A 72,089-nucleotide genomic window follows, 5' to 3' on the forward strand; every position below is an offset into this window, starting at 1 on the left:
TCCTTCACTGCATAAAGCCAAATAGTGGAACCATCGCTTACGTATCTTAACCTTCTGTCCAATAACATTGTCAGTGGCTGCTTTCCTTAAGAGCCCATGAGATAGAGTGGTTTTATCAATCTGCTGTAAATGCAAATATGTCACGTCTTCAAGTTTCTCTTGGTAGTTTGAGCATTACTGAACAGCAGACTGTCTCAATTTGAAGGAATGATGGGCATTCCCTGACATATTAGTTTGTGCATACTCATACATCAAGCTGCACATTATTGGAAACTTTGACCTTGTAGATCTTGCATCTCACCTTGTTAGTATTTAGGGACCTCCGAGATACATAGGAGCAATTGATTGTTCTTTGCAACTTTGAAAATCCTGCCATCTTGGCAAAGTCTTAGGTGTGCATATCCTGCTTCTCTCTGATTAGAAACAAAATAAAAGTACAATATTGATTATGGTTGCTCAGTGTATCCTTGTTACAAGGCATAGTAAACATTCCGTTCATGCAGTTAAAGTAAAATTTTAATGAACTGTGAAATTGTTTTCATAACTCATCCTTTGCTCTCAGTTGCAATAAAGGAAAATATTCCTTAGAGATATCTTTACAAGATACAAGACAACATTAATAACTTGCATTTATATAGGTTTGTAAGCATATTACTAAAGTGCTTCATAATAGCTATTATCAAAGATAACTTTTCACCGAGTCACCTAAAGAGATAGCAGGGCAAAATGGATAAAGAGGGGTGTGTTAAAAGAGCAAAGTGAGGTAAAGAGAGGAAAGGGACTCAGTAGCTGAAGGAGCAGCTACCAATTGTGTCGTGATTTGGAATAGACAGAAATCCAGAATTGGAGGATAATAATAAATGAAGATTTTTTTTAAAAAAAAATGTTTGTCATGTTTATTTAACTTTTCAAGCTCCAATTCTATCAATATCCAGTGGGGCTGACCCATTCGACAACATTTAATTGAGAAAAGCTACATTCCATAAAGAATAATACAAAGAATTGCAATATTGGAAATCTGGAACAAAAAAACTGAAATTGCTAGAGAAGTTAAGTAGGTATGATAGCAACTGTGGACAGAGAGCTGGGTTTGTGACCAATGACCCCTCTCCAGAACTGAAGAAGTGCAGAACGGTCACTGGACCCAAAGAGTTAACTCTCTTTTCTCTCCAAAGATGCTGTCAGAAAAATGGGATAATGGCAGTTTAGAGGCAGGATGTTCCTATTAGTGTGAAGGGCAAGACTGGTAGGTGTAGGGAATGCTGGATGACAAGAGAAATTGAGGCTCTGATCAAGAAGAAGGAGGCTATGTCAAGCATGGATAGCTGGGATTGAGTATCACTAGAAGAGTATAAGGGCAACGGGAGTATACATAAGAGGGAAATCAGGAGGACAAAAAGGTGATGAGGTAGCTTGGGCAAATAGGGTTAAAGAAAATCCAAGGAGATCCTGCAAACATATTAAGGACAAAAAAAGTAACTATGGAGAGAATATGGCCTTCTTAAAGATAACAAGGCCATCTATGTGTGGAACTGCAGGAAAAAGGTGAGATACTAAGTGAGTATTTTGTGTTATAATTTACCGGGAGAAGGATATGAAAACTAGGGAACTTGGAGAAATAAACAGTGATATCTTGAAAAGTGACCATGTTGCAGAAGAGGAGGTGCTGGACGTTGTAAAACACATAAAGGTGGACAAAGCCCCAGAACCTGGTCAGATGTATCCCGGAACTTTGTGGGAAGCTGGGGAAGTGATTGTTGGGCCCCTTGCTGAGATACTTGTGTCATCAAAAGCCATGGGTGACGTGTTGGAACACTGGAGGGTGACTAATGTGGTACCACTATTTAAGAAAGGCGGTAAGGAAAGGCCAGGAACTTTAGACCGCTGAGCTTGATGTCAGTGGTGGGTAAATTGTTGGAGGGGATTCTAAAGGATAGGATTTACACATATTTAGAAAAGATTAGGAATAGTCAACATGGCTTTGTACATAGAAAATTGTGTCTTATTAACTTGATTGAGTTTTTTGAAGTGACAAAGAAGATTGATTGAGGCAGAGCAATGGACACTGTCTATATGAACTTCAGCAAGGCCTTTGACAAGGTTCTGCATGGTAGACTGGTTAGCAAGGTTAGATCATATGGGGTTCAGGTAGAGCTAGCCATTTGGATACAAAATTGGCTTGAAGGTAGGAGACAGAAGGTGGTGGTAGAGTGTTTTTTTTTGGACAGGAGGCCTGTGACCAACAATGTGCTGGGTCCACTGTTTTTGTCATTATACCAAATATTTGAATGTGAATATAGGAAGGATGGTTAATAAGTTTGCAGTTAGTAATGTAGTGGGCAGTGAAGAATATTATCTCAGAGTACAATAAGACCTTGATCAATTGGGCCAATGGGTTGAGGAGTGACAGATGGAGTTTAATGAAGATAAATGTAAGGTATTGCATTTTGATAAGGCAAATCAGGGTTGAACTTATACAGTTAATGGTAGGGTCGTGGGCAGTATTGCTGAACGAAGAGAGCCCATGGGGCAGATACATAGTTCCTTGAAGGTGAAGTCACAGGTAGACAGGGTGGTGAAAAAGGCTGTTAGTCCACTTGCCTTTACTGATCACTGCATTGAGTCTTGGAGTTGGGATGTCATGTTGCGGCTGTATAGGGTACTGGTTAGGCCACTTTTAGAATACTGCATTCAGTTCTGGCCTCCCTATAATAGGAAAGGTGTAGTTAAACTTGAATTAGAAGAATTAGAATTAGCCTTTATCGATACATATATTCAATAAATATAGTGAGAAGCTGATATGACACCACTTGCAGCACCAGCTTAGATACAAATGTACCTAGGTACAGCTTTTTTTAGATGCAAAATCTTAGAAAATAGAGACATACAATTACAAAAATAAAAGTTCAGAACCACAGTATTCTAAACCAGACCACACCAGTACCTGGCCTCTAGTCTGCACCGAATCCTGGGTCCAGATTGCACTGGGCATCAACTTGAGGACCGTGAGGCTGGGAGATTGCTTCAGACTGTGGTGCTAGGCCAAGTAAGCCACACCAGGCTAAGAGGACACCACACCATGAGGCTGCCCTGCGTGCCAGTACAATAGGTGGGGAGGCCACTACGCCAGGCCGGGAGGTCAACAGTCATCAGAGGCCAGGAGTCAGCTGGATATTGTTGCCAGAAATCGGGAATCATCAGACGCTGGAAGAGAAAAAGAAAAAAAAAACACTAAGGCGGAAGTAAAGAGAAAGAAGAGGAAGAATGGGCAGAGTGAATGAACTCTGGCCGGAGTATCCTACTCTGCCGCCATTGTGAACCAGAATGGAGGCAGGAAAGGATATTACCAGGGTTGAAATGTTTAAGCTGCATGGAGGGACTGAATAGGCTGGCAATTTTCCCTGGAGTGCTGGATGCTGTGGGGTGATCTTACGGAGGTTTATAAAATGGTGAGGGGCATGGATAGGGTGAATAGTCAAGGTCTATTTCTCAGGATGGGTGAGTCCAAAGCTCCGATCATAGAATCCCAAAATCCCACCCCCAGTCTGTAAGCAGACCTTTCTGCCCATCAAGTCTACACTGACCCTCTGAAGAGCATCCCAACCAGACCCAACCCATCCCTGTAACCCTGCATTTCCCATGGCTAATCCATCTAGTTCACATGTCTTTGGCAACTCAAACAGATATGGGGAGAATATGCAAACTCCACGCAGACAGTTACAAAAGGCTGAAATCAAATTCCTGGTCCCTTGCACTGCGAGGCAGCACTATGAGGGAGTACTGCTAACTGCTAACCACTGAGCCACTGTGCCATCTTGGAGGACATAGGTTTAAGGTGAGAGACAAAGATATAAAATACACCTAAGTGACAGCTTTTTCACAAAGAGTTTGGTGTGTGTATGGAATGAGATGCCAGAGGAAGTGGTGGAAGTGAGTACAATTGCAACATTTAAAAGTTGTCTGGATGGAACATGAATAGGAAGGATTTCGTGGGATATGGGTCAAATGCTAACAAATGGGATTAGATTAATTTTGAATATCTGGTCAGCAGAGACAAGTTGGACCAAAGGATCTGCTTCCATGCTGTACATGACTTTATGATGGTAACCTTCAGAGTTTCTCCAGCAATTTCTGTTTTGGTTTCTATGAAAAGATATGTAACTTTCTCCCTGCACATATGGACCATGAATACTGTACTGTCATGCACCTGTGTAGGGCAAAGCTCCTGGTTATGCACTTCACTACTTTGTCAAGAGGGTGCTGCTTGGACCTAGACTGTAGTCACTTGTATGTGGCTTCCCTCCATCCCTGAAAGTTGGAGTTGACATGAAGTTAAATGGCAATTGTAAACATCTTCTAGTCCTTACTGGGATCATGTGGTTTATCCGATCATTACTTGGCATTTTTCTGTAACATACAATTTTGTTTCAAAATGCACCAATATATACAATTTTCACATCAGTTTAATTTTTTTTCAGTGACTATATATATTTATAAAACTACTAAGACCAGTTCATTCCTCTCATACTAACCCACACTGCCCTACTTAGTGGTGAAAAGCTTGTAAGAAAAAATTGTAATGTACGCTATTCATTATTAAGTAGACTATGTTCTGATCCCACAGTCCCACACCACACCCAACCACCCTGGACTGTGGTTTCTATGAAATGTATTATGCACACCCCCCAGTGAACAGTGTGAGCATACTTGAGCAGCCAATGTCTCCAGTGGGATCACTAATCCACCAAAACGTCTTCTTGGCTTGAGATCAGGGCATATGCCTATTCTTGCTCCAGTATTGAGTTTTGGTGCCATGAGGCCACCCAGATAGAAGCCCACAGGCTTAAATTCAAACGCTGCACTTGATTCATAAAAGCCTTTAAGATCCCTCCCCTCCCCAAACCCTACTATCCTACCACAGCAAAAGTAGATAGTACACAAATAAAATATCATTCTGAGTTATGATTTATTCAATTTTCATCACGCCAAAAGAATTGCTTTGTAGATTTTCCAAGCTGACCAAAGTGATCTGGCAGATTTGAGATTTAAATTATAAATGTCACCAAAAAGGTAATTGTCACTGTTAACTTTTTAAACTGAGAGTGGATATAGAACTTTTGTTCCAGTGCTCGGTTTTTGTCCTTCCACCATCACCTCCATTTCTAACAGAATCAATGAGGTCATGAAATTTAAATCTGTGTCTCCATACCATCTTTTATTGCGAGTGGACAGGCCAGTCTGGATGCTATGTAATTATTTCTTATTGAATCCTCCCTGTTCTATCAATCATTAGCCTGCTGAACATGGATTTCTGCTATGCAGTCAATTAGATTTTCAGATCATAGTGACCTTATAGAGGTTTGCAAAATTATGAGGGGCATGCATAGGATAAATAGACAAAGTCTTTTCCCTGGGGTTGGGGAGTCCAGAACTAGGGGCATAGGTTTAGGGTGAGAGGTGAAAGATATAAAAGGGACGTAAGGGGCAACTTTTTCACACAGAGGGTGGTACGTGTATGTAATGAGCTGCCAGAGGAAGTGGTGGAGGCTGGTACAATTGCAACATTTAAAAGGTGTTGGATAGGTATATAAATAGGAGAGGTTTGGAGGGATATGGGTCGGGTGCTGGTAGGTGGAACTAGGTTGGGTTGGGATATCTGATCGGCATGGACGGGTTGGACTGAAGGGTCTGTTTCCATGCTGTACATCTCTATGACTCTATGACTATCATAGCTGAATTGGCGTCTCATCTCAGTGAAGAATAATTCTGCTTTGCAAATACAATATGTCAGCTTTTGCATCCAGTGACTGAATGGCTCCAGTTTTTATTAAATAAAATTCAATTTATGGGTTTTTGCACTAGATGGCCTCCATTAGCCTGAAAGAAAGCTCATGTCCTCTTCAGAGCAACATGGATGTACAGAAACAGGACAAGCAATATGGAGCTTCATATTCTATCATATTGAAAAATTATTAAGAGAAATATAATTCTAAATCAGAAAGTGTCATTTAAAATATTTTGTTCAATGTCAAATCCGATACAGAATGTGAATTAAAGAGAGGGAAAGAAAGATCGGATTAAGAGTGATTAAAGGAACAGAAGAAAAATATTTTTAGTATCAATTGTACAAAATATATAGGAATAAATTAATAACCATTAAACAATAATTAAAATTGAAGGTATGAAATTCCACAATAATTGATGTTAATTTTCAGTACCAGGAAGGCTTTGTGAGAGGTAGAGATTTCTGAATACTTGGAAGTGTGTGGTAAAATAGGGCCAAGACAGCATGGTTTCATCAAGGGGAGGTCATGGCTGACAAATCTGCTGGAATGCTTTGAGGAGGCAATGAGCAGGTTAGACCAAGGAGAGCCAATGGATGTTATCTACCTGGACTTCCAGAAGGCATTTGACAAGATGCCACATAGGAGGCTGCTGAGTAAGATAGGGGCCCATTGTGTTAGAGGCAAGGTTCCAGCATGCATTAAAGATTGGCTGTCTGGCAGAAAGCAGAGAATGGGGATAAAAGGGTCCTTCTCAGGATGTCAGTTGGTGACTAGTAGTGTTCCACAATGATCAGTGTTGGCACCATAACTTTTCACTTTACACAATAATGATTCAGATAAAGGAACTGAGGGCATTGATAGGGACAAATAGTATTGATGAGGCAAGGAGGCTGCAGAATGGTTTAGATAGATTAGGAGAGTGGGCAAAGAAGTGGCAGGTGGAATACAATGTGCACATTTTGCAATACAATGTCACATTGTGTCATTTAAGGATGTACATTCTGTAATAATCTCAGGTGATATTCCAAGGTCCTAAGGAATATGACAGCAAATACCAATCACAAAAGTACCAGCTGGTGCTCAAACTGATCCAGCTGGTCAAGGGCATTGAAATTTCCGTTCTCTGGAAACCTGAAATTTAATCATGTAAGCAAAGTGAAAATATGCAATATAAATATATTGGTAATCTGAAAACATTTTAAAAATCTACCCCCTTGCCATTAGACACTAAGTAATGGAAAACAAGCGTAAAGATTAAAAACCTCATAATGGGATTGAGCTGATGTGCATCTTTGATATGCTTAACTTCTAAAAATGCAATTTCATTAGTAGGTTATTAATTACTGAAATTGTTTTGCATTCTTCTATTTATGATGAAAAAGAATTCCGCCTCTTTCTCCCCCTCCCCTGTGGATTGAAAATAAATACAATGTTTATTTGACTTTAAAGCTAATATTCCATCCCAGACAATCTTTCATCTCATTTATAGGGCATCTCTTGTACAAACAGATCAAAAATACTTCCTGAGCGCTCGGAGCCAATGGAAAAAGTCTGTGAGAGCTTAGATTACAGTATTCCCTTGCTGCTGAAGAAGTACGCCACTAACGTCAGTTCAAATGAGAATTGAAAGATAAAAAGGGATTAAAGTTACAGAAAAATAAGCAGACTATCAGTGTAATAGTCAATGTTTTCTTTGACTCATGTTGCTGTAGTTCTACCGTTATCATCCACTACCTATTACTAATTACGGTCAGTCTTCAAATACAAGCCTGCATAGTCAATATCACTATAGAGATACTGATATTGACCCCGATCCTATCTTCACATGATGTCCATTTACAAATTGTCCTCAGGACTGGAGAAATTAAAGATGAAATATAAGGTCATCTTTAAGACGAGAGACTTGAGCTATAGGAAAAGGCTGAATAGGGCTTTGTAGAGGAGGCAGCACGGTGGTTCAATGATTAGCCCTGCTGCCTCGCAGAGACCCAGATTCAATTCCATCCTTGGGCGACTGTCTGTGTGGATTTTGCACATTCTCCCTGTGTCTGCGTGGGTTTCCTCCAGGTGCTCCGGTTTCCTCCCACAGTCCAAACATATGTAGGTCATGTGAATTGGCTATGCTAAATTGCCCATACCGTTAGGTGCATTAGTTAGATGGAAATGGGTCTGGGTGGGTTACTCTTCAGAAGGTCAGTGTGGACTTGTTGGGCTAGATGGCCTGTTTCCACACTGTAGAGAATCGAATCTTCATCTCATAAGATGGACAAAATCAAAGATGAAATAAAGAAGACGGGCTATTTCACCAGTCACCAGCCAAACAAGGGGTGTTCAGATTTGATATTAGACCCAAAGTCAAGCAGTTGTGTAAAAGCCTATAAAAGTGGCCTCATTGGCGTGAAAGCCTCTCAAAAGGAGCCAAAGGCATGCTACTATTAAGCTGGATGGTAACAGTAAAGTTTGATGAAGGATTTCAGATATAATTATTTTATCTGATTAACGTTTGGGAATCAGATCTGCTCCATAAATTATTCAGGACAGGCTATCCAGAACAGTAACAGGTGTTGGTGATCTAAAATGCCACACTGGTGATAACTGGTACAGGAATCCATGAAAAAGGAGCTGAGCCAAACTGTAAGAACAAATTTCAGAGTTCTCCTGGTTGCAGACCTAAAACTGAAATGAAAATTTGCATTTGCCAAACCTCCAATTACATCTCCTGGATATATCATTCGAGGTAATGAAACCACATTTGATCTAAAAAGAACACAAGTTATGAGGAAATTTCAATACCTAGGAATGTCTCAGAACTTCAAATACTCCTTGGTAAGGTCAGTCAAGCGGGCAATTTTCTGCCAATTTGGCAAGCATCAACAAGCATTTGATATAACTGTTGAGACAGATCTTAGACCAGCCAAAATGGTTGTGAAATTATTAAATGACTCCTAATCTCTTCTGAAATTTTAGAACACTATTTCCCACTTTCCAACTATGCTGGTGGTTGATGTACAGGACTGAGGGCAGTGCCCACACCTCCTGAATGAAGTGAACAAAACTGTGTACATAGATAGCAAGTTTAGACCAGTCTACTGTGCCCTTAGATCATGAAGGGAGACAAAACAGCATTATCCCAAAACAGAGAAAGTAATTGAAACTGACCTAAAGGTATTGGTCACCTTCTGAACATTAAGGAAACAGCCAAGATGCTGCTGAGAATCCACTGCTTTAATTAAGATTATGAGGATTGATTCCACCGATGAGACAGGTGCAGCAAAATGACCAAACTTTGAAGAGACACACTCAAAAAGACCGTCAAATTGAACTTCATATTCTTCATCACATGCTATTTACCAGACACTGAAAGGAAGTTGTATGCGATAAGGCAAGTCTGAAAAATGTTCTTCATTTCCAGAAATGTTGTGTGAAAGGATGGCCAGACAATGCATGCAAAAATCTGATATGATGTCAGTATTTCATCTGATACAAGCATCTACACCAACAAATCTCACCACCCCGTGGTTGAACGCTTCAATTCCCTCTCTCACTCCACCAAGGACATATAGGTCCTGGGCTGCCTACATCGCCAAACCTTTACCACCCCATTCCTGGTGGAAGAACACCTCATATTCCGCCTTGCAATCCTACAACCACACGGGATCAATGTGGATTTCAACAGTTTCCTCATTTCCCCTCCCCCACTTTATCCCAGTCCCAAGGCTCCAACTTGGCACTGCTCTCTTGACCTGTCCATCACCTTTCCCATCTATCCACTCCACCCCTCCAACCTTATCATCTTCTCCCTCACCTTCATCTATCTATTGCATTCTCAGCTACCTCCCCCCCCACCAAACCACCTTCCCATTTATCTCTCAGCCCCCAGCCCACAAGCCTAATTTCTGATGAAGGGCTTATGGCCAGATCATTGATTCTCCTGCTTCTCAGAAGCTGCCCGACCTGCTGTGCTTTTCCACTCTGATCTCCAGCATTTGCAATCCTCACTCTTTCCTAGGAGAACTCCTCAGCTTGAAATTCTTCAAAGATGCATGAAGGAAATTTAGGAACTACAAAGTTTTTTGCAAGGAAGCAAAAATCACTCTGTAGAAGAAATAATTTCTAACTATATTCTACTTTTTGAAAATAGTTAGGAAGAAAATAAACCACAATTGTCGTCTTCTTTTCCTTCAAGGTAGGCCACACCGGGGAATGAATTTATTCAAGTTTAGGGGATAATCCAATAGGTCACTAATCAGGGTGTACTGAAGTTAGCCACTTACATAGTATCTCAGCAGAAGCAGTTATCCAATCTCTCTCGAGAGAGAATTTATTCCACTTGTGGGTTCCCAGACATTGTGGTGTCAGATAAACTACCATCATTTGCAAAAGAGCAATTTAAAAATTTTGGGAAAAATATGACTTAATTCATGTTTCCAGTTCATGAATTAAACAAATTGAGAGATTGAGAGAAGTGAGTAAACAATGGATGCTTTATTAAAGAAAAATGAAGACTTCAATCAGACCTTTCTGAGTTGCTAATCCCCACTTCTACACAACAGGTTTGCATAGTCAGATTTACTAATAAGTAGAATACTGAAAACACAATTGCCCTCTATGTCATAAACATTAAAGTCTAACATTAGAGAATGGCTGAAGACATTAAATAAGTGGAGGTGAACCAAAGGGACAAAATTTCAACCACAGATATACAGCATGTGAGTCAGCAGTGTTCATGTCCAGAATGAGAGCAGACTGACAGAGGCAAGGTACAATCTGTGGTGTGACATCACAACAAGTATTGAATATGGTTATAACAATCAATGATATCAAAAGAAGAGAGTTTAGTGCTTTAAAATCCTCAGATATATAGAAGAATTGGTTCACTAGTCAGATGATGATGACAAAACTTCTACAACAAGTTCTAGAGATAAGGAAAAGAACAACACTATTACAGACAGGAGAGCATGGAGCATCTTCAACTTCAGAAGTTGATCAGGAATAGACGTTGGTTTGTTTGCCTTTATTGGTCAATGCTTTGAGTACAGGAGTCATGTTGCAACTGTACAGACATTGGTTTGGCCACTTTTGAAATACTATGGGTAATTCTGTTCTCCCTGCTATAGGAAGGATGTTATGAAATTTAAGAGGGTTCTGAAAAGATTGACAAGGATGTTGCCAGGGTTGGAACTATAAAGAGAGACTGATTAGGCTGATGCTGTTTTCCCTGGAGTGTTGCAGGCTGAGGGGTGACCTTAGAGAAGTTTATAAAATCATGAGAGGCATGGATAGCGTGGACAGGCAAGGGCTTTTCTCTGGGATGGGGGAGTCCAAAACTAGAGGGCATAGGTTTATGGTGAGAGAGGAAAGACTTAAAAGGGACCGAATGGGCAACAGTTTTACACAGATGAGGTGCATATATGGAATAAGCTGCCAAAGGGAGGGTTGGAGGTTGGTGCAATTACAACATTCAAAAGGAACTGGATGGATCTATGAATAGGAAGGGTTTAGAGCAATATGGGCCAAATGCTGGCAAATGAGACTAGATTAATTTCATGGTTGGCATGGACAAGTTGGACCGGAGGGTTTGTTTTCATGCTGTACATCTTTATGACTCTAAGTAGATCAGGGAGATTGGTCAAGTCATTACCTAGACTAACCCTGTGAAGCCTGAGACTATGGGGAAGATGTATAAAATGTAAATATGTTTGGAACTAAGGCTTAGGGGGAGATGTAGAACAATGGGGTTGACATCAGAAACATAGATGATGATGATGTAACAATGATGTCAGAGTTACATGACTAGATACAGCAATAAGGAATAAAGTCAAAAGAATTAAACTTGAGAGGAGGTTCAATGTACATTGATACCTAATTATAATAAAGTATTAGATTAGATTCCCTACAGTGTGGAAACAGGCCCTTCGACCCAACAAGTCCACACCAACCCTTTGAAGAGCAACCCACCCAGACCCATTCCCCTACATCCACCCTTGACTAATACTACAGGCAATTTAGCATGGCCAATTCACCTAACTTGCACATCTTTTGTGCTGTGGGAGGAAACCAGAGTAAACCCACGCAGGGGCAGGGAGAATGTGCAAACTCTATACAGACAGTTGCCTGAGATGGGAATTGAACCTGGGTCCCTGGTGCTGTGAGACAGCAGTGCTAACCACTGAGCCACCATGCTACCCCAGAATTCTTGAATAAGGATACCATGGACTCCAACAGTGTACCTTTTGGAGACTAGACAACACACAATAACCCCCTATAACTTGACCAAACAATGAAGCAGGACATAGGGATGAGTGTTAAGTTCTTGCTCGTGTTACCCGTAAGTTGGGATGAGGAAATAAAAATCATCTGGTACAGACATGGATAATGAGCATCAGCAATGAATCCTGGAGGTGCTCATGGAAACAATACTATAGCTTGGAAATGGGAGGAGGTTTGAGAGCTGAGCGTGATGTGTGGATGGGAAGGCAGCGAATGCTGTTCAAAACAAAACATTCATAATTATTTCTTTTTCCTTCCTCTAACCCAGAGGCACTGAGATGAGTAGCTGCTGAACAGCCAATTTGGATATGTTGAGATAAAGATTTCTACATTCATAGAATCCCTACAATGTGGATGCAGGCCATTTGACCCATCAAGTCCGTACTGACCCTCTTAACAGCACCCCACCCAGACTTACTCCCCCTACCCTGTCCCCATAACCATGCATTTCCGATGGCGAAACCATCTAACCTGCACATCCCTGGTGGGCAATTTAACACAGCCAACCCCCACCTAACATGCACATTTTGGACTTTGGGCGGAAACCAGAGTACCCACATGGATACAGGGAGAATACACAAACTCCACATGAACTGTCACCCAAGGCTGGAATCAAACCTGGGTCCCTGGTGCTGTGAGGCAGCAGTGCTAACCAATGAACCATCATGCCACCCAGTATGTTCAGCTCTAGTTTCATTCAGATCACAGGAGATTGGCATCCACACAAAGTAAAGAGGCCTTATAATGGTGTCAGGCAGAGGCCCTGCAATGGTGTCACGAGGAAAAGAAAACCCTGGACTAGTCGGACTTGTCCTGTATACTCGAGTCTGGAGTTCCAGTGTGCCCAGCATGTTAATCTTTGAACATTACTTTTTAATTTGGTTTTTCTTCTGGTCAAGTCATTGGTTTCCTATGACCCAATAAATACCAGTATGAAAGCACCAGAGCTCAGCATAGGCCAGCAGTCAATCTGGGATGTCCTTGCTTTGCGTGGCTCAGCCCACCATTAAGTGCTGTCTGCATGACTGAACCACAAGGAGAACTGTGAGTTGTAATTTCATATCAGGGTGACATTTCTGTGTACTGGCATTTTATCTCCAGGTCAGGAAATTACGATGTACTTTCAGCCACACTGGCCTGTATTAATTTACATTCCCCTCCTCCCAGAAGGATTCTGGCAGGCAGCTGTAATTTCGAGGTAATTAATGGTAACCCTCTTCATATGTTGCAAAGCATTTTCCCACTGAAGTTGTTTGGGATTTTTCGGAAAAACACATAAGTACTTGACTGTCAGCCTAACATTAGCTCTTTTAATTGCATACTTTTCAAAGCATGTAATTAAATATTTATGCTGCATTTTATCATTCTTAAACATGTAAAAGGAACTATCATTCCAAAGCAAAGCAGAGTAGTGATTAAAGCTGATGAATAGGCGGTGGGTGTAAGCAGTGTATGTAGCAGGATGTAGTTAACTGGCTACCTGATACATGCATTCTGTTCCACTATGCCTGAGACACAAACACAATAACCTCCTTTAGTCCCAGTAAACTAAATGATTAATGCTGCACTTAGAGTGTAGCCATGGGAGGCAGACATAAAGGAGGCTGTGCCCATGGCTGAGGCAGCACATAGAGTACAGCCTCTATCGTCATTACTGCCCTATCAATGGTAAACAGACTGTTTAAAGCATGAACCAGCCATTCTATTGTGGTCCTGCACAGACTGATCTTTAAAACATTTTACATAGGCTATCATCTGATTTTATGGGACTTTACGGAAACTCCTCAGCAATTGGGAAATGTCTGCAACCCGGAAATAAAAGTCAACATTGGGCTTTTGAAAGAACTTGTATTTCCAAGAAGGAAACGCCAGTAAAACGTATGAATGACTCATATTGGTCTGACTCTACCTGTAAACTGAGCTCTAATATGTTTACTGACTCAGTTACTAGCAACCTTGCCTTTTAATCAAAAGCTCTGGCCTCAGTACCCACTACAGGACTTAAGGTCAAATATTTGAGCCTTCTAGATAAGACATTAAACTAAGGCTCCGTCACTGCTTAGGTAATTGCAAAAAAAATGGCATTATTTCAAAGAAGGGCCGGGGAGCTACTCCATGTGTTCCTGGCTGTTATTTATGCTCAAGCAAAATCACAAAATAGACATTACCTGGCTAACATCCCTTTTATGTTTGCGGGAATATGCTGTGCGCAAATTGGCATCTGTGCTTCCCATATTACAACAGCGGATACATTTCAAAAATACTTTACTGATTGTAAAGAGCTTTGAGTAATCCAGCAGCTGTTATTAGAAAAATTATAAGAAAAATACAAGTTACATTTTACTGATATTTTTGCGTTGCCATTTGAAATGTGCACAATGTTAAAGATTTGAAGTTGACAGTTATAGATGCACAATTGCATTCAACTTGAAGCACTTTAGCACAATTTAAGTTGGTCACAAGATAATATTGATTGAGGTAAACGACATGTATGGGCCAGACACTTTTTATTGAATTAAGCCAAATTGTATTTAAAGGTTTGGTGACCAAATGACAAATTGAAAAAATATTGCTAATTTTTATTTTTATGCCAATGGTGGGCTGAATTGAGATGGCTAAAAAACATACAAGCATTATTTTTACAACACTATCAGAATTGTCACTTTTTAAAATGAATATTTTCCATTAATCTGCAAACTAAAACCGAATGTCACATTTTGGTTAGCATAAAAAGAACCTTTCAAAGTCTCATCTTTCAGCAGAATTTGTATATTTGTTGCATGGTTAATGATAATACTGTTTTTTTACAAGGATATTGAAGGCCAAATGATATTAACCCATTGGTAATGATTCCATAAATAGTTATTATTTTCCTGTAAATCCTGCATAGGATAGAAAACCTGAGTAATCCTTACAGGAACTCATGGGTGGTTTATGGCAAATGCACTTTAAGTGGTTTTCTTTTCATGATGTGATGTTGCAGCCGGCAGCTATACTTTGATCACATGTTTTATGAAGGGTCATAAGATTATCTGAGGTTTTATCATCATTACATTAAATTAATTGCTGAAAACAAACACATTTAAGAAATTATGAAACTTAACTTCTTTTCTCTACCATTTGCTCTTTGCAGTCTTCCGTACAATGATGATGGCTCTCTAAAGAATTTCATTGATTGTAAGGCATTTTATGATGTCTGTTGCTCATGAAAAGCAGTATATAAATGCAAGCTCTTCCTTCTTTTCTCCTTCTCTTCCTTCTTTCTTTCCTCCCTCTATCACATCATTCCTTTGTTAATTCCCTTCCTCCTTTCTTTCCTTCTTTTCCTTCCTCTCTCTCCTCCCTGTGTTCGGTGTGTCACATTGAGACCCCTTATTTTTTGAACCTGGAGGAACACACGCCCTGCCTAATGTTGCTTTTATATTGGTGACTGTCTCAGACTCTATATAATCCAAACTGTGGAAGCAACCCGTGGAGACCAGGTGCTTCCCTGAATTGGCGACAATGTTTCCTGTAAGCCACATGCATGCAGAGACAGGCAACAGCCTGGAAAGTATAATGCAGCTGTGTGCAAGACATAGTGTACTTTAGTACACAGTATGTGTGCAACAATGTAAAACATATTCAATGATACCATGCCTTCAAAGAAACAGACAAATGAAAGAATGTTTTTCTTTTACATATTACCGCTAAAAGACATTTTTCTCAAAGCTTCCAAAACATAAGAATGAAACATGAGTCAGTGGTTGTTTATTATTGATCTTAATATCTAAATATAAATTACAATAATAAGCATTGCCATGTCTGAGCTAGTACTGAGCAATTGGATCACAATGCTTCCGCAATGTATCATGCTGCAAGTGGCTCCAGTCAGATCGAGACTGAGATCTTCACACCAACAGGTCACATGCTCGATATGGTGATGATAAAATTAGCATGGCTCTTGAAGGTAAATTGCATTCTTGTTGTGAGATATAATAAGACCAGTGAGCCACCTTTGTAAACTACTGCATCGACATGACATGGACAGACTAGTGTTTCCTCGTGCTTTCAGTGTGGGGTGAATGTGTCAGTTGATGAGTAAGGGTCATCCAATTGCCTATCAATCAACTCATTAAGAGCAAGAGTGAGTATCTCCCTCTATCACAGGCTGTCACATTGAGGAAACTGCTATCCTCTTGTTAGCTGACAGCATCTAGGTCCAAAGGTCCACCGTGGATCCAGTGACTAGAAAGTCAAGACTTGTTATCTTCTCTTTGCGGATGTGGATTATGATGAAAGTGGGGGCAGGGATTGACTTTCAGAAGCCTTCAATGCCCCCAAATTAGGGAAATTGGAGGTCTCCCCTATCCTCAGACCATGGATTCCTACTTGGTAAACGAGCCTCCTTTTTCACCTACCATAGGGACATGTAATTGGGAAATTGGTGGGTTGAGGCCTTTAAGTGACTATTACATGATCACTTAAGGGCTTTACATGTTGACAAGTTGAGGAATTTTCCCAATAGGCTCTCACTCAGCACTTAACTGAGGATGGTGAGCTGGGAGTAAGTTTCCCTCCAGGGCTAACATGGTCCATCCTTTCTCCCTCTTGCCACTTTTGCTACAGTCCTAGAGTCATATAGCATGGAAACAGACTCTTCAGTCCACACTGACCATGTTCCCAAACAAAACAAGCCCACCTACCTATGCTTGGCCCATATTCTTCAAAGTCTTTCCTATTCATGAACCTATTCAAATGACTTTTAAACATAGTAACTGCACCCACATCCATCACTTTCTCTGGCAATTTATTTAACACACAAATCACTCTGTCTAAAAATATTGTCCCTCATGTCCTTTTTAAGTCTTTCTCTTCTCACCTTAAAAATATTCCCCCTAATTTTGAACTCCTCCATCCTAGGGAAAAGACCCTTATTATTCACCTTATTTATGCCACTAGTGATTTTATAAACCTTAATAAGGCCACCCCTTAACATTCTATGCTCCAGTAAAAAAAAGTCCCAGTCTATTTTTTATAACTCAAACCCTCCATTCCTAGCAACATCCCACTTAATCTTTTCTGAACCATCTCCAGTTTAATAATGTCCTTCCTATAACAGGGCAATTGGAACCTCACAACACTCCAGAAGAGGCCTCACCGACGTCCTGTGCAACCTTAATATGATGTCCCAACTCCTATACTCAAAAGGTCTGAGCAATGAAGGCAAGCATGTTAAACACCTTCTCAACCACCTTGTCAATCTGTAATGCAAATTTCAAAGAATTACATACCTGAACATCTAGGTCTTTCTATTCTATAGGACCATACCATTAACTGTATAAGTTCTTCCGTTACTTGTATTGTCAAAATGCAATACCTCACATTTGTCCAACTGCCACTCCTTAGCCTATTGACCCAATTGATCAAGACCTCTTCATAATCTTAGATGACCTTCTTCACTGTCCACTCTACCACTACTTTTGATGTCATCTGCAGACTCTTGTACATTCTCATCAAAATCATTTATATAAATAATAAACAAAAGTGGACCTGGTACTGATCCCTGTAGAACATTGCTAATCACAGGCCACCAGTCTGAAAAGCAACCCTCCACCACTACTTCTGTCTCCCACTGTAAAGCTAATGTTACATCCATCAGTAGGGACATATTCTCACCACAGTGTTGTTAGGGAGACAGTCTGTGGTGATTGGAATCAGGTGGACTTTGTTGACAACTCCCTGATTGAGATTGTTAACCTGGGCCAATCAGGAAGCCCTGGTCAGACCAACACAAGCAGGGGATTAACTACATCTATTTAAGACATGGGCAGTTGTAATTACTCCAAGTCTACATGTCAGACCCATAATCAAAGAATATTATGTTTATAACTTGTTAAATGAAGAATTCAGGAAATCTTTTCAATTGGTTATTAAATCTAATAGTACATTTTAGCTATTAGTGTTTAAAGTTTTCATACCGTTTTAGAAAAAAAATACAAGCAGGGGATTATTTTGATTTAATCCCTCACCCCATTCACTTTTTCGATCATTGCCATTTGATAAGAGGGGCACTGCTTGTGACTGGCTACTTGGGTGTTTTTTCTTCCTGGTGATGGAATATGAATAAAGTTTCTGCTGGGGAAAATGAGCTCTTTGGCAGTAGTGTGAGGTTTTAAGGGGAAAAGAATAAACAAGAGATTATTTTGATTTAGTCCCTACCCTCCCCTTCACCTTTTTTCATGTAAGCCTTGCTTTCTCTGGGCTTTGCTTGTCACTGGTTCATTGTCTGCATGGGTGCCTTTTCTGGTGGTGGAAGATTAATAAAGTAATTTTCCTTTAGTTTTCTCTTAATGTATCTTGCACCTGCGTGCACACAAACATGGGTGCTGAGGAATATGAACACTACTGCTGTATGGCAATAGTGTGAGGGGAATTAAGAAATAGATATATAACCAGAGAATGAGAATCTCCTTAGTTCATCTAACTGACTTTGAGCTAAAAGGAAGTATAACCAGGAGATTAGAATCTTAAAAGAAAAGTAGCAAAAAGGAGATTTAAAATCTCCTCAGTAGTGGGGTTCTGACTCTGAACTGGCTGATCACAGCCAGTGTACTGTGCACAAGTAAGTAAAGGGTGACTTGGTGATGGGATACTGGCCTCAGTAGAGTTATTGTGGTGGTGACGGGAGAAAACAGGATGTGCCTGAATGCTTGCAGCCATCATCTTGGAGTTAGGGTAACCATTTCCAGCAAGATTTTATTTGGGAAGCTTGGTGCATTTGATTCTGCTGTCAAAAACTGGACCCGGTATATGGAACAAATGTGATATTTTTTTCCAGGGAAATTAAATTAGGGCAGATGAAAAGCAGCAAGTAATTCTTCTAACTGCTTGTGGAGCTGTGGTCATAAGGGGTTTAACTTTCCCAGAGGCACCAGGCACTAACACCTTCCAAGAGTTGACGGAGTTGGTTAAGGAGTATTATGACCGCAAACCTCCTCTAAATCTGAGACACCACCAGTTTTACTGGACTGTTCGACAATTGGGGAAATCCATATTAGGATTTTTGACGAGGCTAAGATGTAGTTTTGGTTAACCCTGAATGAGATGCTGACAGACCATTTAGTATGTGGGATTAATGATGTAACCATACAGATGTAACTCCTAGTAGCTGAAGCCCAGTTGGACTTCAAACAGGCAATGCAATTTGCTTTATTATTAGAAAATGCTGCAAGTGGAGTCTGGGAACTGCAGGGCATCCCGATGGAAGTGAACTCCCTCACCTGTCCAACTGACATTGGAGAATACAACTTCAGCGCAGGCAATCATAGAGCCTCACACAAGGCATATCCTGAGCAGAGGGACTCTAGGCCATCCCACAGCAGAACCCCACAACAGAGCTAAGCCTTGGCCCCAAGTGGCTCAAAACGTTCTTCAGGATCTGGGCCTGAAGAGGGGCCTGACTCTGAGCTGGCTGGCTCCAGCCAGTGTACTGTGCACAGTAAATAAAAAGTGATTTGGTAACAGGATAGCGGCCTCTGTGCAGTTACTTCAATTTCCAGGTCAGAATGGTGCATGACTTGGAGGGAGCTTCATGTTTCATGCTTCTGCCAAATTTGCAAATGGTAATGATTCTGAGTTTAGAAAAAGGAAACACAGAAAACAGGAGCTGAAGTAGGCCCTTTGATCCATTGAACCTACACTGTTACTCAACACAATCATGGCTGATTCTCTATCTCAACACCACAATCCTGCTCTCTCCCACCTGCCCTTGCCATCTTTAGTCTCAAGAAATCTATTTATTTCTTAAATATACTCAGTGACCTGGTGTCCACTATTTTGCTCTGATCTGAGTGAAGAAATTTCTTGCAAGGTCAGTCTGAAATGGCATACCCAATATCCAGACATGACTCCTTGTGCTGGAACTCGCAATCAGGGGAAATAGCGTCCCTGCATCCAGTCTGTCCAGCCCTGTCTGTGATATGTTTTCCTGAGATCCCTTCTCATTCATCTAACATCTGGGGATTCCAGGTCCAGTTGACTCAATCTCTCCTCATCCACCAAAAATCAGTCTGGTGAACCTTTGCTGCTTGCCCTCAATGGCATGTATATCTTTCCTGAGGGATAGGGATCAAAACTGCACAGTATGCCAGGTGTGGACCTGCCAAAGAGTCCGTTCAGTTGAAATTCAAGTTTCTCATTCCTGTACTTAATAGTGAGGGATTCAGAGATAGTAAATGACGTTGAAGGTTAAGAGGAGATTTAGAAAAGACTTTGAGTAATGATAAGAAAAATAATTATCCATTGTTGTCATTCCTTTTGGTTTTGTCGGTGGCTGCTACAGGAAAATGCATGCATGCATGACATTGATGAGGATGAGATTACATTCTGCTGTGATGTCGTCACAGTTGTATAGGTTCTTATTACCCATTACATATGAATGTGACTCTGTACGCAAATATAAAATGTGCGTTTCCCATCTTCAGGAGAAAGTGATGATCGCAGATTCTGGATATTAGAGTCGAGAGTGTGGTGCTGGAAAAGCACAGCGGGTCAGGCAGCATCTGATGGAGTAGGAGAATCAACGTTTCGGGCATAAGTCCTGGGATGCTGCCTGAACTGCTGTGCTTTTTCAGCACCATACTCTCGACTCCTATTTGCAACCTGATTTTCCTTCTCCTGACATTTATACTCAGTAGTATCAACACAAATACAGTCATTAAAGATGTAAATTGGTTATCAACTCATGCAAAGTCAAAATGACCCTACGTCTTCCCTCCTACATACCTGCTCCCATGGTTTACACATGTGTGCATGAAGAAAGGTAACTTACAAGAGGTGCTGGATGGTAACTGATGTCATGGAATTGTGCCTACTGTGTGACAGGCATTATTTCTGCTTTTTGTGTTTGGAAGCTAAATAATCACTTGGGTGGGATGAAGAGAGGAGAATCAGCTAGGTGGGGGGATATCTTAATGCTTAAATGCTGACTGCTCCACCTGTTTACTAAGGTAACCACTTCCTCTTTTGCCAGTAGGCATTGAATAATTGCCGGGGTCAAAAACATAGAAGAATGTTGCATAGTGAGTTTCTCAAGTCAGTAAGAAACTCACCTACTTTTCCATTCATGTAGAAAATTAGTCACTCTCTGTTATAACATATCAGCCTTTCTTCCTGATTTTTGTCCATACTTTGACTGAACAATAAAGAGAAATATCTTCTGCACCACATTTGGGGAAAATAGCTGGAGGTGGGGAAGGTGGAGTTGTGCGTGGATATTAAAAGATCACTTCTTGTTTTAATTCACACTCCAATCATATGCCTTATGATATGAACAAGAAGTCACTATGAGACAGCTTGCAGGTTTGATTTTAAGGATAACTATTTCCTGGAAATTTAACCACTCTCTCACTATTTACAGTGAAATGATAATTTCAGAACTTGAATATAAATGTATAATATGCCTTTTCTTTTCTGTGGCTAAGTACAGCACTGGTTTACTACCTGTAATGACTGTAGTATCGGTTAAACAATTATTATGGAGCAGACTGGAAACTTTGTTTGCAAACTCAACATTTGCATTTTACTGTATAATGCAAAATGGAGTTTTTTCCTCTACTTGCTCGAGAAAATATCTAATCACACATCTGCCACAAATAATAAAAGGTGAGAGTAGAGTGACATAGCTTGCCTACCTGAAGCAATAGTGGAAATAGAATCCAGAATAGCTTATGGAAACAAAATTGACTAGAATGGAGAATTACTTCATGCAACTTTTTCTCAGAAGACTTCCATTTTCAATAATGCATTCTTGGCTTGTGGATATCACTGTCAATTGTTGAAAATGTGTTGCTGGTTAAAGCACAGCAGGTCAGGCAGCATCCAAGGAATAGGAAATTCGACGTTTCGGGCATAAGCCCTTCAGAGCTTCTTCAAGGAAGGCATCCTTGCAAGAGGATTCGCAGTAGGTTAAAATCTTCGGGTAAAAAAATGAGGTCTGCAGATGCTGGAGATCACAGTTGAAAATGTGTTGCTGGTTAAAGCACAGCAGGTCAGGCAGCATCCAAGGAATAGGAAATTCGACGTTTCGGGCATAAGCCCTTCTTCGACGTTTCGGGCATAAGCCCTTCTTCGACGTGCTTATGCCCGAAACGTCGAATTTCCTATTCCTTGGATGCTGCCTGACCTGCTGTGCTTTAACCAGCAACACATTTTCAACTGTGATCTCCAGCATCTGCAGACCTCATTTTTTTTACCCGATATCACTGTCAAGCCTGCTATTAGCTGCACATTGCTCAAAGGTAGTGACCCATGTGTTCTCAGAATACAATTAGGTGAGTAGATTGAGATTTTTGATCCAGCGACAATAAAGGAAGGACAAAGGTGTGAAATAAAGGGATGTGTAAGTGCAAGCATAATGTATAATTTGGAGGATATAGAGCATGCATTCAGATTCTAGATGGGTACAATGAAGCCAACCTTACCTGCTTGGTATTTGGAAACAAACGCCCACTGTATGACTCAAATTCAGAACAATGAAAAGTTAGAATACCTCCATGCAAATTATAATCAAAAACAGAAATTGCTGGAGAAACTCCAAAGGTCTGGCAGCATTTATGGAGAGAAAACAGAGATCACATTTCGAAGACGGTTGAAACTTAAGTCTACTTTCTTCCCTTGGATGCTGCCAGACCTACTGCATTTGTCCAGCAATTTCTGTTTTTGTTTCAGATCCCCAGCATCCGCAATTCTTCCTTTTATGAATATATGGGACTGTTTAGGCTTATTTACTGATACTGCAAAAAAAGTGGAGTCACCTTCATTGTCCTGTTACAGTCCATTATACACGCAGAGAGTCAAGAGGGTCATATTATTAAGATTTATTTTGAATCTGAATGTAGTCCCTGATATTTTCCATGAGTACATGGAGAGCAATGATTAGGTGGCAGTGTATGACAGCAACTGGCCCGAAAGAGCTGCTGTTCCTGTGGGTGCAGCACTTTAACTTGCAGCATGGAACAATGCTTATGGAAGGCCAGGTAGGGCACATGAATGGAAATACCAACTTGGACAATGACATTTGGGATTAACTGTTCGTGAAGGTGAGGTCTGGAGCAGCTGAAGGCATGGGTTATAAGTATGGAGTGATGAAAATCTGAAAGCTGCAAAATACCAAACTTGGTAGTTTTTAGGTTTTGTCCCATTTTCTTTCACATTCGCCCACAGGTAGATTCAGAGAAGGTTTACCTCCCATTCCAGAAGGTTGGCTTACTGAACCAGGTAGGCCCGAGCACCAGATACAAAGAGACTTCAAATTCTGCCAGCCCTTTCAAAGATTTCTTAGCTGAACCTGCCTGACAGGTGACTTGAGTGTGATGTTTGTTTCTCATTTTGCCCAGTTTTACCCTCAATTACCTTTCATTATTTCACTCTAATACCCAGCCAGTTCTTTTATTTCATTCACAGGATGTGGACAAAATCTAAAAACCACCAAGTTTGGTATTTTGCAGCTTTCAGATTTTCATCACTCCAAACTTATCACCAGTGCCTTCAGCCGCCCCAGTCCTCACCTCTTCGGTCCTCTTCTTTTTTAAAATGACATGAGGGAAGGCAATGGTCTTGTGGTGTTAATGTTAGCCTATTAATCCAGCAACCCATACAGTGTTCTGGGACCTGGGTACAAATCCTGTCACGACAAATTGTGGGATTTGAATTCAATAGAAATCTGGAATTAAGAGTTCATAAGACCATTGTCAATTATCAGGAAAAAGCCACCTGGAACATCAAGGTCCTTTAGGGAAGGTAATTGTCATCTTTATCTAGTCTGGCCTAAGTGTGACTCCAGACCTTTGACAGTGTGGTTGACTCTTTACTGCTCTCTGGGCAATTAGGAACAGACAATAAATGCTGGCCATGCCAGCAATGCCCCATCCTGCGAACAAATGTTTTTAAAAAGCTGTCGAAGCTTTTAATCCCCGATCCTAATATCTCCTAATTAGCTCCGCGTCCAATTTTCTGACTGAAATGGTCAAGTCCTAAAGGATATAGCTCCACTGGACTGAGTCTTCAGTGACTGGTGAGGGAACCAACAAGAAGGGAAAACATATAGTGTTCTGGGACCTGGGTACAAATCCTGTCAAAACATACTTGACCTCATCCTTACCAATCTGTCACATATACATCTGTCTTTAACAATATCGGTAAGAGCGAGCACGCATAGTCCTTGTGGACACCAAGTCCCACCTTCACATTGAGAATACCCTGCGCTGGATTGTATGGGACTATCACCATGATAAATGATGCAAACTTCAAACAAAAGTAACAATGCCTGACTGGGCACCCATGAAGCCTTTTGGCCATCAACTGCAGCAGAATCATACTCAAACACAATTGCAACCTCAAACACTCTACCATTACTTGCTGGTGATCAAAATAGAAACAGAAAAAGCTAGTGAAATTCAGTACGTCTGACAGTACTAATAGAGGGAGAAACAGAGTTAACGTATTGCGTCCAGTATAACTCTTCTTCAGAACTGAACTATGGACAACATCCAGGTTTGGTGGACAATTGGAAAATAATATCTGCACCACACAATTTCCATGTATACATCATCCCTGACACTGAAGCCCACACTATCAACATTCTGACCATTGACCAGAAACTAAGCTAGACACGTGAATCTGTGGCTGTGAAATCAGGTCAGAGGCTAGGAATCCTGCAGTGAATAACTCATCTCCTGATTCCCAAGAGCTTGTCCATCATGAAATCAGAAGTGAAATGGAATACTCTTCACTTGCCTGAATGAGTACAGCTTCAACAACACTCGAAAAACTTGTCAGTATCCAAGACAAAGCAACCCATTTGATTGGCACCACATCTAAAAACATCCATTCTGAACGCTAGTGACCCTCAGTAGAAGCAATGTGTACAATGTCCAAGCTGTACTGCAGAGGTTCACCAAGGCTCCTTAGACAGCACCTTCCAGACCTACAACCACAACCACCTCGAAGGACAAGGGCAGCAGATACGTGGCAACATCTCCACCTGCAAGTTTCCCTCCAAGCGACTCATCAGGCTGACTTGGAAATATATTGCCATTCGCTTACTCCCTCTCTAAAGGCATTGTGGGTCTACCTACGGAACAAGGACAGCAGCGGTTCAAGAGAGCAGCTCACCACTATCTTCTCAAGGACAAACTAAGGTGGACAATATATGCTGGCTCAGCCAGTGATACACACCTTCTATGAATGAATATAACAATAAAAAATAATGCTGCTATTCCAGACAGGACAAAAACGCAAGTTGTGATGTTCAATCTGTTCTGAATTTCATGATTATGGTCTTGAGTTACAGAACAGATTGATTTCGTGTCCGTGGGCTAGGAGGAAGTTAATCAGTCAAGGTTTCAGTGCATCCTCACTCTGTGATAATCCACGTTGAGTGTGGATCTTGGCTGAGGGCAGCACTGTGCTATACTAAGCTACTTGCCACATGTAGTCAAATAACTTGTCATTGGACGCTGACCCAGTGATATGAAAAAAGACTGAGAGAGAGAAATCAGAACATTTGCTGAACAGAAGAATTGGGCTGCTCAAGAGACGAAAGGGGTAAAAAAAACAGCCAGAGGGAAGGAAATTGCCAAGCTAAAGTAAAATGAAATTAGAATCTACTGGTTTAAGCTCCAGGATTCTTTCTCAGATACATATTCCAGTGTAGGCCAAGCTATATCAGAAGGTGTTGTACAGATATCCTTCTCCTGAGAATTGCATTAACATTTACTGCTATTCTCAAGCATCTCCTTGCAGTCATGTCAGAGCAGCACCAGCAGGAGACAGAGAGGATAATGTATGTGTCCCTATTCTTTAAATCAGGGAGTGATGAGTGGACACAAATAGAAAATTATACAATTCACAAAATGGAGAAGAGGAATTACAAAAATAGAAATGAAGCCAAGAATGAAATCAGAGCAAAAATTGCATCTATTGTGGGCTGAAATATTAAAAACATATGAAGGTCCCAAAGGCCTTTGCTGTTTCCTCTAAAGAATGGTATCTTTTCAGAGTGTGATCAACTTCCTCTTTAGTCCTGCCAACACAAACATTGGAATTTACCCTGAAGCACTAGCATTCTGTTCAAAAAATCCAACCAGAAATCTGATTCATAAAATGCTTTAGGCTGCTGCAGCAAAGTTCTCCATACATACTGCTGTAATAACGAAAAGGCTAATAATACAGCGACTGTCTCCTGTATTTGTACAAATGTTCTAACTTTTGTGATCCATCTTCTAACCCTGGGAGTTGTGTCTGCTGTGTTCTCCAAATGGTTAGTTCCCAAGCTGTCCCAAAGGGCTGGACAATGGAGAGAAATACTGAAGGAAGATGATGTTGTTTTCTGTGTTGAAGGCTGCAGTGAGGTCAAGGAGACCGACTGGTTGCTTCAGCTGTGGGAATTGGGCCAGGTGGGATAAGGAGCTGGGCTGCAGTCTGGAGCCTGAGATAGAAGGGAATTTTAAAAATATTGCACCAACTTTGCAAAGGCAACCAAGCGACAATTTTCCGATCTTTCTGGGGAACCACAGTGTGCACTCAGCATACCACCACACTACACTCTTTCCAATTCAGGAACCCAGAAGAGGCAGTGGCAGGAACCTGGAGCAAATGTTTGTGGAGGAGAACAAGTAACAGGCTACCTTCAAGAGCCCCATTCTTTAATACGGCTAGAAGATCCAATGACAGCACAAAAGGATCTGGCCAACTGGGAGAGGGGGAGGCTGCTACTGTACTAAGGACCATGAAGGCTCTCCAATATGGAGGTGCCCTCTGAAAACCTGTAGACTTGTATATAGTGATAAAATTGGCCAGAGTTTTTACTGGAAGGGGAGCGTAGCAGGGAAGATGGGAGAGCAGCAATGAAAGGAGTTTCGGGAGTGGGGGGAGGTGGGGGAGAAGAGCGGGGTATAATTTAAGAGGCACATCAGAAATTCATCCCAAGGAAGAAGAACCATATTATGGGGAGGATGAGGCAACCATGGCTGACGGTATATAAGTGAAAGAGAAAGCATACATTGTGTTCAATGTTGGGGAGGTTGGGGGAGGAGGGTGCGGGGAAGACTAGATTTTAATGATGAATTTAGTGATATGTGTGCAATTATGAACAGGATAGTTATGAATACAGTGGCAAAAAGCCCTTTTAACAATGTGGCATGTGAAGGAACCACATAATAATAGACAAAATGGTTCATTTCAAAAGGTAAGATCACTGGAGATCAGTTTCAATCTGGCAGACAATACTATCATAAACGAAAAGGGCTTGATAAATGAACAGACCCAGGGAAAGCTATTGATAAAAACAGAGAACAATAGTTGTACAGAATGGGGGCCAGGCAGTTTGTGAACACACTTCAAGCTTGCTTTGAGCAAAAGCTTGCAGATTATGAAGTTATAGAAAATAATGAAGAACCAAATCTTGTACAGCTATGAGAAATAAACTATCAGAATTGACAGTGTGTCTGATGATGGACAGGTCAGGTTTGATTGTCAGTATCAGGCCATTGATAGCAATAATCAACTTCTAAAGTAGCAACTAAAGTCAAATATTTACCAAAAAGGGGAAAAGGCCTTGTCTATTTATCCTATCCATTTTCCTCATGATTTTATAAACCTCTATAAAGTCACCCCTCAGCCTCTGATGCTCCAGGGAAAACAGCCCCAGCCTATTCAGCCTCTACCTATAGTGCAAATCCTCCAACCCGAGCAACATCTTTGTAAATCTTTTCTGAACCCTTTCAAGTTTCACAACATCCTTCCTATAGCAGGGAGACCAGAATTGCATGCAGTTAGTTCTTTTCTTAGGATCATTAATCCAGTGATTTGTAAATTAGAACTGTACATTTTTTTGCACAGTTATAATTTAGTAAAGGTGACACTGGATGTCTAATCCAAATGTTTGTAACTGCCTTCCATTTCTGTTTGCAGATCATTTTTTCTTAACAAGCAGAATTCAATGTAACATTTCTTTATTTTATTTTCTGGGTTTCATTCTGTCTGCTTTCACGTTTCTCTTCGGTTTCTTTTTGTCCATGCAGAGGAATCTCGATTATCAGGTATTCGATTAACCGAATTTCGGATGATCTGAACGAGATCCTAAGGTGCCAATGCATGGCTTACTATGTTATCTGGTATTGATTATCTGGCATTCGATTAACTGAAAGAAATACTCCTTGCCTGTGTCCTTTGGATAAGCGAGGTTCCTCTGTACTAGCTTGTAGGTTATGAATAGAAGAATGGCATTGCAGATTTCTGCCTATAGGTGGCAGTTGTACCAAATAAGGACTGATGAAGTCCCATAAACTCTCCTCTACCTTTTCACCAATTTAGAGAAGGAAAACAGCAGAACCAAGCAAAATCGTCATACCAGCAAGCTTTCTTAAACCAGGGAACATTTTTCCAGTGTTTCAAACTGTGTTTTCTACTATTTGGAACCGTACTGTTAGGACTATTTAACTTCCTTTTATTTAAAATTGGAACAGCTGGCTCATGGGTATTTTTTAAAGAGATGTACAGAACTTACTATGTAGCCTTTAGTTTTGCTTGTATTTGTAACTGCAGACTTCTCAGTTTTAAGTAAAGGTACTCCTACAAATCCTTTTTATCTTGAAGGAACATATTTTAATCAAAAAGGAGTTAGCTTTGTCTTCTGGCTAGTCAATGTCCAATTTGCAGTCTTTACAGCTACCTGTACTCAGGAGAATTAATTGTCTGAATTTGCTGATGTCCAGAGCTACTTTGAGTTGAATTATTATTGTTGCATGTACCAAGATATAGTGAAAAATATCGTACTGCACGCTAAACAGACAAATCACACCTTACAAAGTATATTAGGATCAGAGAACAGAATAGGCAAAAGTGAGGATTGCAGATGCTGGAAATCAGAGTCTAGATTAGAGTGGTGCTGGAAAAGCACAGCAGGTCAGGCAGCATCCAAGGAGCAGGAAAATAGACATTTCAGGCAAAAGCCCTTCATCATGAATGAAGGCCTGATGATTTTCCAGCACCACTCATAGAACAGAATGTAGAGTATAGTATAACAGCTGCAGGGATGGTGCGGAGAAAGATCAGGTCTAATAGATGAGAGGCCCATTCATAAGTCTGTTAATAGTGGGGAAGAACTTATTGGTACGTGTTTTCAAGCCTTTGTATCTTTCTGATGGAAGAGAGGGGAAGAGAAATTTCATTTTGAGGTTACAAAAACAATAAATCAACACAAGTGGAGTTTTATTTCAACTAAGTTTCAAAAATATGTTTCAAATGGAAGATTTGAGTAATAAAGAAAGGCTGGGATTTTTTCAGTGGAGCAGAGGAGATTGAGAGGCTACCTTATGGAAGTTCATTAAATAAAGAGGGGCATAGATAGAGTTAATGGCAATTGTCTTTTCCGTGGGATGGAAGATTTCAAGATAAGGGAGCACATTTTTAAGGTGAGAGGATAGAAATTTAAAAGTGATATGAGGGACAAATATTTTACAACAGAGGGTGGTTTGCTTGTGGAATGAACATCCTGAGGAAGTGGTGCATGTGGGTACAATCACAACATTTAAAAGACATTTGGATATGTATTTGGATAGGAAAGGTTTGGAGGAAAATGGGCCAGGAGTAGCCAGGTGGAGCAAGTTTAGTTTGGGATTATGTTCGGCATGGACTATTTGGACTGAAGGGTCTGTTTCTGTGCTGTATTTCTCTGACTTCTCTGACTTGATAGAATATAACCAAAGTGAGAGGGGTCTTTTATTATGTTAGCTGTTTTCCTGAGGCAGTGGGAAGTATAGAGGGAGTCATTGGAAGGAAGGCTGTTTTTTGTGATGGATCAGGCTGCATTCACAACTTTCTGTAATTTCTTGCAGTCTTGGGCAGGACAGTTAACATACCAAGCTCTGATGCATCTGGATTGGAAGCTTTCTGTGCTGCATCTATAAAGATTGATAAGATTTATGGTGGACATGCTGAATTTCCTTAGCTTTCTGGGGAAGTAGAGGCGTTGATGTGTATTTTTGCCTCTAGTGTCGACATGGAGGACCTGACAGATTGTTGGTGATATTTATACCTAGAAACTTGAAGCTCCACCCCAAAATCATTGATACAGACAGGGGCATGTCCTCCACTTGGCTTCCTGAAGTTGATGAGCAGCTCCTTTATTTTGCTGGCATTGAGGGAGAGGTTGTTGTCTTTACACTACCCCACTAAATTGTCTTGGATTTTCACCCAAAATGTCGATCCTCCTGCTCCTTGGATGCTGCCTGACCTGCTGTGTTTTTCCATCACCACATTCTCGAATCTCAGCTCCTTCCTGCACGCTGTCTCATCATTGTTTGAAATCCAACCAACTACAGTGGTGTCATCAGCAAATTTGTAAATGGAGTTAGAGTTGAATTTGGCTACAAAGTCATGAGTGCATAAGGAATATACTAAAGGGTTGAGTACACAGCCGTACGGGACACTTGTAGTGAGGATTATGGTGGAGGAGGTATTATCGCCTCTCTTTACTGATTGCGGTCTGTGGGTCAGGAAGTTAAGGATGCAGTTGCAGAGGCGGGAGTAGAGTCCTGGGTCTCAGAGTTTGGAGATGAGTTTGTTGGAATGATGTTGTTGAAGGCAGAGCTAAAGCCAATAAATAGGAGTCTGACGTAGGTGTCTTTATTAAGCAGATGCTCCAGACAACAGTGTGCAGCCTGGGAGATGGTGTCTGCCATGGACCTCTTGTGACAGTTGGCAAATTGTCCTGGATCAAGGCAATTAGGGAGGCCGGAGATGATATGTGCCATTCCTAATCTCTTGAAGAACTTCATAACGATGCATGTCAGAGCCACTGGCTGGTAATCATTCAGGCACATTGCCTGGTTTTCCTTTGGCACTGGGATGATAGTAGATTTTTGAAGGTGAGAACCTGACATCACAGGAAGAAGAGGTTAAAGATGTCTACCAATACTCCCGCCAGCTGGTCCGCACAGGATCTGAGTGCAAGGTGAGGAACTCCATTGGGGCAGGTCGCTTTCCATGGGCTCACCCTCTAAAAAGGCCAATGTGAAATCTGCAGTGCTGACTACAGGTACATCCGAGACTGTCGGGGCAGGTGACATCATTTCACTGACCTATTCAAAACGAGCAAAGAACGCATTGTCAGCAATTCTGTTTAACTTCACTTTGTAGCCCATTATATCATGTAAGCCTTGCCACAGTCAACATGTGTTTGTGTGGTTCATCTGGGATTCTTGCTTAGACTGGTATTGTCCCTTGGTATCCCTGATGGCTTTGCAAAGGTTGTAACTGGATTTTCTGTATTGGCCAGGTCACTTGATTTGAACACCTCAGATGGCAGTAGGGAGTGAATATTCCAGTTCAGTCATGGTTTCCAGATTCGGAACACTTTGATTAACTCCTTTAGCACGCCATCTTCTACACCTTTACGATGAAGTCTGTGATGATAGTGGCATACTCATTTGAATTGGCTGCTGATTTCTTGAAAATGGACCAATCCACCTTCTCCAAGCAGTCATGTAATCTATTACCTTAGACCAGCATTGTATGACTTGATGTACCAGATCCTCGTGCTTCGGTATCTACTTGTAAACTGGAAGAAGGAGCATAGCCTTATGGCTCGACTTACCAAAATGCAGGCAGGGGATGGAGCGGTCAGTGGACTTGATGGTTGTATAACAATGGTCAAGGGTGTTAGACCCTCTGGAGGCGGGGGTCGTGGAGGTGATGTGTTGGGAGTGGAGGAGTTGGGAGACATGTTGACTGTATTTTGGCAGCATACTGTTGAGGTTGACCTGGTTGAACTCACTAGGTATGATGAACAAGGCCTCAGGCTATTCCGTCTCAAGGCTAAATGTGGTGGTGCACATTTCATCAAGTGCATTCTTCACTTCCACATGGAGTGGGATATAAACTGGTGTCAGGATAGCAGAAGTGAACTCCCATGGGAGGCAATAGGGATGGCACTTCACTATTAGATATTTGAGGCCTGGAGAGCAGTAACTTGCCAGAGTCATCACGTCCAAGCACCAAGAGGTATTGACCCAGAGGCAGATCCCTCCGCCTTTGCCTTGCCCACGAATGCCACAGTCCATCCAATGGATTGAGAATCCTTCAGATTGTATAGCACATTTTATACTTGGTCTTCAATTTGTTTTCCAACTTTCTACTGCCAAGCTCTTCGAGTCTTTTCTTACAGATGGCTATTGGTGCTTGTGGGTTTTGCCTACATCAGGATATTTCGCCTGATATGACAATATTCCTGCTATCACTTGTAACTTTAGAAACCAGGCATGGATAATGTAGTATTAATGAATCCAAAACAAAGTAATTATAATGTATGGTTTTATATATAAATATTATATTCACTAATTTCTAAGAGTTAGGACTAATATTGAGCTAATGGGCTATAACAAAACAGCATGTATTTAATAGCATGTCATGCTTCAAGTGATCCAAAACATAATGGAGTATGAGACCTTTAAACCTTTAGGTCACAATGGTACAATGTAGTGATGATATCATGAACCTGTGTCTTAATGGTTTATTGGCATATTAACATATTGAGCATTAAGTACAATGCAACAAACACTACCAGCATTTGGTTCCAGTTGCATCTGATAGCATATCCACCAGCTGGAAAACCTGGGGTGCCCTGAATGTGGAGTTTAACAGCCTAGGATGGCTATCGATCACTAATGAACAGGTACTCCAGCACCCCACCAACACAGAAATAGACTTTCTGGAAATAGATGGGAGACCCTGGATCATGTAGGCAGTTTGATATGCTGGCCAGTAGCAAGAAACTGCTCCCCACCCACTTAAATCTGGCGTCATTGTCTTTGTCCACCTATATATTAGTCTGCCTCCCATGACCTGATTCTCGACAACTGGCTCTTAACTTCAACTTCATCCTGAAGATTAAAATTCCGGAATTTCTGTCTGGAATCACCAAATCTCTGACAGTTACTTTAGCAGGATATCAGTGCCACATCTGGAAAAATGGCATGAGAAAACACTTATCTGGGAGATTCTTGCACTGAGATCAAGGGACTCAAAGGAAATTTCACTGCACAGTCCATTTGAAGTATTTCTTAGTCTTGATGGATGAGATTGGACCCAGAACTCTCTCCTTTATTAGTAACTGCCTGGGAATGGGTCAGGACTGTGGTAAATAGAAATCATGCCCTGCCGATCAACCAACACACTGAAATAAATCCAGTCTTTAATCTTTAACATTGCTACATTTAATATGGAGTGTCACTCCTCCCAAAGTAAAAATATCTCTGCACCTTTAACAGAGCCTTTGAAAGTATATCTCCCTGTTTTAGATCTAGTTTGAGGTTGCATAAGGTATTGCTTTCAATCTTAATAAATGCTATGAGGCTGATCAAAAGAAGTCTCCTATCATTTGCATTTAGTTTTAATAATATTTGAAGTCTCATCCAAGAAAGATTTTTTTGGCAAACTTCAAATGCATTTACCATAATTTCACTGTTTAATAAACAGATACTGTAAATGCAATTCCTGTTTCTTTGGGGAATTGTGGTACTTTTAAGAATGTGACCAATGATACCCAATCTTTAATGTCCCACGGGAAATAAATGGGAACATTAAGCCTGCCATACGATGGGATGGTAAAAATTAGAACCACATGTCTTCACATTGCACATTTTGTTTGTGTGTATTACAAGTAAGTAAATATGGCCAGTGAGTCCAAGTCTTTAATGTTCTTTAACACAAATATTGGCATTTCAAGACATGCCAAGCGAAACATTATTGCCTCCCTCAATAAAAGACTAAGTGCTGTTTGACAAATGGATTTTTAATATGGAAAAACAAATTGGCCATTGCATTTCCATTTTACTCAAATGGCTTAAAACCCTTGAATATTTCAGAGGAATTTATTAGCTTGCAAAAAGTTTAAAATGATAAGCCAAAACCTGCGACTTAGCAAATATTGTTTCTTGCTGATAGAAAGCTTTCAAAAATATGGAGATGGTGATTTATGAGTTTTCAAATCACAACATTTTGAAAAGTAATTGCGTATTCATCATAATTTATAAGGCCATTCTCAACTTTTGAAGTGTGCCTTGGATCTTGCAGAGTTCAGACTACTGCAGACGGGCATTTCAAATCCTATAAACCTAGTGTCATATTGTTAACATGAGATGTTGATAATAGTAAAGACTAGGGCAGCAAGGTGGTTCAGTGACGAGTACTGCTACCTCACAGTGCCAGAGACCTGGATTTGATCCCTGCCTGGGGTGACTGTGTGGGTTTCCTCCAGTTTTGTGCCACAATCCAAAGAAGTGCAGGTCAGATGAATTGGCCATTATAAATTGCCCATAGTGTTAAGTAGATTAGTCTGGGGTAAATATAGGGTAGGGGTCTGGGTGAGTTACTTTTCGGAACGTTGGTGTGGGCTTGTTGGGCTGAAGGGCCTATTTTCACACTGTAGGGATTCTAAATGTAAGAAAATGCTTGGCTACAGCTTGAAGTCATTAATCTCAAGAAGTGATAAGACAATTCAAAGCTGATTCATCCCAGCAACAATCAGGTGTTTGGCCTTGTCTACCATTATTTACAGATGGTCAAATGTTTTTTACACCACATCAGTCCAGCACATGGAGAGACTGTTGAGTCTCCCTGATGTCTCTTTCCCCCAGGCAGTATTTTCTGCGGAAGATGGCTTTGTAGACATCTGGCACATATGTCCAAACCATGACAACCATGAGCTGCAGCACTAATGCTGGCTCTCAAAAAACAGGTTTCAGAACCAATAGACATGATATTTTGATTAGAGTATCATTCCTGCTTGTCTCCTGCACATCGTTGCCAACCCACGGCCACTTCCTTCGGTCTTTACAACAGCTTGGGGTCAGTGTATGGAGACCAAGAGTTATTGTAAATAGGTGAATTTTATTTCTTGGTACTTAGGGGAATTTTAAAAAGCCTGAAATTTGTGTACATTTTGCCACATTATTGTCAGCCAGGGCGATATTTCTTAAGTAAACTGTGAAAGGCAACAGTCCTGTTGTTGTAACCAAAAACAATGCCAATGTGTTGATCTCAGCTTGAGAGGAAGGTGAAAAATGCAGGATGAATACAAACTAAAAAGACTTTGTTAGATGTTTCAATGAAGCATCTGTGTTCTTTTTAAAGGAGAAGAACTTTTAAAGCATATAAAATTGCTCTGGGCGCGAAACATACTTTCACCCAAAACCCATTCTAAAAATGAAAACAACTTGAATGAAACCAATGCCTGAGACCATACTTGACTTGAAAACGGATGTGAATAAGGGAAGGCCTGAACGTCATCAGAGGAGTAAGTACATGCTCTAGTGTTCAGTTTGTGATAACAACAGCATTTGAGAGTCAGACTGAAAGTGAGGAGAAAAGAACAATGATGGAGTGGAGACAGTTTCTGCAGACACATCCTCCCAAAGGCACAGGTTTCCATTTTGTGTGACACTAATAATTACAAATCCTTGTCTAGATTTCTCCCTGCGGTGTTCTGGGAGCCAGTTTAGATCTGCAGCATGTTGAAGGGTGATGGGTGAATGGGACTTGGTGTGAGTCAGGTGGTTGAGTTCACGTTTATGGAAAGTGAAAGGTAGGAGGCTGGTCAGGAGTTCAAACAGCAGCAGCAACACATTCATTACTTGTGATAGAACGTCATGACATCATTTTAGGCACGAATGGCTACTATGTTGACAACAATGTGGGGCAACATTGAGACATCAGAACTTTGCATATTCACACTGACCAAGCACAAATGCATGTAAAATATGAAGAACCAAATTACATTGTCCATGGAAAGATTAGCTGGATAATCAATTGGTCAATATGGGACAAGTTGAACTCCCAAACCACAGATAGCAACTTGAGAGCATTTTTAGAGAGAGAATGCAACAATGGGAAATTTATAGTGAAGGCAAGGTGAATGCTGATTTTCAATATGGAGAATGGTTTTCAGAGCGTTTCCTTGTGTCATGCCAACAAATTCAACTTTACCTCTAACCCATATGACTGAGAAGTATTTTACCCTGACTCTAGCTGAAAAGTATAATTTTTCAACATGCTGCCTTAGTCTAACAAGAAAGAATGGAATTGAATTTTCTTATGTAAGAATTACAATTTAAATCTCACATAAAAAATAGTAACTGATTGGGAATTCTCTCACTTAATAACATCCTTATGGATACTAAATAGATTTCATGACAAGGTTAAAACTACTATGATAAAATGATATCCATAAAGGATTCGTAAAGGGTATTTAAAATAAAAATGATGTCAAATGTTTCAAGAGAACGTTATAGCTTATATAGTTTTGATATGTTGAGCTGAATATTAATACTTTTCAGCTGCTCTGCTATCCTTTGTCCTAGGGATGGATTGTGTCTGGAAGCAAGTGGAAAACTATTCAGATGCAATCTGACCTTACTTAGTTTTGCAGAGTTGCAGGAAATGGTTCTATCCCCTCAGGGGTATTTGTAACCCTGGCCCATGGAAATATAAATCACATTCCTCGTGAACTGATATTACTGCAGTGCTAATTTTAACCCAGCTGACTTCAGTGTCAAACATCATAATCAACTGACAATGCTACATCTGTGATGAGAACAATCATCAGTCAGGGTTGTGAGAGATATCAAGCATGCCTGTGTATGTGGTGTTTGGAGGTGGATGGAGTTTGGGGGAGGGGGGAGTAATTGGGTAATGGGGGAGGAGGTTGTTAGATGGGGAAATAAGTTATGGAATTGAGCCCAGAACTCTGTATTTCTCAAACTTGGCACATTAGGTCAGGCGTTAGTATAAACAGCCAAGCCATAATCATCTTGCTTTCCTATTTCTTACAGAACTCACAATTTTTTGAAAAATATAAAGTCCCATGGAGACGCAAATAAAGATTTTGGCTTGGGCAGCAGAATCAGTTCGGATACTGAGGTACATGGCGAATTAAAGCTGTTCTGTACACCGGAGAAACATATGATTCAGAATCAAACACCGGTTCATGCTGAGCTCACTGAGTTTAGCAGGATTTGCCACAGAGCTTCTCGAATTGGCCTCAGCACTCCCAGGTTTGGGAAGAAACATATCAGGCATGCTTCCCATTCAAGGCAGCTTGCTATCTTGTGAATTCATACCAACTGAACAACTGATTGCCCCAACAATTGACAACAGGATGTCTTATACAAAAGCCTATGATATACAAAAGCAATAATTACTCTGCAAGTGCAGTGAATTTTGGAAATGAAGGTGTGAGGAGGCACAACATTAAGCAAATTTAGAGTTGTGATTGTCTTTGCAAATGCAATGTTGTAGCCAATTTCACTTTCCCTGCAAGTGCTCATCTTGACTTTCCAAATGCAATAGTTCACTTCTCTCTCCTGAGCCTTCCAAGTTTGGGTCCATCTCTTTTTTCTCATTCCACATTTTGCCAAATCATTGCTTCTGTGTATCTGACTATTCCCACCTTTTTCCCCAAAACAGAGATCTTTTCTGGACACAATACAAAAGTGAAATAATATGAATGCTGAAAACCTGAAATAAAAACAAAAAGGGAGTGAAAATATATAGCAGGTCAGACAATATCTGTGCAGACAAACAGAGATAATGTTTTCCATTGACATGAAAGTCACACTGACCTCAGGTGTAAACTCTGTTTCTCTCCACAGATGTTGCCTGAATACTGAGTGCTGTGAACATTTTTCAAAATTACTGATCGCTCCCGTTTCTTTCTTCATTTCAAAGATCGTTGATCCTTTTCATATTTCAACTGCACCAGTTTTGTTATGGTTGTGATGGAGTTGTATGCTGAGAGTGGGATTTTTCTCTATAAGCTTCCCCACTTCCAACTCTTCCTTTCCTTTATGACTGTCCTGAAAAGCTGCCATTTTGACAATCTTTTTAACATCTCTTCTGATATCTCCTTATTTAGAACAGTTTTAAATTTTGCTTGCTAACACCTTGATGAAATGCTTTGGATCACTTTTCACAATGGCTAAGGAGTTATACATGCCATGTCATTATTATTGTATTTCCAATTTCAAAAGAAATTTGTGGGCGGCACGGTGGCACAGTGGTTAGCACTGCTGCCTCACAGCGCCTGAGACCTGGGTTCAATTCCCGACTCAGGCGACTGACTGTGTGGAGTTTGCATGTTCTCCCTGTGTCTGTGTGGGTTTCCTCCGGGTGCTCCCGTTTCCTCCCACAGTCCAAAGATGTGTGGGTCAGCTGAATTGGCCATGCTAAATTGCCCGTAGTGTTAGGTAAGGGGTAAATGTAGGTGAGTTGCGCTTCGGCGGGTCGGTGTGGACTTGTTGGCCCGAAGGGCCTGTTTCCACACTGTAAGTAATCTAAAAAATCTCATATCCAGGTAGTGCAGGATCATAATCAGACTGTACTAATCTATAAAAGGCTGTATAGATACACAGGCTGTACAAAAGACTGTACAGATACACAATCAGACTATACCGACCTATGAATGACTGTACAAATGCACAGACTGTACTGATCTATGAAAGACTACATAGATACTCAATTAGACTGTTCAATCAAATTGTGCAGATTCACAATCAAGCTCTGCACAGTCAGGTTGTACAGAATGATAAATTAGACAATATTGGGCTACAATTAGACAGTACACAACTACTTTCAGATAGCACATGACTGCAGTATAACTGAATATGTAGGTAATGTACGGGTGACATTTCTCTGAGATTGATAAAAAAGACCAGAGTAGTGAGATGAGAAGAAGCATTGTGAAGAGAGAGGTGTTATAAACAACACACTATGCCGGAGAAGCATGTTTAGTAATTGTGACATATGAAGGCAAATAAAGAGTGTTACAGCACTGATGAAAGTGAAAGAGCCTTACTATAGAATAAGGATGAATTAGGGATGTTACAGACCACAAAGAGTGATAATCTAATAAAAGGGAGCAGCCTATAAGAGTGTATATGTATTCCCCCAAAACCCAGAGATACTAAGGAGAAGTATCCATGAGCACTATCAGTGGGTTTCATATAAAATCTGCCAAAAGCAATAATCACCAATCAGAGCACACAGACTGATGTTCACATTGTACATCAACATCAATTAAACTAAACAGAGGCAAAATTAGACAGCACAGAGCCACAACCACAACAGTAGCATGAGAATTTTGAAGTTCAGGACTTGCCCTTAGAGTGGGGGACCTTATCATGCTAATTTTCAGCTATACATATGGACACATGGGAAGGGCCTCTGGAATGCTGATAGTCACATGAGACTCAGTAGGCTGGTATGTTTGCTAGTGGGCTCTACTGTATAGAGTGTGTGTGAAAGGTCAATAGAGATGGGACGTGATTTGACTGCAATTCTCCCTGACACTGCCACACCCACAGGTGAACTGCTTGCTGATATTCTATGTGCCAAAGCTTATATCTATATTTCGTGGTTCAAGTACCCAAAGGAAGCCAATTCTTGCTGAAGTTTTCAGAAATGATGAAAAGGTTTTTGAAAGAAATCTCAATTACAATGCAAAGTAGACTACATTAATTAATGACAAAACTAACGTCAGCTGAGTTACAAAGGCAGCCCAGAAATACTGGCTGAAATGGTGTCAGCATCACTGCATTCTGCAATGGACAGTTGAACACATTGGGCTCTTACAAAACTATTGCTTAATCAAACTTATTCTGGCCAATTTACCACAACAGCAATGGTGTTGAAGGTGATGCATCTAGAACTATTCCATTTGATGAATACAACTTGGATCTTTCAGTGAAGAGTGGCAACTGAGGACAGTCACCATGACACAATCTAAGAGAACTACTCCTGTCTCCCTTTCTGTGCAGCAAGCATGAAAGTTCAAGTTAAATCTGTCCCACAAATTCATAGCTTGTAAGAGCAGATAGGGAAAAGGTTCTGAGGAAGGGTCACTGGACCCGAAATGTTAACTCTGATTTCTTTCCACAGGTGCTGCCAGACTTGCTGAGCTTTTCAAGCAATTTCTGTTTTCGCTTCTGATTTACAGCATCCAGGGTTTTTTTATTTTTATTAGAGAAAAGATCTCCTTGAAAATAAGTGTCAAGTGAAGTCTGGTCACAGCCAACAACCTGGCTGACAGTGCTTGACCGGTAATGTCGACTGCATGAGCACCGTGGAACATTAGAAAAGTGACTTTGACACAACAAACTTTCTGATCTGTCACGCCTAGGTTTCTGAACAGATATCAGTTAAATTTTACAACCCGCTAATATTGCGAGTACTGTTTGCATGTTTGAACGAATTGATCTGGCAGTTGTACTACTTGCAAGTTGTTTTTGCATTAAGTACAAAAGGCCAGATATCGAATCACCCTTGGGGTTGCAGTAAGATTAAAAACAAATGGCTTGAAAATCAGGAACTCCATAAAGTGGCAGCACCAATTCTACCATTTTTCCTTCAAGCATTCAAGATGCTGCCAGATATGGAAGCTCAATGTTACCTAATGCCATGCAGTCTGTTTCAACAGTATTAATTTTGTGGGCTTTGGAGTGCTCTGCTTATTTCACAGAAAAGCAACATAAAGACATTATAGTCATAAAGTCATATGGCATGGAAATAAGCCCTTCGGCCCACCATGTCTATCTTGACCAACAAATGGCAAGCTCCTCTAATCCCATTTACCTGCACTTGGTCCATAGCCTACAATGCCCTGGAATTTTAAATGAATGTGCAGATGCTTCTCAAATGCTGTGAGAGTACTTGCCTCTAACATCCTCTCAGAATGCACATTCCATGTTTCCATTCACAACTAGGCGAAGTTTTTTTTCCTCAGATCTCCACTAAACCACTTAGTCCTCACCTTAAACTTAATTCTCTAATCTTAGACACATCTACCAGGGGGAAAAGATTCTCAAAATCTACCCTGTCTATGCCTCTCATAATTGTGCATATCTCAGACAGATTCCCCCCTCTACTGCAAGGAAATCAAATCCAGTGTATCCAATCTCTCCTCATAACTGAGACTTTTGATGCCAGGCAACATCCCCGGTGAACCTCCTCTGCACCTTTTCCAATGCAATCACATTCTTGTTTAATCTCACATTGTTTCATATTGCTACATTAAGCAATTACATCGAATCACTCCCCTGTCTACAGATCAAAAATGTTAACTGGTTAAATGTTAGCTGAAATTTGTTGGTGAAAAGATTAAAAATCTAAGACTTTGTTGTTACATGCTGAGAGACCCACAGTCAAAGTATACAATAATACACACAAACTGGTCTCAGTAGTCTTCAATCCTTTTTCCAAATAAAGGGGATACTGTTAAATTCTGTTTGCTGTCCCGACTGGATAGCAGTCAGATGTCAGGATGGTAGTTAACAGCAACAAATGAAGCGGTAAATTCTTGCTTTAATAATATGGAATCTGGTCTCTTGCAGTGACCATGAATTCCCAACGCAACCTGTAACTTCTGAAGACTGAAAATTCTGATTTCCACAATGACCTCCAAGGTGAACTTTGCAGTAATCGTTCTTGACAAGCTCTAAATTAAAAGAAAATCTCTATAATAACACTAAAGAATTTGCTAATCTGACATTTGCTTCAGCGATTTAATTGAGGTCAGTCTTTGATCATGCACAAGAACAATGATCAGTAAATTAAACCAATCAACAGTAATTAATTACAAGAACAATGGTGGGTGCAAGAGTCATACAATTGGAGATGAAAATTTGAAAAAGTAGTTAGAGAAGGTATTTGGATATATATGGCTTTGTTTGCAATGCCAAATGTGTAGAGGTTAACCAGACAACATAGCTATACTTTTCCAACCCAGAGATAAAATGTAGCAATGTTAATTCCTGCTGTACATTAGGGAGACTCATTAGAATGAACTCTATTTCATTGACAAACTTTGAGTTCTATGTGAGTCACACAATGCAAGAGAGATTTACATATACAGTCATATAGATGTGCAGCACAGAAATAGGCCCTTCTCGTCCAACTTGTCCATGCCGACTAAATATCTTAACCTAATCTAGTCCATTTGCCAGAACTTGGCCCATATCCGTCTAAACCTTTTCTATTCATATAGCCATCCAGATGCCTTTTAAAAAGTTGCCCCTTAGGTCCCTTTTAAAATTTTCCCCTCTCACCCAAAACCTATGCCCTCTAGTTCTGGACTTGCCCACCCCAGGGAAAGGATGTTGACTATTTTCCCTATCCATGCTTGTCAGGATTTTATAAATCTCTATAAGGTCACCCCTCAGCCTTCAACGCTCCAATGAAAACAGCCCCAGCCTGTTCAGCCTCTCCCTATAGCTCAAATTGTCCAACTCTGGCAGCATCCTTGTAAATCTTTTCTGAACCCTTTCAAGTTTCACAACATCCTTCCAACAGGAGAGAGACAAGAACTGCACACAATATCCCAAAAATGGCCGAACAAAAGATACTTATATAGCACCTTTCACTGCAGTGATTGCCATTGTGCTATCTAAATGTAACACTAATGACTATAAAAGAAGCAGGGCATTCAGCCCATCAAGCCTTCTCCACCATGCAGTAAGATCATGAGTGATCTGATAACCCTCAATTCCGCCATATCCCTTAATTCCCTTACTGATTTGTCTATCTCAGCCTTGAATATATTTCATTACTCAGTCTCTGCAGCCTTCTGCAATTAAGAATTCCACAACCCTCTGAGGGAAAAAAATTCTTACTCATCCCTGTCTTAAATATGTAACCATGTATTCCCCTCTGATCCTAAACTCTCCCCCAAGGACAGCAATCTTTCAGCATCAACTCTATCAAGTCCCCTAAGAACCTTGTATGCTTCAGTAAGGTCACCTTTCATTCTCTGTATTCCAACGAATGTAGACCCAATCTACTCAACCTTTTCTCATAATACAGTCCCTCCATGGCAATATCAGCCAAGTGAACCTTCCCTGAATGGCCTCCAATGCAGTACATCTTTCCTTAGATAAGGATCCAAAACTGTTCACAGTATTTGAACTGTGGTCTGACACAGTGGCCTTGTGTAGTTTGAGCAAGGCAGCCAACATGAGCCTTCAACCAGCTATGGTGAAGTCACTGAGTGGCTGTCCACAGGAGTATGAGTGTGTTGGAATCTTCTAGTAAGAAAAACTGTATGGGTTAAATACTTCATTGACAAAATAATTAATTAGAATATTATGGAATATAAATGAACGCCTTATTGTATTTGCATCTTTGGTTTCTTTTTGTGACCATGAATTTATGCAATTTTGTGAATCTAGAAGGATCTAAAATGGTTAACAAACTCAAGGGACCAAATTGCTGACCACTTTTTGTATATTCTTGTCAGGTTTCATCCTTTGGTCATGGGTGCCTTCAGCGATTGGAATACAATTGTAGCATAATTTCATTTCATACTTTGAAACCTCTGATGTGCTTATTTCTAGAGAAGCCAAATTATTGACTTGTAGCCATTTGTATTTGTTCTTCTCATCACAAATGTGTAAATGAACTTACAAAGGTCCAGGCTCTATTGAATTGTAAAATACTGCACTGCTAGGTCTAGAAGACAGACCTAATCTGGACTCAAATCTAAACTCAAATTACTTGACTGGACAAATGAGGCTGTTTCACATAAGGTGGTTACAATTGGAATATTCACAAAGTCAGTTACATGTTAAGCCCTCATCATACTCATCTATATTGATTCAATGTGATTGTCAGCCTTGGATTGTCTTCATTCTGAATGAAAATGTTGTCTTATTCAAGGACTTCAGCACAAAATAAAACAACACCGATTCTCCTCCACTGAGGCAAGTGAAGCACTGTTGGAGAGGCTGTCATTAAGCTGAAGTGTTAAATACAATTGTGCATAAATATTCCATGGCATTATTTGAAGGGTGAGTATGAGAATTATACCTGGATTCCTGGCCTATATTTATCCCAAATTCAACATCACAAAAACAGATTATTATACTTTTTACTATTACAGTGCTGTTTGCATGAGTTTTGTTCTGTGCATGTCTTCCATGATTAAACCAGTGACTGTACTTCAAAAGTATTTAATTGGCCTTTGAAGTACTTTAGGACATCCGGTGGTATTTAAAGTGTCTATGTAAATACAAGTCTTTCTTTTTTCCCTCATAATATGACTAGTTTCTGTAAGTACAGTGTTTGTGAATCATCAACAATGCACTAATTCAATTATTAACACCTTCCAATGGAACTGTAGGGTCAAACCTTTTAATTTTATTGGACTATTTGAAGAGAAAGTAAAGTATGAATGTCCTTTTTATAGAAGAATGATGACACATTCAGAATACTTATAATTAACATGTGAATTGTTTTATTGAAATTGAAAGATTTAGAGAAGACTAGTTCCTGCTTGAGGATGCTAATAATGGCCATTAATTAAGGGAATTACTTAAAATATGTAAGGCATCATTAGCATTTTTAAGCTAATTGGCAATTTCAATTCAAAATGGAGAACAGAAAGTGGAGCCTTTAGGTTTTCCTTCCTATTTATCTGAGAAAAGGCTTATTGTATTTTAAAACCCATAAAAAGGGTTTTAATTAGCTGAGACTTTAGATGTTATGCCATTCTGTCCTCAGATGGCTTTTTTTGATGAAGTGCTGTCAGAAACAAATAGACCTGGCATCTGCTAAAGCCAGTTTAAAATAAGAACTTCTATAAACAGGTCCTGATGACGAAAGTTCTATCCCTGCCATGTATCATGTAACATTAACTGAACTGGAGGAGTGGGTGGATATAGATAAGTTAGAAATGACATGGATGCAAATAACCCAGTACTGTCACACAGTCATAACCTTTGGTCATCAATCTCAGTACAGGATCATTATTAATGCATTGCCTTTGGGTTTTATTTTAATTTAGTCTGGAATGTGGTCCTTCAGCACCAGGCACCATCTAGCAGTGGTACAAAGGAAATTAGAACAGTTTAACAGAGGGGCTCAGAATTTGCTGATGTTCAAATCCAAACAGTCATTGCATTTTCAAAAGTGACAGCCAGACGTTCAAATCATATGCGCGGAGTCACCACTATGGGAATGGTCCTCAATACCTAGTAAACTATGCACCTCCGTGATTGTTTTTGAGAGAGGACTGTTTCTTTCTGTAAAAAAAATCTCATATCGGATTACAACTGGAATAAACAGTTCAGCTCCTGGATCCTGCTCCCCTATTCACACCTGCCAATTCTGATGAAAGGTAATCCAGGAGAAACACCGTCCTGCTCTTTCTCCCCACAGATGCCATATGATCTGTTATGTGTGTAGATTCCTTTATAAATGTTAATGGAGAAGTGTAACCTAGAGGAGTGTACTATTTACAATGGATATTCGTTCAATGTTGCAGATCCATCAGGATATTATTGCAGGGCTTAACTTTGAATCTTTAATCAACCAAGGTCAACTGGTGGAACTCTGAAGGCTAATTTCCTGTGACCACATAACTGACTACTTTGCCCCCAGACCTAAAGGGGATCTAACTCTCCTTGCCTCTCGAACAAAGAGGTTTCACCCATATGGTTTGCAGAGGTTGGCTATAGTGTGCCCTGTTTGTGCTCCTGGCTCTTCAATGCTGACTCACCAGTCTGGTTCTCTGCTCCAACTTCTGCTCCCATTCTCCTGGTGTAGCATCCATGGCTCAGGGCTGCTGCCAGTCTCTTTGGTTAGATATCCAGCAGTTGCATACCTTCCCCAATTCCCTTTCCTGGTTCTTGATCCAACACTAGAGACTTTCCATCCAAGTCTGAGCTTTTTGCTCTTCCATCTTCGCCTCTTACCCACAGCGTCTGGCTCTCCACCACTCCTTTCCCCTCTTCCCATTTGTCAAAGACCTTGCTCCAATCAAGAACTGATGAGCTCCCTTCCATCATTGCTACCTGCTGTTAGAGGCCCCTTTTATATGCATATACAGCATTTTCCATTTTTAGAGCAAAAACTAAACAGAAATGAAAGGAAAACTATTGTAATGCCCACATATAATTGTAGGAAAGTACGCCAAAATTATTAATCTTATAAAAGCAACATCACAGTCCCAGAACAAATAGCTGACAACAATCCAAATGATTCTAGTGCTGATTAATTCAGACAGGAATATATTATTTCTTTTAGGATGCTTTGCAGCAATAGTTTGTGGTATCTATTCAGTGCAGCCCATATGAGAACAAAAGAACAGAGAGTGTTTTGGATCCCAAGACTTAAGGGTTTACTTTTAATGATCTCTGCTTCCTGCTATCTGTCAAATATTTTGCATGTAACAGTGATTGATGAGTTAGTTCAAGTTTCCTTTCTTCACAGTTTAGTAATTTTACCCATGACAAGTAACAAAGAAATTATTCTTATCACATTGACATTCACATGCTTGAACTAAGCTGATCTGATTAAGACTTTGCCCCTGCATTAGTCAGTATTGCAGATTTGGTCTGAAACTTACGTTTTAACTTGATTGGCAAACGTTCACCTTGGAGAGATTGAGAGTTATCACAAACTTATTTATTTTTACAAGAGAACTACAGAACAAGCATTTTTTGCCCATCCCTCATTGCACCTGACCTTGCTAAGCCACTTCAGAGAGCAGTTAAGAATCGTCCATATTGCTCTGGAGTTATATTTAGATTAGATTCCCTACTGTGTGGAAACAGGTCCTTTGGCCCAACCAGTCCACATTGACCCTCCGAAGAGTAACCCACCCAGACCCATTTCTCTCTGACTAATACACCTAGCACTGTGGGCAATCTAGCATGGCCAATTCACCTGACCTGCATATCTTTGGATTGTGGGAGGAAACCGGAGCACTGGGAGGAAACCCACATAGACATGGGGAGAATGTGCAAACTCCACACAGTCGCTCGAGGCTGGAATCGAACCCGGGTCCTTGACACTGTGAGGTAGCAGTGCTAGCCACTGAGCCACTGTGTATTTAGTCCAGACCAAGTAAAGATGACAGATTTCCTTCTCTAAAAGACATTACTGAACCAGCTGGGTTTTTACAAAGATCAGCGATGGTTGGAATCTTCTGTTAAAAAATGTTGCATGGGTTAACTATTTATGTGACAAAATAATTAATTAGAATATTATGGAATAAAAATGAACACCTTATTATATTTGCATCTTTGGCTTCTTTTTGTTTCTACCTTCTGGTTGCATTGTGGCAATTCTATTGACAAAGTATGTGTTTCAATGTTCTCCAATGCAGAATTAAGACAGTGGATAAGGGTAACCAGGCCTGTTAAATGTTAAAGCTATTTCCTTTTACTCTTCAGGAAAGGAGATTAAGGCGATCCCCAAAAATATTGCTTTCTCAAGTGACCATTTAGAATTCCGACAGTGTGGAAACAAGCCCTTTGGCCCAGCAAGTCCACACTGCCCCTCCGAAGAGTATCCCACCCAAACCCATTTCCGTATCCTATTACTTCACATTTATCCCTGACTAATGCACCTCACTGAATACGATGGGCAATTTAGCGTGGCCAATCCACCTAACCTGAATGTCTTTGAATTGTAAGAGGAAACCAGAGCACCCAAAGGAAACCCGCACAGACCCTAGGGAGAATATGCAAACTCCACACAGACAGTCATGTGAGGGTGGATTTGAACCCAGGTCCCTGGCGCTGTGAGGCAACAATGCTAACCACTGAGCCTCCGTGCCACCCTTTGATTGGAATATGTATTCTGCTTGTGTCCCTCTTCAGGATCTTGCTCACCATTGTCCAATTCATCTGAGTTGTCTTCATAGACATTTTCTTGTGGCTACACCTCTTCCAGCTTTATTTCTTTTTGCGTTACAGGACCTTGCAGAATTTAATAATAAACAATGGTGTGGTACACACTCTCTGGGTTATTTAACAAATCCATGAGTCTCCATTTCGATATGCTGATGGTATGCTTTATGATGGCCCCGAGAATCCCTCTGCTGTTATTTAGGTGTGGCAAAGTGAAGAATCATAATCAATTATGTAGTTAAAGGGGCATTCCTTATTTCTCAGGAACCAATTACTGACATTTCAGACAATTTGTGGAATCGTGGACTGGGGACTGTCACAGAGTGCCTTCAACAGCCATGGCATAGATTGTAACAACAATGAGATTATGTTAGAGCTGTATAAATGTTTGGTTAGGCTACAGCTGGAGAGTACTCTGTGCAGTTCTGGTCACTTCCCTATCAGAAGGATGTGATTGCACAGGGACTGCAGACGAGATTCGCTAGAATGTTTTTAAATCTGGTTTGGAGCATTTTAGCTATGAAGGGAGGCTGGGTAAGCTTAGGTTGCTTTCTTTAGGCCAAGAGAGGACCTGATTGAGGTCTATAAAATGATGAGGGGCACTGACAAGGTGGATAGAAGGAAACTATTCCCTTTAGTTGAAGGATCAGTAACAAAGGTACTGATTCTAAAGGTGACAGACAATTTTAGAGGGAATTTAAGCAAACATTGTTTCACCTAGAATCTAGAATGCATTGCCTGCCAGGGTGTTGAAACAATTGTGTGGGAGCAGGCCATTTGGCCCATCAAGTCCAGAATGACCCTCCAAAGAACATTCCTCCCAGACCCATCCCACATTTCCAATGGCTAATTCACCTAACCTACACAACCCTGGATGTACGGGGCAATATAGCATGGCCAATCCACTTAACCTGCATATCTTTGGACTGTGGGAGGTATCCAGAGCACTTGAACAAAACCTACACAGACACAGGGAGAACATGCAAACTCCATGCAGACAGTCACCCATGGGTGGAATTGAACCCAGGTCACTGGCACGCTGAGGTAGCAGTGCTAACCACTAAGCCACCATGCTGCTCTATTGGCTGTGGAAAACCTCACAACATTTAGGAGTACTTGGATGAACACATTAAATGTCATAATATTCAAGGCTATGGTTCAAATGGTGAAAAGTGGGATTAGTATAGTTTTTGTTAGTTCAGACTCCATGGGCTGAAGAGCCTCTCTGTACTTAATGACTCTATGATTCTATCGTTTGAATGAAGATGCTGTGACCATACACTTAATTGAAGACTGATGCACTAGAAGACCCTTTCTGTTTCAATAAGTTGCTGGCTCATTTTCTAGTGCTCTGAGAATAGTACAGTCTGCACATGAGCAAAGCCAGCCTATGTTGTTAATCCCAGTGTTCGCATTCTGTCTTTTGGCATCCATAGCAGATGTAATCTGCTCACCTGTTCAGTCTAGGAAGACTGCATAAGCCTCATAAATTCCCTCCCTGGATGACCTGGTCTGGTAATGCACTTGACCCAGCTGTGCCCCACAAGCAGAGAGATATGGGCAGTGCATGCTGCAGTAGCGTAGAGATAAAAATGTTGCCTGGACTCCACAGGGAGATGCTTTGGAGGATCCCCAGTATGTTCCTCCATCAATATATACTTTCTGAGAGGAAGGTTCACTGTGGCAATGATTACCAGCAGTGGCAACCGATGAAGAATTTGAAAGGACAGTTAGCCTCTATTTTCTGCATCCTGTTGCAACTGTTTCCCACTGGTTTATGTGTACCTTTCCTTTAAGAGAGTTCATCTTTAAGGATTACCAGTGCCACATGTGTACAATGTTGTCACCCTATCTATTAGTTAGGGTCTGCAAATGTATGTGTACAGAAACCACTTGGCATGCTTTAATGTGTGTTCCATAACTTATAATGTGTTCTACTGTTTCAAATAAACTAACCCATAATCAATCACTGATGAGCAATTGATTAGTCAACTCATCAACATTAGTATGACACCACCCCTAGTCCCTCAATAAATGACAGTCTTCTATTTAGGGGTTTCCTAAACCAAAGGGCATGGGATTGAAATGTGTGGGACTTAGGACCCAGAGGAACATGCAGTCATTAAGAACAATAGTCCCTTTGCCATGATAAAATCATAACTCCCTGGTCCAGCTAGTGGCAGGTCCTACTCCCAAGAGTCTGCAATGGGAGAAGTCACGACATTGTGGTAATGTCACTATGCAAGTAATCCACAACTCCAGGCTTATGTCTGGGGGGCATGGATTCATGGCAGATTTTGAAATTTAAATCCAACAAAAATTTCAAACCCAAAGCCTACCATGTAAGCACTGTTTCTGTCAGTTATTGTAAAAGGCCATCTGGCTCATTCATGCCCTTTAGAGAAAGAAATTTTCCATCCTTTCCTGGTGTGGCTTACATGCGACTCCAGGTCCAAAGCAATGTGGTTGTCTGAACAAATAGGGATGGGCAATGAATGCTGGCCTAGCCAGTGACACCCACATCTCGTCCATGAACAAAAAAAATAGGCAGCAACAATGTGTTTGGTGAAACACAGCATTGCTCCTTAGAAACATTGATGGATCAACAATGAGAGGGAGGCAAACATCAGAAAGACACAACTAGAAGCTCAGAATTATCATGGAAGTGCACTCCCAACCATTGTACCCAGATCTTGATGGCCTAAGTTTCTGTATGTGAGGTCCCCTTTAAATATAGCTTGCATTTAATTGGTCAGATCACAAAACCATTACTCACTGCTTTGGTGCCAGGCAGGATTCTGACTCAACCAGTTAAAATCACATCAGGGTTTAAATTATGCCATTGGATTTTTATTCCAATTTATTCATCAAGTACCTGAAGAAGAAGATTCAATGGGCTGAATGGCCTTATGATTATTCCAACCTAATTGCCATTGGGTTGACTTCAGATGGGGTGCTGTCCAGATTTCTGGTGGGAACTGCATGCTAAAATCACGCTTATGCCCATAACTCTTCATCCACAGGACTTTGTTGGGTGGCTTGTGTTAAAATGAGGGCCTGGATTCTGATTCCTCCAACTACAGTTTACATTGAAAGCAGCTGTTGGAGTCCTTTTTTGCTCAGTTTAATGTTTAGAGCCTGTAACTGAGATCAGGGGGTTCAAGTTCTGATTGTCGGTCTGAGTTGCATTAGCTGATCTCATCTTGAGTGGCAGTAAGGTTACTATCATTGGCCCCCACATCCCTGGGCTCGGAGAAGGAAAATTCAGCCAAGATTCCCAACACAGTGATGGTCCAATGGCTTGTAGTAAAAACTCTGATTGCTGAGTAAGGACAGAATTGGACACGTCTGGAAGCAGTTGAGTAACTTACTGATTTCAGACTCAATCTTGAAGCATGCCTTGGACCTAGCAACAGCAGTCAGTAACTTCAGAAAAGAAGGGAAAACAAAGTGAAAAAAAACCTTTTCCTGTCAATGTACTTTGTTAGCTACATGGTACTATAAATCATAATGACATTCACAACCAATTGGGATTGCAGTGTCTTGATGGAAAGAAGATGCTGTAAACTTGATACTGACAGTTCTGGTACATAAACACACAAATGGAGTGCATCTGTTTCCACTGGAGTTCTTGCTTGTTTCCAGTATTCCCAAACATGATTTTGTTTTTACTATTTCTTGTAAGTTTTGGTACTGTCTTACCCATCTTTGTTCAGTGTAATTTATGTAACAGCACATGGGTTGTCCAAACCCAAGTAGACAAATGATAAAGGATAGAATACTGAAATCCATTGACTCATATTTTCATTTAGTGCAGAAGCATGCATTCTGTGCTATGTTCCTCAAAAATAGCTTCTTATTTCCCCTCTAATCAATCTGTTCAGAGATGTCAATACATACCTCTTGAGTAGGTCTTGCATCTAGATCTCCTGGCCCAGAAATAGGGACACAACCATTGCAACAGAGGAGTGCTTCAAGAGCAGCCTCTTTCAGCCTGCTCCTATATTGAGCACAAGTAAGTCCACAGCTAGTACCCTGAATACAATAAGCACATCATTAACAACAGTGGCACACAGGTCTAGATAAGAACAGATTCCCTCAGTTTTCTCCCAGTTACCAGAACAGATAATTCTGATTTCTATCATTTTATATCTCTTAACAAGGAGGCAAATGCTGCAACATAGTTTATGTATTTTTGTCAAAACATCTTAACATGGCATTGTGTCCTTAATTTATGTCACAGCACACAAGGGGTTAACAAATGTGGATTAAAGGGTTAATGATTCCAACCTCCAATAACAGCTACTGAGTGTATGGATCTGTGTTGTCATAATGTTACATCAAATGGGACTGAGGCCTGATGGAACAAGGAAATAGTATAGTTTTGCTCTACTAAGTTTATGATATATGAAATGAATGTTAACATTAATGTTACACTAACCTTGTGTTCAACCCTCATCTGTCTCGAGCTCTAAATGATAATCCTACAACTTACCAACACCTGGTTTGCTTTTAACTGAAATCCCAGGCTTAAGGCAGGTGAGGCCTGAGTGAGTTTGTAGCATTTTGCTGGTAAAAGATGCAGGCATTTTACTTCTGTGAGCTGCAGGTTAATTGTCCATCAGTAAAGGACAGAAAGCAGCAGCTGACCAGTGCAGAGTGGGGGACGTGAGTGGGGATTTGAGGGTCCACAGAGGAACATGTGACAGAAATTGGATAAGCCAAAGGGAGTGGGTTCTTCATGAGAGGGAAGGGGAGGGGTGGGGGGAATTGAAATCTACAGCAAGGAAGGCATTGGTTTCCCTCATGGATCCTGCTCCTCCTGGCTCTTGAAAGGAAAGTTTCTTGCCTTTCTGAGAGGATATTTTCATCCTCCCTAACAGCTGGTTCCCACCACGGTTCTGCTGCTCAAACTCGGTTAAATGTATTCCCAACTCACTGATAACCAGCTCTTCCCCAGCTACCACCTGTCCCCTAATAACGGTAATTAGATTAGCTCTCCTGTGCTTGGCCACTCATTTACTTTCTATAATTTTTGCACCGCTATTAATAATAACTTCTGCATCTATCAACACGCCAACTGCATTTCTATAATGGGTTTAATATCAGGAGAGACATTCCAAGGCACTCAGAGATATAAGGAAAATGATATTAGCTGGGAGGTCACAAGCTAGGTCAAAAAAATGGGCCTTCTGCTAAGTCTTCAAGGGGGACAGGGAGTTGGAGAAGCAGTTGATTTAAGAGAAGGACTTCGGCAGCCTTGGCAGTTCAAGACATGGCTGCCCATTGGGGATACTCAATAGGACAGAATCAGAAGACTCGTATTTTCAATGTCAGGGTGGTAAAGCTGGAAGAGGGTGCAAACAAAATAAGGAGTTTTGGCACTGCAAGGCATTTTAAATACAAACATTGGAATTTTAACTTTAGAGGTGTAGGAGAGACTGGGAATTGAGGTAGGTAAGTGAGAGTCCTACCATTCATACCTCTTCTCGACTCATATTTTATCTCCTTGCCAGTCCCATTACTAATCCCTTTGACCTTGCACCATGAACCCTTTTGTCATTTAGTCTCTCCTGCCCAATCACAAACATTCTTCTTTATTCTGCTTGCCATTCTTCCTACCTTCCAAATGCCCAAAATTGATGGTATTCCTTCCTTCTCCCAATCCAATTTAAAGGTCACAGGTTTATAAAGTGAACCCTGTTTCTCTCTCCACAGATGCTGCCAGATCTGCTGAATGTTTCCAGCATTTTCTGTTTCTGAGTCAAGAAAGGCGATGTGCAAACAGAATTTGGTATGTGACAGAATAAAGAAATAATTTTCTGGGGGAGCTGATGTTCGTGGAGGGAAGAGGTTAAGATGGCATGGAAAGATATATTGGAATCATTGACTTTGAGAGAGCCAAAGGTACAAATGAAGGTCACCTCCTCTTATCTCCACTGGACCATGACCCACCTTTACACAGCAGACTGTGTCCCCAAACAGTCACTCATTTCATTCCATCTGGTGATTGCGCCCCCATGGTGTCCAAACTCATAGTCTCCCAGCCACACACAGTTCCTTCTTCTACCTCCTTCACAGAATCCACAAACAGGACTGCCTGGGCAAATCCATTGTCTCTGCCTTACTGAACTCATCCCTTCCTACCTCAACTCAACTTTTTTTCTCCCCCGGTCCAGTGCCTTCCCACTTACATCCACGATTCCTCTGACACGTTATGTCAGCTTCAGAATTTCCAGTTTGCAGTCTCCAGCCACTTCCTCTTTGCCATGGACATGCCCATCCCCCACCAGGACAGTCTCAGGGCTCTCTGCTTCTTCCTGGAGAAAATGTCTGAACTATCCCCATCCACCATCACCGTCCTCTGCCTGGCCGGGCTCGTCCTCATTTTAAACGACCTCTCTTTTAACTCAGCTCACTTTCTTCAGATCAAAGCAATGGTTATGGATACCTGCATGGGCCCCAGTTATGCCTATCTATTCGTGGAACATTGCTTGTTCCAATCCTATTCTGGACCCTATTCGCAACACTTTCTCCGGTACATCAATGACATCTTTTGTGCAGCTTCCCTCTCTCTTCCAGAATTGGAAAGGTCTATCACTTTTGCTTCCAATTACCACCCTATTCTCATCTTCATCTAGTCCAGCTCTGACTCCTTCCTTTCCATCCTCGACATCTCTGTTTCCATTTCTGGGGATAGGCTAGTCACCAAAATCCACTACAAGCCACTGACTCCCACAGTTACCTTGACTACACATCCTAACACCCTGCTTCCTGTATAGACTTCATTCCATTCTCGTTCCTCTGTCTCTGTTGTACCTGCTCTGATGATGCCAATTACAACAAGGGGACCTCTGACGTGTCCAAGGATTCCCCACCACCATGGTTAATAGGGCCGTCATTTGTGTCTGACCCATCTCCTGAATTTCAGCCCTCACCCTTTCTCTTCCTTCCCATAACAGCAATAGGGAGCCCCCTGTCCTCATTCTCAACCCATCACCAATCAGCATTTCTGCCACTTCTAGAGGTGATGCCAATATAAACATATTCCCCTCCTCTGTCTTGTCAGCCTTTCATGGATACCTTTCCCTTCAGGAAATCTTGGTCCACTCTTTCCCCACTTCTGATAGCATCCCCTTCCAGCCCCATGGTATCTTCCCTTTGCAATTGCAGAAGGTGTAACATCTGCCTGTTTACTTCTTCCCTGCTCCATATCCAAGGCCCCAGACACACTTTCCAGGTGAAGTGGTGCTTTACTTGCTCTTCACACCATCTAGTCTACTGTATTCGCTGATCACAATGTGGCCTTCTCTGCATAAATTAGATTAGATTACCTACAGTGTGGAAACAGGCCCTTCGGCCCAACAAGTCCACACTGACCCACCAAAATAAGAATTAGATTAGATTACTTACAGTGTAGAAACAGGCCCTTCGGCCCAACAAGTCCACACTGACCCGCCCATATCTTTGGACTGTGGGAGGAAACCGGAGCACCCAGAGGAAACTCAAGCAGACACGGGGAGAATGTGCAAACTCCGCACAGTCAGTCACCTGAGTCACGAATTGAACCCGGGTCTCAGGTGCTGTGAGGCAGCAGTGCTAACCACTGTGCCACCGTGCCGCATCAAGGAAAGGAAACACAAGAATGGGTAACTGTTTTGCAGAACGCCTATGTTCTGTCCACAAAAACGACCCTGAGCTTCCAATTGCCTGCCATTTCAACCACCTTGTTCCCTGGCCAACATCTCTGTCTCAGACTTGCTCCAATGACGCTCAGCACAAGTTGGAACAACACTTCATTTTTGGCTTGGGAACTCTACAACCTTCTAGACTCAATATCAGGTTCATTTATTTTCAGGCCTGAGCACCTTCTTCCATGTTCTTACCCCAACCCCACACACCAGACCTTGTGATTAGTTAGGCTGCTACCACACACAATCCATTGTCATCTATTAGTGGTCCCCACTCAAAGCTATTGTTTCTCCCGGACTGATCTTAACCAATTCCTTTGTCTACCCACCTGTTTTCCTCTCCCTCTCTGTGCTTCATCTCCACCTATCATTCATTCCCCTCACTCCCCCATCTCCCCTGGCCCTATCTTCAGCATATATACCAGCGCTTCCCTAGCTAAAATCAATTCTGAAGAGAAGTCCCCAGACCTGAAATATTAACTTTGCTTTTTCTCTACAGATGCTGCCACACCTGCTGAGTTTTTCCAGCAATTTCTATTTTCGTGCATGAATGAAGGTGTTGGCACAAGATGAACTTAGGTAACTTTGCATATAGGTAATATTTCAGAGGCAGAAGGCAAGAATCCTTGAGTAGGCAACTCAGCTCAGTGTTGAACAGAACTTGTTAAAGATTTTTAACCTTTTGTAGGTATAATGTACACTCCTGGTACAATGACGATCAGGGATGTTCATATCCCAATTTCAATCATTGTAAAAGCAGAACACAAGAATTAAATTAAGAAAAATAATATCTTTTTTGAAAACTAAGTGTCTTCTTTTACTTTTGTACTTCTGCCCTGCAGCTCCTGCAACAATTAGCTTTTACTAACATGGTTTTCTGAACAGCAACACCTTTCCAATAGATTTTCCTTCGTGTGTGGACATGACCTGATCACCTGTGGGTTGGGTACTTTAAGCAAGCTTGATCATGTTTCTTATGCAAGGTCCAAGCAAAACATAATACTGGTATTTTTAAAAAGTTGCTGAGAAGGTCCAACCCAAGCTTTAAAGGCACACAATACAGCACGTCCTTCAGTTAAAATCACTTCGGGCTGTACTTGTGTCACACAGTTCAATAAATTCAATCATTCTTAGCATCCTGCTTCAGGATGTACAGACTGGCTGCAGCACGTCCCGCTTTCAATACAAATAGGGCCATTTGGACAGAGACAAAAATAGAACTGTATTTTATAATACGCTCTGTGAGCTTTTTTTTAAAAAAATGTACCTTGTTCAGTGAGAAAATCTCCATTCTACAAAATAACCTTTGTGCAGCCAACTCCAGGCCAAGGAAATTAGTGATGTGTGTGGCACACCACAACCTGCTGAATCTAATTGTAAATCTCACAGTTGATAGACAATGAACTGGAAATCCTTTATGTTTATGTCAGCAAACGCAGAGCTCAATCTATGAAAGGAGTGGGAACATATTTTTGAGATAGTAAAGGGACGCTGAAGGCGAAGTTATTTATTTTCACTCCATGTACCAAACACTACATTACTATACTTTCACAGGGTTCCATTGTTCTCACAATACTGAGACTTCAGTGACATCCTAGGCAAAATATTAACTTTGTGCCACAGTGCAAACCATCTGAAGATGAGTCACCCGCTTGCTTGATATCTTTCACACCTAAAATCCACGAGTGTACAAAGCCAAGCGTATCCTGCTTTGGCTTAATCACTGGACATTAGGATCCTTGTCAGTTATTTGCAGTGAAGTCTGCATGGTCCTGACCTGTTTGTTAAGTAACTTAGAAACATAGAAAGTAGGACTAGGAGAAGGACATTCACTCTTTTGAACCTGCTCTGTCATTCAATATGATCACTGCTGATCATCCAACTCAGTACCCTGTTTCTGTTTTGTCCTCATACCTTTTGAATGTTTTAGCCCAATTACTATATCTAACTCCTTGAAAACATTCAATGATTTAGTGTCAACTGCTTTCTGCAGAAGAGAATTCCACAAGCTCACCACTCCCTGCATAAATATATTGCTCTTCATCTCAGTCTTAAATGGACTACTTTGTATTCTTAGACTGTGATCTCAGGTTCTGGACTGCCAAGTCATTGGGAACCTCTTTCCTGGATTATCCTGTGAAATACCCGAGGTCTCTTGGATTCTCCTGTCCATTGATTTCAATATCATTATGGTTTAGATGGCGAGCAAATTCAATCTTTATAAAGTGGAGCAAAGGGTTTGAGAAGACACTTGAAAACACGCAGAGTTTTCAATAGAATAGAACAGGGCATAATAGTTGAAACAACAGCCAGCACTGGTAGAGAACAGAGGATGGACAAGAGGAGCCGGCAAATATCATAGGAGTAGATACATAAAGATAGGACTGAAAGGAGTCACTGAGTTATGGTTTGGTAAGGCCCATGGATATATTGAGGCCACAGATTTTAAATTAATCAGACAGAATGCAAGGAGCCCATGGTTTGTGATGGAAAGGAAATTTGAAATTTGGTGATAATTGCAGACAGAAAAAGAAATCATGCTGAGGTTTTTGAGAAGGGCAGCGATTATGACTAGCTCGAAGGTGGAAAGGTGATAAGATGATCATCCTATCCCTCATGATATCAAGATGTGGAGGTTGGAGGTGATCTCGGTTTTGAGTGTGACAGTTTTGGAACAATGGGTAGGCTTTGCTGTGGAAAGGGAGCACCAATAAATCTAAGCCCCATTGCAGCATGGAATTTGAGTCAAGGCCACAATTTGTGAAAAACTGCCCAGTTTCCTAAAGCATCTAAGCCCTGAATGACAGCGATTGTTCCCTGATGTTCACCAGTGTCACTTCGAGTCAGCTACTAAAAATGATGCTGGAGCAGTTCAGAGTGTTGACTATCTTATTCCCCTCCCCACCCCACCTTTCTTTGGGAATGTGATCTCTGGTCTGAGTTCAGCTTTTTAATATAAGCATAGGCAGAATTCAGCTGGTATGTATCAAACCTGCCATTCCCCATTTACTGCAGTGCACAAACATGTCACCACATACACCACTATTCTTTTAAACAAAGCCAAGAAAACAAAACCTTGTTTTACAATTCCAAGGTAGAATCTGCAACAATTTGCACTGAATAATTTCTTACAGAGTTTCAAAATATAAACACAAAGCACATTTTCATATAAACCAGAAACACAGTTATTGCTATAATAGTTCCTGCAGACAATATGGCCACCACTGCATCAGAAATATCGAATATATCACCCTTCTCAGCACAGCTGGCAGTTTTGTCTTGCAAGCTACTCTTGCATAACAAAAAAACTCATTCAAAATATGATGATCTTTCTATTTGTAGCTCCTTGGTCAGCAGCAAGTGGACACATACCACTGACCCACACTGTACTCATCTCCCATTGAGTGGAAATGCTAGCATGTCTGTATCTGATATTGCATGAAAGTTTACTAGTGATTTGGCACGTTATTGCTGTACTGAATGAATGAACAGTAAGGTGGCTGCACAGCTATAACATGGACTTCATTTTGACAAAAATTATGCAACAAGATTCTTGCCTATGCTTTCTTATCAGATATATGTTTACATGAGTGACAACTGTCTAACAAATACTAAACAGAGCCAGTGTGATTTTATTACCATCAAAATAATGGAGACAGATGCAATGAAAGCCATACAAAATGATGCTTTTTCTGTTTGTAGGCAATGCTAGCCATTAAGTGAGTTATATATACCACCTTGCAAAGCAAAAACACTGTGGATGTGGATTGTTCCTCTGTAACTCAAGTTTGAGAAAGAAAAACAAAAAGTTGCATATGATTGCAGCCATATTGGATATCCTGTTTAGGGTCTTCAGAGTTTTCATTCTGCAAGCTGATACAGCCACCCTACTGTAAGATCTAGCTGCTTACGTACATGCAATGAGTAGATCAATGCATAAACATGTACCGATTAGATGTTGTGTGAATGTAATTTTTATTCTTTTCACAGAGAAGCATAAAAAAAATTATGCCACATACCACAGAGTTCCCTCAATGGAAAGTTTTTTTTAATGTGTTGAGGTTTTCTTCAGACACTGGCTGTGAGCTGAGGTGTTTGCTCTGCCTGAGAAACAAGTGCGAACGTATGTGAAAGATCAGCAGGAAATGAGTTAAGATGTGCCAGCATCCTCAGGCTATTACCTATTGTTTATCAGCCACTTGTTGAGGCAGAACTCAAGGAGCTGATGGCATCAAGACTTGATTCAAGATGTTCATATGATTATCGAATGGGGAAATATGGCAATTTGCCCACAATGAGTAGACAATGGGTGTAATTCACTTTGGATTTAATGAATACCTAGCAATTCAATAATGAAAGTCAGTTGCTAGTAATGTGTTATTTCTCTTATTTTTGTATTGACTTAACTATCACCAATCATAGGACGAGACTAAACCAATTAGCAGGAAGTCAAAACTAATGCCTGTCCCTTTAAGAAATTTTCACACAATCTTTGTTTTGTTCCTATAATCTTCTGTGTATGTTTATGGCGCCCCCATGTGGGCAGCTTCAGTATTTTAGCTAGGAGGGCAAACTGGTGAAGTATTTCAATCAGCTTATATTTTGAGTGGTGAGAAGTTACAGGAAGAAAATAGAACACATTACTCAAGAAGATTGAGTGGAATATGTACCCAGGACACTCCATACCTTGATGTTTCTTTACTGGGAAAGTACCTTCCATAACTTATCATGCTAAAGTTAATTAGTTTCAAGATTAACATTTTGCAGTCCCTTCCAGGGACAACAATCACAGATAATTTGGCTCAAATACGATTTATAAACCAATCACTCAAAAATGTAACCGAAGTGTCTGATTTAAAATCTAGGATGGAAAGACATTTTGACTAACATACTGATCCAAATCTAACAATTAGTTTGCTACATTTCTGGAGCTGGCTTCAGTGCATTTCTGGACTAAATTAGATAACTTAGCTCACCAACCTGGCATCAATGGAGATTAAAATTGGACAAAGTGTAAACCTGTTTCCTCAAGACAGGTGAGGTTAAAATTGACTGCAGAGTTTTAACAGCCTTGTCAATGGAACACTACATGGAGACCTCAGCTGGGAGGCCAAGTAACTAGAGTCATTGAGATGTACAGCATGGAAACAGACCCTTTGGTCCAACCCGTCCATGCCGATCAGATATCCCAACCCAATCTAATCCCACCTGCCAGCACCCTGCCCATATCCCTCCAAACCCTTCCTATTCATATACCCATCCAAATGCCTCTTAAACGTTGCAATTGTACGAGCCTCCACCACTTCGTCTGGCAGCTCATTCCATACACGTACCACCCTCTGCCTGAAAAAGTTGCCACTTAGGTCTCTTTTATGTCTTTCCCCTCTCAACTTAAACCTATGCCCTCTAGTTCTCGACTCCCCGGCCCCAGGGAAAAGACTTTGTATGTTTATCCTATCCATCCCCCTCATAACTTTGTAAGCCACTATAAGATCACCCCTCAGCCTCTGATGCTCCAGGGAAAACAGCCCCAGCCTGTTCAGCCTCTTCCTATAGCTCAAATCCTCCAACCCTGGCAACATCCTTGCAAATCTTTTCTGAACCCTTTTAAGTTTCACAACATCTTTCCGAGAGGAAGGAGACCAGAATTGCACACAATGTTCCAACAGTGGACTAACCAATATCCTGTATACTGCAACATGATCTCCCAACTCCTGTACTCAGTACTCTGACCAATAAAGCAAAGCATACCAAACACCTTTGTCATTATCCTATCCCCCTGCGACTCCACTTTCAAGAAGCTATGAACCTGCACTCCAAGGTCTCTTTGTTCAGTAACACTCCCTAGGACCTTACCATTAAGTGTACAAGTCCCGCTAAGACTAGCTTTCCCAAAATGCAGCACCCCGCATTTATCTGAATTAAACTCCATCTGCCACTTCACAGCCCATTGGCCCATCTGGTTAAGATCCTGTTGTAATCTGAGGTAACCCTTTTTTGCTGTCCACTTCACCTCCAATTTTGGTGTCATCTGCAAACTTACTAACTGTACCTCTTATGCTCACATCCAAATTATTTATGTAAATGACAAAAAGTAGAGGACCCAGCACTGATCCTTGTGGCACTCCACTGGTCACAGGCCTCCAGTCTGAAAAACAACCCTCCAACACCACCCTCTGTCTTCTACCTTTGAGCCAGTTCTGTATCCAAATGGCTAATTCTCCCTGTATTCCATGAGATCTAACCTTGCTAATCAGTCTTCCATAGGGAACCTTTTCAAATGCCGTACTGATAGATCACATCTACTGCTCTGCCCTCATCAATTTTCTTTGTTACTTTTCAAAAAATTCAGTCAAGTTTGTGAGACATGATTTCCCATGCACAAAGCCATGTTGACTATCCCTAATCAGTCCTTGTACTGCACATCAAGCTTTTAAGGTACTTTGAACCAACAGCTTTTTCCTTCAGTCATTTGTACAGGTTTAATAGAGTCCAACAATGCTATTTTTCTGGACTGCCAACACTTAAAAGGACAATGAATGGCAATATTGCAAACATTGAAAAATATTCTGGAGGCAGACAATAAATTGCATGAATATAACCATAATGAATTCTGAATAACATGTTTCACAATACAAGAATAGCAAAATCTAAGCACATGACTCCCCTAACACAACAGTAACCTTAAAGCCTTGTTTGTTGAGGGGTTCCTTAATGGTTCATTTCTGCCATCACGTTGCTGCAATGACGGAAGGTAAGCCCTGAAGAAATCTTGTCTCTTTTAAATATTTGAACTTAATAGACTAAGAGGATCTCCTCAGGAAGACAATGAATTAACTTTGAAAAGGATACCTTTGCCTTGTTCAGCTTTCCTGGCTCTCAGCTGACATGAGTTCTGAAGGCAAAAGTGAGGATGGCAGATGCTGGAGATTAGAGCCAAGAGTGTGTTGCTGGAAAAGCACAGCGGGTCAGGCAGCATCCGAGGAGAGGAAAATCGATGTTTCGGGCAAATGCCCTTCATCAGGAATGAGTTCTGAAGAGGTCTTTGGAAGGCCAAAGGAGCAGAATTTCAACTTGTTGCTAGGGAATCACCGCCCTGCACATTTCCATTGATGTGGGGGGAGATGGTGGAAATCCTGCAGACATATCTCCTTCCTTAAAAACTGCAAGATGGAAAATGCATAACAAAATGCTGGTAGACCCAGAAGAATCTAAATCATTTAAATTGGAGTTTGAGCCACACTTCAAAGGGAGTAAAAGTTTTTTTTATTTTAAATGCAACCTGATAGGTGATGCATTACTGCATGGATTTCAGACCAGCCAAGTGTGTACTGTATCTTTAAATCAGTTTTATAACATCAGAACATGGAACACTGTAGCATGAAAGTTCTCACTTCCACCTCAGTGAAACAGAGAATATGTTCAGTCAGGAGAAAGTGAGGACTGCAGATGCTGGAAATCAGAGCTGAAAATGTGTTGCTGGAAAAGTGCAGCAGGTCAGGCAGCATCCAAGGAGCAGGAGAATCAATTAGATTAGATTAGATTAGATTACTTACAGTGTGGAAACAGGCCCTTCGGCCCAACAAGTCCACACCAACCCGCTGAAGCGCAACCCACCCATACTCACCCCTACACTTACCCCATACCTAACACTACGGGCAATTTAGCAAGGCCAATTCACCTGACCCGCACATCTTTGAACTGTGGGAGGAAACCCACGCAGACACGGGGAGAATGTGCAAACTCCACACAGTCAGTCGCCTGAGGCGGGAATTGAACCCAGGTCACTGGCGCTGTGAGGCAGCAGTGCTAACCACTGTGCCACCGTGCCACCCCACATTTCGGGCATGAGCCCTTCTTCCTGATGCTGCCTGACCTGCTGCGCTTTTCCAGCAACACATTTTCAGCTCAATATGTTCAGTCAGTCAGTTACATATGTATAGTTGGGGAGTTGATGGCCAAGTGGTATTATTGCTAGACTGTTAACGCACAGACTCAGGTAATGTCCTGGGGACCCGGGTTCAAAATGCCACCACAGCAGATAGTGGAATTTGAATTTAATTAAAAAATGGAATTAAGAGTCTAATGATGACCATGAATGCATTATCAATTGTTGGGAAAAACGCATCTGGTTCATTAGTGCCCTTTATGGAAGGAAACTGCCATCTTTACCTGGTCTGGCCTACATGTGACTTCAGACCCGCTGTTCTTTGGGCAATAAATGCTGGCAGCGATATGCCCGTCTCGCAGATGAAGACAAAAAAAAATGTAACTGATAGTTAGTCAGCACAGAACCCAGACTGTGTGCAAGCATGAGATATCATATGTAAATAGTTAATGTTGTTAATAAACTTCAAGTCAATGGTTTCAACAAGGGACTGGGCTTTGTGTAGTGTTCCCTATCGTTTTTTTTATCGACTGTGTGGGGTTCCTGTAATGCCTGAGTGTAGCTGGAATGTTCGAGTAAAAAGTGAGGTCTGCAGATGCTGGAGATCAGAGCTGAAAATGTGTCGCTGGTTAAAGCACAGCAGGTCAGGCAGCATCCAAGGAACAGGAAATTCGACGTTTCGGGCCAGAGCCCTTCATCCTGTTCCTTGGATGCTGCCTGACCTGCTGTGCTTTAACTAGCAACACATTTTCAGCTGTAGTTGGAATGTTGCTTTGTGGGTATATGTTATTTGAATTAACACGCAGGAAGTCACTGAGACCATTTCAAAATGGCAGTGGTTTTGATCCAAAAAAATGTCAATAGGTGAGCAATCGAAAATGTGTTAAAAATCAAGCACCCAGCAAATGTGGCTACTGATCAGCAAACACTCCTCAAGTAACTAACAACCCAACAACAATTTTCCAGCTTAAGTTGTAAAAACTTCAGTTTTCATGTCATGACATCAGCAATACCTGTTCTGAACTGGCTGAGAATTGATACATGGTGGTATGTATTGACTTCAGGAAGTGAAGGGAGGAACTGTCTGTATCAATGTTGCTGAGGTGCAGCTGTTCAAGACCTTCAAGTCTCTGGGAATAAATATCATCAATAATCTGTCCTGGCCCATCCATGTCAACATTACAGTCAAGAAACCATAGGAGACTAAGAAAATTCAGCATGTCTACCATGTTTCTTACTGATCTTTAAAAATGCACCATAAAAAGCATCCTATTCGGACGCATCACATATCGATAAGGCAACTGCTCTGTCCAAAACCACAAGGAATCACAGAGAGTTGTGGATGCAATCCAATTCATCATGAAAACCAGTCTTCCATCCATTAACTCCATCTACACTCGGAAAGCAGCCAACACATAATCAAAGACCCCTCCCATCCCAGTTATACTTTCTTCCACCCTCTTCAATTGGACAGAAGATATAAAAGTTTGAAAACACATATCAACAGATTTAAGAATTGATTTTTCCCATCTATTATCAGACCTCTTGTATATTAGAGTTGATCTTTCTCTGCACCTTCTCTATTGCTGTGACAATATATTATGCTTTTTGTTCTGTTACTCTGATGTACTTATGTAAGGTGTGATTTATCTGGCTAGCATGCAAATCAATACTTTTCACTGTATCTCAGTACATGATAATCAATCAAATGATAGAGTCATAGGGTTATACGGCACCTTCCTGTCCAACTTGTGTGCACCCGCCAGATATCCTAAATTAATCTAGTCCCATTTGCCAGTACTTGGCCCATATTCCTCTAAACCCTTCCTATTCATATACCATCCAGGTGACTTTTAAGTGTTGTAATTGTACCAGCTTCCACCACTTCCTATGGCAGCTCATTCCATACACACACCACCCCTTGCATGAAAATGTTGCCGCTCAGGTCCCTTTTAAATCTTTCCCCTTTCACCCTAAACCTATGCCCTCTAGTTGTGAACTCCCCTACTCCAGAGAAAACACCTTGACTATTCACGGTATCCATTCCCCTCATGATTTTATAAACCTCTCTAAGATCATCCCTCAGCCTCTGACACGCCAGGGAAAATAGCTCCAGCCTATTCAGCCTCTCTCTTATATCCAATCCTGACAACACCCTTGTAAATCTTTTCTGAACCTTTCAAGTTTCATAACATCCTTCCGATATCAAGCTGACCAGAATTGAACATAGTATTCTAAAAGTGGTCTAACCAATGTCCTGTACAGCCGCAACACAATCTCCCAACTCCTAAACTCAATGCACTGACCAAACAAGGTAAGCATTCTTTACCATCCTGTCTATCTGCGACTCCACTTTCAAGGAACTGTGCACCTGCATGCTTAGATCCCTTTGTTCAGCAACAATCCTCATGGCCCTAGAATTAAGTGTATAAGTCCTGCCTTGGTTTGCCTTTCCAAAATGCAGCACCTCACATGTATCTAAATTAAAGTCCATCTGCCACTCCTCGGTCCATTGGCCCATCTGATCAAGATCACGTTGTACTCTGAGATAACCTTCTTCAGAGTCCACTACTGTCCTCACAGAACAAGGCACAAGGTGAGTGTAGAATCTTGGTTGGGCTGCTAACATATATAATCCACAACTGAACTGGTGCAGAAATTTGCCAGAAATGGAAAGAAATATACCTTAAGGAATACGAAATGAAACAAAGCTCCTCAGGAGAAAGAAAAAATAATGGCGAAAGGAGTAGAGGGAAGCTAATACAAACATGGAAGTGAAACATTTGTGGCTGATTCGAAAATGCATTGAATTGCGGGTTGTTTTATTGTTGGACTTGTTTTTGCTCTTTGTAGATGCGATCTGGAAATAGGTTATGTAAACATTGGGTATTGAAACAGAATGATTTCGCATAGGATTAAAATTCCTAACTTCTACTTTGAGACAGGGAGGGTTTGATATATTAATGAGGTAACTATCCTTATAATTGTTGACATTGACCAGGTGCGTTTACACAATTATGTCATCTTAATGGCCTAATAAAACTATTGTGACTGTTAAAGTGTGGTTATTTGCTTTCATGAGGTGTTTGCTGATAGCATAAATTTGGAGAAGGTGGCATCTGTTTGGGTGAGAAGTCGGCTGGAAAACGCCTGAATAGGAAGGGAGCAGGAAGCCCTGGCATTCCAGTTTGTCTGAATACTCAGAGTATTCAGAAACAGTCAGCTACTTTATTAACAATGCTGAGGTTCAAACTAGACATTAAAATATCAAAGAAAAGCAGTGTTTGCAGTTGGAGTTGCCTAGGAAAGAAACACAATAACAAAGCAAATAAGCCAACCCATAAAAGACCCCATGGCAGAAACTTGGGTCGTGTATAAGTAAGTCATAGAAGCTCATTTCAAGACCTATGCTAAAGACATAATATCCAGTTCAAATCAAAGGGAATCTTTATGTTATACTTCCCGGTTGTGGTGATGGGCGGTTAGATCAAGCAGAGAGCATGCCTGAAAGTTACTCAGGACTACATTTGGAGTGAGCAGTGATACTATTGTGAAGTGAATACTTAAGATTGACACAGCCTTGTAACATAGGTCTTAATGTTGACTATTTTCCAAAGGAAGGTATGGGACACATGGTCCATGTTGAATTGCCCTCACAGTTGCTATTGATGGAAGGTGATATGAATATTGGATTCTCTCTTTGAACAGGAGCAGTCCTGGGCCTCTACCTCAGTAACAAAGTGTAGCACTTCTTTGAAATGCTTCCACTGTTGCTACTGAAGGCTTTGAAATTCAACTACAAGCAACAGTCATAAAGATCCACTGAACAAGTAGAAGATGGCTATGCACAATCATCCGAAAGTGACTCAGAGATGTCATAGCTGCTCACTATGCTGTACTCATGTTGATGAAGAGCAATCATAAGGCCAGACTATCCAGCAATACCACGAGTGAGTAACATAAAAGAAATGGTTTGGTGCATATTGTGGAAGCAGTTCTGTGCTCGTACAGACTCTACCCAAGTGAACTTTGGCACCAACTTGAGAAGGAAGAGCTCTCAACCTCTCCAACAAAATAACTTTATCATGGTTAGTTGCAGATCCAAGCAGTGAGGCTTCAGTATCCTCCGGTACTGGTTGAAACCTGTTACTGATTCAACTAAGGCCAACAAATAATTAAAACATTGACATTCAGAGTGTGCAAAGGTAACAAGCTGCAGAAAATCATTTTAAAACATAAAACTCATGGATTGAAAGTGAAGCAGATTATTCACTATGTACCTTGTTTCAAATTGCCATTCTTTCAATGTGCAAAAAATTTATTGCTTATTGTCCAAAAAAGGAATTCAATAGAAGATAGACAGTTCACTGAATCCAGAATCACATCATCAATTACTTGAGCATCACCGAAATGCAGTTTATGCTTTGATGCTACCATGGAGCAGAGCATGGCGAAAGGCCCTAAGTTCACCTCCATCAGAATGGGGACAAAACCACATTATTTTGGCATTATTCTGAAAGAAACACTAGCCAATTAACCAAGTGAGATAACTGACACCCTCTAAACCTCCAAATGCTGTTTTACCTTGGTAGCGCATCAAGGATTGAAATCCCTGGTTCTCCATTGTGCCTTGTTATAGCCCTTCTCAGGTATTGTGTGACAGTCAGAAGCCAGGCTTGGAGAACCTACTCATACTTCCAAACATCTAATTGTCCATGTTCCTTCCTCCTTCTGAAAGCAGCGACAGATTTGTCCACCTTTTGTTTGGAGGCTACATTCGCAGGAAGATTACCTTTCGACTTTAGACCCACTAGACTTAATATTAGTGACATGAATAGCTATGTGCACACATTGAACACGCCTGGCCTATAAGAAAAAAATTGGCTACTTGCTGTTCCTGGTTTATGGTGGATGTGTGGCAACATAGCCTGTCAATTTTTTCCAAATGGAATGATGAAAAGCTTTTCAGTTCTTCAAATGACCCCTGTGGGTAGCCAGAATGATCTGCCATTAAAAAATGTTGAATGTTTATGCACCTTTTTTAATCACAAGGTGTAAATCAGTCACAGTTTTTCTGCTTAGCCTGAATCCGTTCATCATCCAATGCACAGACGTATATGATGCTGTTGTGATTATGCTTCCCATGAGCTTTGCATCTTAAATGCTCTGTATCATCCAGTTTAATCAGTGTGATAGTGGCGAGGTGAAATCTTGTTCTTGATGAATTCTAGGGACAGGATCTTTCTCCATACATGACACCATGCAAGGAGGTGGATGAATGAAGGATTAGGATAAAAGTTGACAGGCAATACTCATCTTCAAGCAAACCAACCATATGCCTCCCCTCACAAAAAATGGTTTGGGGGATTAAGCTTGCTGCATTGATGTAGCCTCCTTATGACAGACTGGGGCCAGCAGTCCAGGAAGGCTTTGAGACCCTCCCCATTCACCCAGTTATAGCTGCAGCACAAAGGTCCTGCCTGAGGAGGCCATTCTTTTAAATGTAAAGGTTAGAGAAATGGTGTGTCAATATGAAAGCAACATCTCTCCCACCCCCACTATTTTTCACTGAACCACATGCTTCCTCCCTTCCAAGTTGGAGGCTCTCCCCTTGGCTCTTCGACTTTGAAAGCCATCACACTATCCTTAGTTAATCAGCAAGAGTGACGCCAGGCCATTAATTGGCCAATGTGAGGAATGTAACTGTGTGGTTTCTACACAGCATGGGGTTCTGACCCCCAAGGGACCCTGACATTCAGGTGCCGTCACATATTGCTCAATTCTCAGAAATTAATTTTTCAATCAAAACGATTCCAATAGCAACCAAAAGCACGTATAGTTCATTCTGCCCAAAGTGCATGTCTACTTTACTGCTTAAAATGAACAAACTGGACACAGTGATTGATGCTTATGTGGAATTGCCCATAATCTTATTGGAAGACAGGTGTTGTCTCCCAAACGTTGGTAGCAGTGCAGGAAACAGTTTAAACTTGAGGAGGCAGCCTTGGAAGCTGGTTCATTCTGTTTGTTTCCAAGAGAGGCAGTGAGTAACATTCTTAGTTCTGTGCAAATGGCTATAGATCACTCAACTGACTATGATCTGATGGTACCTGTCTTTCATTCCAGATTTATATGGCGACAGATAGGAAGATGTTATGATAATGTTTAAGCTGGATGGAATTTCAGACACAGCCTAGGGCAATAATTTAAGTTGTAGTCTGAGCATAGTTCTCTTGCTTTACCAGGTATCATAGCAATTGTTCAGTGACTAATGCCCTTTCCACACTTGCAAAACTACCCTGGTATGTAACTAATTACATAACTGTAGTCTTAACACTTGGGAGCGTAAACTGCAGAGGTGCAGCACTATTCTTAAAGCTGCATGAATTGGTAATCATTAAACTTACAATATAACTAAATTACTGCAGATTATCTTCAGCAAATAATTGACAATGGTGTCACAGATGTCTTTGAAATAATAGATGTGGCAAGATCACAACTACGTGTGCTTGAGAGAAAATCTTCCATATTTTAAATTGTATTGAGTGATTTTTCTTTCTGTCAATACAACTGTTACATTGAATCCTTCTCAATGAAAAACCAGAACTGAGTGTGCATGCATGGGCTGAGAATATTGTGCACACTGCTGTGAAGTGGTCATGAAGATGGGTGTGTAAATGCTGATCAGAAGAAGAGAGATAAGTAAATTACTTGGTAATGTCTCCAGGATATGTCTCTTTGTTTCTGGACTGGTCGTTTTCCTCAGTACAAGTGCTGCACCAATGGCAGTTCCTTAGGTGAGGAGCGTAGTGTTGTAGAACATCCTTACCTCAAAGATGATGCCATCAATGTTTTGCTTTCAAACTGGTGCAACAAAATTTATAAAATAGGAATTTTAAATTTTGACAGTTGCTTCAGGTCAGAAATTTTCACATTAGCCTAGCTTAAATATTACAGACAAATAAAAGCGATACTGTGGATGCTAGGACTGAAATGAAAACAGAACGCTTTTGGAGAAACTTAGCAAGTCTGGCTACATCTTTACAGAGAAAACTTAACTAATGTTTCAGGTTCAGAATGATTCTTCTTCAGCAAGTGTTCTATTTTGTTCAAAGCATTAACTCTATCATTGTCTCTACAGATGTTGCCAGGCCCGTTGAGTTTCACCAGCATTTTCCGCTTTTATGAAATATTACATTGGCCAGATACTGTTTCCGCTTTAATGAGTGAATTTGCTCAAAGCTTTGTCTACTCTGTTGCCATAACTTCAGCGGGAATGTGGAAGAATCCCTGTTCATGTGCATAAATGGGGTTTCCATCAACTTAAGATAATGAAGGAGGAGCATTCACCCTCACAGTTTTAGTACCAATTCAAATAGATTTAAGAGGATACTACTGCACTCATAAAATGCTGAAATCATCCCAAGTTATAAGTCTCCCCTTTTCTGAGGATATAGCACAAGGTTTTTACTGTTCAGGGAACAGCAGAAACAAGCAAACTCATATAAATGCAACTCAGGAAATGAAGGGGAAAATAACATGTACTTATATTCCATTGAACTCAATTGGATAAAGATTCCCAATGGTGTTAAGTACCATTTTGAAGCAATTTTTGTTGTCTCATGATCAGGGAGGAAATTACTTTAAATTTCCTGTAATGTGTGTGGCCATTTCTGCTTAACTCTCATATGCCAGTTTATAAATGTCAAAAATATATTTAAATTAGCCTGGTGATGTCCTATTCAGCACTGTCAATCTTTGCCTTGCACCGCTGATTCGGGAAGTTCTTTTTTTAATGCCATGCAGTTGACAGGAGCAACACAAATAAAGTCTTGTCCTGAAATGTGTCCTTTTACTGAGTCTCCTTTGAAAGAATAGATTGCCTCATGCAAACATTCAGATGAGATTGGCACTGAGACTTCATCTGACAGATTGGAAGGATGCGACAAAAATGTGCAAGGGTGGGGAGTGTGGTTGCAGGGCTGTGGGTAAGTCTTCTTCCCTCTCCTTTGCCATTTATTATAACAAACCTTTTCAGTGATAGACATTCTTTATGCCAGAATTCTATCAATCATCCTCTGTCTGTTCAATCTGCTCCTTTTAATAACGAGGACATCAGTTGAAAGCAGAGTGAGGCGAGCTGCCAAAGTCTCTGCTTTTGGCAGAGTTGGTCCTCCTGCTATAGCAAAGTGAATGAATGAGACTGCGGGAGGGAGAAGAGACAAGAGAACTATGGTTTCCATGGCTAGGATCAAGCAATTCAAATCAGCCAAACTCCCTCTTTCATCAGTGCTGTAATGACCCTGGGAATCTGAGAGAAAGGGGAATGTGTACAGGATGTGTTGGCCCTTGCCAAGATGTGGACATGATAGTGAATGACAAGGTTGGTACACCCTGGGATAGGAGACGCTCAAGTTATTTTTGCTTAAAGAGAGAGGGCTGTTCCAGGTAGTTCATTTAACAAGTAGGTCTGCCATGCTCTGAATATAAGAAAATCCTGCATTTTTTAATAATCTGACCTGGAAAAGCACTTTACAGAGGGGGAGTGAAAATGCGGACAGGTGAACTAAAGCTTGGCTGAAAAATTTGGGAAAGCTACTAAAGATGGATTGAGATGCAGAAGGATTTGAAGAAAGAGTTCCAAGCCCTATAGGGTTGTAATGTCTGTTCACCTTGTAAGTGTAATAGTGCTGGAGAAGGGTGATGCAGGCATGGAGAGGAAACCTGATTC

The 72,089-nt window shown here is 40.9% G+C and overlaps 1 long non-coding RNA gene across 1 annotated transcript; it reads right to left on the reverse strand.

The window, feature by feature from the left end:
• Nucleotides 1-2,607: 2,607 nt before the first annotated feature.
• On the reverse strand, nt 2,608-45,682 carry LOC132819391 (uncharacterized). The gene is made up of 3 exons (XR_009645074.1): nt 45,643-45,682; nt 2,945-3,204; nt 2,608-2,706 (listed from the first exon to the last, which is right to left on the reverse strand). It is a non-coding gene; the product is annotated as an uncharacterized LOC132819391 (long non-coding RNA).
• Nucleotides 45,683-72,089: the final 26,407 nt, after the last annotated feature.

This window comes from Hemiscyllium ocellatum, chromosome 10, assembly GCF_020745735.1.
Source record: "Hemiscyllium ocellatum isolate sHemOce1 chromosome 10, sHemOce1.pat.X.cur, whole genome shotgun sequence".
Taxonomy (NCBI): domain Eukaryota; kingdom Metazoa; phylum Chordata; class Chondrichthyes; order Orectolobiformes; family Hemiscylliidae; genus Hemiscyllium; species Hemiscyllium ocellatum.